Consider the following 72,089-nt stretch of genomic DNA (forward strand, 5'->3'; position numbering starts at 1 on the left):
AATCATATTCATGATGGGGATCGTGCAGCAGACTCCACTGACTTACAGTAATGATTCAAATTTTTTTTACACACAAAGCACTGTATAGAATCTAGTACAGGTTGAACCTCTCTAGTCCGGCATTCTGTGGTCCGGAACGATTTTAGCTTGTCCAATAGGTAGATAGGCAGCTTTTTTTTTTTTTTTACTTATCTGAATTATTATTATTATTACAGGAGTATTAAATTTTTGCCCCTCCGGCCCCAATGTGGGTCGGTGACCTATGCCCGGGTGGGCTAATCCCCGTAAAAAAAACAACAACAAAGCCGCGGGAAATTAAGGTTTGTTTACATCCTGCAGTTCGGCTGCTCTCTCTCTGCTTGTCTATACAGAGTACAACATTTAACCCTTCAATATATATGAGCAATAAATAAGTGTTGCTTTCATATTCTTATGTAGAGTAATGACGATATGTTTTCACGTGTGCGCACTTACATACGCAATCTCTTTTTTCTTTACCATTATCGTTAGCTACTTCTATTGTTCCATTTATTAACACTAAATTACTTAAAACAACCATATTAATTTTACTACAGCTACAACCAAGGTCTTATTTTCTTCAGTTTTATATGTAGAACCAGTCAGTCACTGGTTTTGTAATCAACGAAAACAATGCTGTGTCATTTCCTCGTGTGTTTTAATATTCTACGTATTATTAATGAATTGTATTGCTCATTTTGCACACATAAAACATTAATTCAATAAAAAAGACATTTAGTAATAAACAAAAATGAATCTTTTGTACATAAGAGATATGACGCTGTTTACACGATTATGCACGTCGTCTGCACATTGGCGGGCCGTTCAAACCCGTCGAAATTCAAGTTTCCGCCGTCAAAATTTATATATTTTTTTTGTGCGTGTGTGTTCCAATAAAATACGTTGAATTGAAAACTCGCGAATTTTGAGAAGCTACTATACGACATTTAACCCTTCAATATGTCTTCAAAGAGACCATGATGCAGAGAAAGTGGTGCTAGTGCTTCCAAGCATAAGCACAAGTCACTATCTATCCAGGAAAAGGGTGAATTTCCATGGTCAGGCACTGGTCAGGTCCCGAGGTTGCCAGACTAGAGAGGTACAACCTGTAATGCAGAGTTATTTTATAAAGATAAAATTTTCTGATAATTAATTTCAAGCCTCACACAAAATTTAAAAATCTAGTTAACATCTTTCATCAATGTTTTAAACAGGTGTACAGGAAGGTGGTTGCCCCTCAATAGAGTGGCAGTAAACTGAGACATAACTAGTAATTATGTCACTTTGTGTTAGGTCCTTCAGCTGCCTGCCCAAGATTATTGTGTATCCTTCACCAATCCTTTGTTTCTACATCAAAAACTAATGAAAATTTACAATTAGCTTTATAGACTTATTAAGTTGTCTTTTTCTTTCATCAACATTTCAAACCATCTCGCCTAACAAATAGGATTCGGGCTCATACCAGTTGGGCCCCAATCTTGAAGGTTAATCTGGGCCCGTCTACCAGTCATCTGGTGAAAAATAAATAAAAGGGTATCTGATTTACACAACTTTATTATAAAGAATATATTTTTTGTATGGTAGCTCGATCATTTCAAGAAGTATAAGAATGCAACCTAACTATGCCAAATTAGTGTATTAAACAGTACAATACTTACTATACAGTATTGTCTCACAGGGACTTGATTAAACAATACAAGTTTCTGACAATGTTAAGATGCCACTCACCATACAGTACACACTAAACCAGTGAAAATATAAACTTTTCATTCCCTGTGGTCTTAGTTACTTGCACTCCGGTGACTCGGTTAATAATTCTTCACCCCAAAAAAAAGAAGAAGAGTGTTTGTGACAGATATCATTACAGACTAAATTCTAACATTAAGTCCAGTTGTAAAATAAGCAAACACACGGAATCTTACACTTCAGCTACGTATTACATTAATTACATAAAGAGTAACATTGTCTTAACTGTCGGATGAAACCATAAGCATGTGACACCAATTATACACTAAAGTTATTAAATATGAAAAGAAAGCAAGGAATGAGAGAAGTAATTACAGTATATTGAGCCATAGTACAGTATGTGAGCATCCGTTTGCATTCATAATATTTTACTTAGCAAAGGTAAATAAATATATAAAAGAAATGTAAGGGTTCACACCTTTGGAATATTATCATTCACTCAACAAGCAACATCTAAACAAGAGTCAATAATCACCTAATCTCATCTGGATAAAAAGTTGGGTTACTCTCACAAAAAACATGGTTGTTGCTATTGATTATTTCAGACTAGTATTGTATATATTATCTCAGAATATGGTTATAAGAGCAAATACAGCATACAAAAGTGCACATGGATAGGCAACTAAAGGCTGCTGGTGGTCCATAGCCAAGCCTGTCACAAACAATTTAGATGCTGAGATGGAACACCAAAGAATAGCCATACCTGTGAGAATTATGCCAATAGGTCCTTGAAGTGACAACAAAACATTCACACCAGCTAGAGCCACCATGGGTAACAAACAATAGCCCAATATACTTACTACTACACCCAAGCTCACACCTGGCATGGACATCATGTTCAATAGTCCATACATAGAGGCACATCCTAACATGCCAATGCCATAGATGTACCCAAATTGGGCTTTACCCGAGAGCAAAAGAAAGCTGCCAAACGCTAGACAAAATGCCAAGGGTCCGGCCAAGTCTGTATCTTGCAGTATGGTGGGATCTGTTCGACGCATTGGGTTAAGAACTGTTAGAGTTTTCTGCACAATAGCATCAGGATTGATGCCTAGCTCCTCCAACAGTGGTGGTTCATCTTCTAGGGAATAATTATCTGGCACAGGGGACATAGGACTTATGCCTGGGGTCATGATGGAAGGTCCTGGTGTGAAAAATGCTGGTTGTTGACTCCCTTCACTGCTATATGATGTGGTAGGGGGAGGTCCTCCCTGACTTGATTGACTGTTATACTCAAAATTTTGAAACTGTTGCTCTTGTCCAAAATCTGAAGAGCCCATGTCATATGAATAGCTTCCTTGGTCTCCCCAACCATTTCCATGTGGCTGCTGCTGTTGATCCCAGCCATAAGACATCTGCAATCATTAAGTGCCTTCTTAAGGGAAATACTATACTACAATACAAGGAAAAAATTTGTCCTAAACACTGGAAAGGAAAATACTGAAATTCGTGTACAAGTCTCTAAATGCTCACCTCTTTACATAAATTTTTAACACTGGTAGTGAAGTGACAGTAATGGTGATTGACAAACATCTTTGAAACTCTGCTAAAAGAGGAAGTTGAGTAAGACCAGATAAGAGGAAGGATGAAACTGCTAAAAGAGGAAGATAAGTAAGACCAGTAAAGAGGAAGGAAGCATAAAAATTTAATACTTCATCTAAAAGGGCAAGAAATAATCACTAATTTGTACAGTATCTACACAAAAAACTGTGGACATGCAGCAAAGTAGGCCTCAACCTTTACCATGGCCACCAATGTGTTGCTTCATAATATTGGCTGTATAAATCCCTCAACAAAAACACCTGGACAAATGTGGCTTGCCTGACTACTACAGTATGTGTTGCAGACTTGGTAGAATGATTTAGTGGGCCACATTACTAAAATTCAAGGAAGAAAAGCTTTCACTAAGAAATAAAATGGGAAAGTTGAGAAATAATAAAATGCATGTTTATTAAGCTTGCTTCATATTTGTTAACTGTCTGATGGTGGCCTCAATATACACCTAGACCCCGACTTACGACTACGTGGACTTACGACCGTCGGGACTTACGACCGCCTCGGATATAGATATAAAAAAAAAAAAAAAAAAAAAAAATTTTTAAATAACACGCATTTTCTATACCGAAACGTTTCCAGTTAATGTAGTCTCCATGTATAATTAGAAAATTATGGGGGCCCCATGTGCATTCAGCTGACTACATTAAAGGTTAAGTGGTCAGTCACACTGTATCCATTCCTTATTATTTATTACTTTCACTGTACTGTATCCATTCATCATTATTCATTACTTTTACTGTACTGTATTTCATTGTAGATTTTTTATTAAAAGAAAATTTTTTTTTTTTATCTATGTCGGACTTACGACCATGTCGGACTTACGACCTGGATTTGGGTCCATAACCCCGTCGTAAGTCGGGGTCTAGGTGTATTGATAAATTGTCTGATATCAAGGTCAAAACCCAGCCCCTCTTGATTGGTTAGGCCAAGGCCTGGGATGGGTGCCAGACTAATGAGGGTTGGTGAGTAATGTGTAATGTAATAAAATGATGTTTGGAAAATGATGATTCCTGCACACTTACATATACAATATAAACATTTTATTTACAAATATTTGGGTTATTACAACTCCACAATTTTAGTGTCAGGTAACCCAGCACAACACAAAAATGAAATTTACAATATTAAACTCCCAAAACAATAACGGCTGAATAAGAATGGAACAAGAGATAACTCGATCCATGCCCAGTGATGATATTACAGCACTACTTGTACTATCATGCACAAAAGTCCCTTCAAGTAGCCAGCCACATTGAGTCTGAATCACCTGAGGTTGAATCAGTGAAGCAGCTGAAGTAAGTGCCTTGATGGCCCAACAGATGTCGCACCATTTAGTGTGTATGAGGGGTGGAGAGAGGAAGCATGAATCACGAAACCCCCACACTGTATACTGATAATGTTAGGAATGTGATGGACATGGTTCATATTATTATGGATATTGAGAGTTGCTTAACAATAATTGCCAATGCACGACAATAGGTACAACTACAGATGAGCCAGTGTGGTAGTTACTGAGAGTTTGATGACTTGTTACTAAGGTTGGCGTCACTGACAGCAGGGTCAAAAGGTGAAATGGGACACAGACATATGCCGGTGACTCATTCCTAACATCAACATGAGCAGGAGATTGGTGATATTCTTTCTAATCATTATTCACTGTTGTTTTAATTCTGATATACTCCTCGACTTACGACCACCCGAACATACGACCGCCACAGTCATATAAAATATTTTTCAAATTACATATTTTCGAGTCCCGACGTTAGTGATCGTGCTGCGTAGTGTACTGACAAAATTTTCATTTGTAATTCCCTTTAAAATGGCTGGCAAGCTTAAAAATGAGAGTTCTCGTGGTGCTGGGAAGAAAAAGAGACACCCATTTTAGATTTTCTAAGTAGTATTTTCACATTTTCGACTTACGACCAATTCGACTTACGACCTGGTTGTCGGTCCCTAACCCCGTCCTAAGTCGAGGACTGACTGTATAGTACAGTATTGGTGTGTGATATAGGTGCTGTACTGTATAAGGTTGACTTTTAGTGCATGATCATCCTGAGTATTTGTTAATAGAAGTAAACTACAGTCATCCCTTGGTTATCACACCTAATTGGGACCGAGCCGAGTGCGTGATACAAAAAACGCGATAACGAAAGTAAAGAACCTAAGGGATTTATTCTAATTAGTTCCAGGCACCCAAGACCCAACCCCAATTTTCCCATTTTTATGACCACTTAGACCCACTAAAGATATAGATAATGTTATGGTAAGTATCAGAAACACACACAGGCATGGATAGGTTTATTAAAAAGTGATGAAAAGGGTACGCTCAATACTGTAGTCCACAAAACATGAAGCTATGCTTTCTTTATTTGAGTCCCCCGTCTGAGGAGTCCGTTTTCTCATCACTTCAGGACGCCCGAGTCCTCCGTTTTCTCTCAACCTTAGAGTGCACCCGAGACTTCGTTATTCCTTAGTAATGACACAGAATTTGAAATGGCAACTGGGGTTGCAATTGTTGAGGCAACTTAGATATGTCTGATTACAGTTGGAACATTCAAGATTCATTGTGAGTGATGTTGAAAGCTTCAACTGTCTTTATGGTTGGTAAAACTTGTAAAGTAAGTGAGTGTCGAGTCTGTCAGTAAGAGTGGCACGTGTGAGTGCTTGTGTTTGTACAACCGCTTTCAAGTTTTGTTACCTCCATCCATTTTCATCCAGCAAATGTGTTATTGTCAATTTGTACGTGAAAGATTTTATCCTCAATAGATGTAGGTGAAGCAAGAGGGTAACAATACACCTGATACACACACACATATATACAATACAGGTAAAAGAAATAATTGTCCTAAGGGCAAACACATAAAGGGAATATACAAGGGTACAATTCTCATAAGTAAAAATGTAACCCCCCCCCCCCACACGTCAAAAAATGTTATTTGCGGATTTGGCAATTCACAGCCATTTTGAGAACCTAACCCCTGCGAATTTGTTTTTTTAGGAAGGCGGGGGCTGTATACACATATACAGTATAACATCAATATAACACGAGATACGTTTCAAGAGAGGTCGCTTTAAACAGAATTTGCACTAAATCTAAGTGGTTTGAATGGAATAAATTAGTTTGGTACTTTAGAGAAACACAAAATACTAAAAAGACTGAGAGTCTACTCAGATACACCTCAGCCCATCTCCTAGAATAAAACAAAACACTCATAAATCAACACAGCTAAAATTATGGGATGGGAAATGTTTTACAGTTGATGCCAAGGTCTATTGTTTTTTATTTATCTTTCCTTAAGAGTGACTAAGTTTTTCTCTTATAAAATGTCACTGAACTGGCATGATCTAATTAATTTTATTACAAAGGGCTAGAATTTTTATCTCGTGCAAAATATATGACATTTACCTGTATTTTCAAATTATATGTACAGTGGGGTATGCTATAACGAACGTAATTGGTTCCAGAACCTCGTTCGTTATAGCATTCGTTCGTTATAGGATTAATCCGTTCCAGGCCCCCAAATACAACCACTTAACACTGAAAAAATTCTGTGGAAAATGTAAAAAATACGGTACTTTATCTTACCTTAGTGTTATTCAGCATGCAGGTACCCCTAAACACTGGCACATCACTATCACTTCCACTGGGAGTCTTGGCTTTAAGGTCCTCAAACAATTGTTTAGCCTTCTCACAAATTATAGCTTCACTAATGTTACCACCTGCCATTTCTTTCTCCTTTATCCACACTAAGAGTAAATTTTCCATCTCTTCAATCACATTACACTTTGCTTTGCTAAGTCTAAAGATTCCCTTAGCCACTTGCACAGTTTTTAACTCCTCTTTATTCTTCAAAATCGTACATATAGTCGATTTAGCCATCCCATATTCATCACTAAGTTTCGCAATGCTTCTTCCATTCTCACGTTTCTTTACAATTTCTTTCTTAGTTTCAAGGGTTATTAGCTTTCTCACTCGCTTTGGATGACTCATTGTTACAATTGTATACTTGTATAACAAAATAGTTATACAAATAACGCGAATTTCCACATCAAAAGACGAAATTTCAACAATAACAGTGGTGCACTGGCTACACAATGAGACAAAGATGGCGCCTGACGCTCTTGTTGTGGGTCGCGGTACAACAATATTCATGCGCCAGGCGAAATAGTCCCGTATTCATCCGCGTTCGTTGTAGGAGTTGCGTTCGTTATAGCATTCTCAATTTTATAGGTAAAACCGTTCGTTATAGGAATATTCGTAGTAGGATCCGTTCGTTATAGCATACCCCACTGTAATTTGAATATAAACGTCATATAATTATTATTAATTATTCGCTGTCTTGCAAGGATTCTAGCAATGCAAATTATATTCTCCTAACTTTAGTCTGTGATATTATATAAGATAAAAACTGTAAGCCTACAACCACCAAACCCTTGCTGGTAAAGGGGGGGGGAGGATTTGAATGATTTTTTTTTACGGGGATTAGCCCACCTGGGCACAGGTCAATGACCCACATCAGGGCCTGGAGGAGAAAATGTAAGAATAATAACAATAATAATATTAATTAGTTAATAGTAAATAAAATTTATAAAATTTTAAAAATAAAAAATTAAATAATAACAACAACAACACTGATGATGATGATAATATAATAAAGGACCATAAAGAAATACAAAAATTTTAAAAAGATCAATAGTGAGAAATGATATACGTATGTATGTTGTGTTCTCAAAGTAAGAGAAACAATTGAAACCCTGCAATTGTGTGTAAATGTGGCAGAAAGTCAAATCAGCAACCTGGGACTTTTTCACAATTTTTGTGATGTCATATGGCAGTTACTTCATTTCTCAAGAGCAATGTCCTGTAATGATAAAGAAGTTTTTATAGGAACCATGTCAGGAATTGTATTTGTGGTTCATTCATGGCCAGCTTAGTTTGTTCAATAAGACTATTTGGAAGATAGAGAAAAACATCGGTGCAACAGAGGCAGCCAATGAACTAAAGGTTCTAAAGCTTAACTTGCAAGAGGAAAGATAACTGCAGTATTTCATTCCACAAGGAGTCAAGGTGTTGCTATGTAAGTCAGAAGAAAGTGGAGATGTCAGTGTTAAATCTTTCAAGGATGAAGTCACTGCTTTCTATGACAGATGTTTGTCATACATTTCACTCTGGGAAAGCAGGTTTGAAGATGTAGAATCTCACACCTGGGTTACTGGAGAAATAACCTGGCCAGAAATTGAGAACACAGCGACAGCATTAATAATAAATATGGAAAGACTATAAAAGACAATGACAGTCTTTTTGATAAAGTCATATTTGCAAAGAAGTTCCTAAATGACTGTGACAGGAAGAAAGAATAGGTAAATGCAGGGACTAACCATGAAGCACAATGGGTTCAGATGCTTTAACACTTCAGTGAAAAGAACATTTCTGTTCCCAAGCACAGATTATTACAGTAACGTATCTGTACTATAAATAAAAAAACATATGGACAATACTGTATCATGAAGAGTAATTACAGTAGACAAACAGTGAGACGACCCTTGTGGGAGGGGGATGCACGGTCACTTTTAACCCCCCCCCCCCCCGAGGATAGATTAACGCTTATAAAATCTCATGGACTTGACTTAAATGAATATATGTAACATGTATTGCTGGAATTCTTTTAAGATAGTGATTAATTTGACTATAAACATCACTTATTTTGCGCAAGCATGCATGCAAGCATACACACACACACACACACACCTGACCATATTAGGGTCAAGACCTATTCAGGCGCCGCTCCTGCTGAGTGGCGGCCCCCTTGGCCATGTCGGCCCATTCCTGAATTCCCTCTCCCCGACTTATCCTCACCCCCGGGATATCTACATAATCAAAAGTGACAATTTCGTTTCGGAAAGAAGTGGGATCAGTGTTGAACAGTGTTTAGGCCAGTGAACTCAGCACTAGACAGTACCAGTGAGAACCGTGATGCACCAGAGAGATAAGTACCCCTGGGAACTGACCACCATCTTCTGACAAGGAGGTGCTAATCCGTCCACCATGGGAACAACAGAAGGCCAGCTGGCTACGAGATTAGACATCACCACCGAGCAGAGCGAGGTACTGTGACACCACCCAACACCACAGAGTGTCCCCATGACCATGTGAGGTGCTTCATATCAACACCCGAGGACGAGTTACTGTACCACGTGAACACCACACCACCCGGTGTCTCTATGACCACGTGAAGTCCTTCATATCAACAGTAGGATGAGTTACTACACCACGTGAACACCACACCACCTGGTGTCTCCATGACCAGCCCAGGCCTGGGCCATCAACTGTAAACTATAATAATTTGTATGTTCAATCATTGTTCCTTCTTCTTTCAGCAATGAAAACTTTTGTTAAACGACCCACCCACCCCATGTCTTTGTATATAGTAAGTCATTTTTGTCCAATGTATATTTCAGCTTTCGGGCTGCCGAACTTTTTCAATAAACTGTTAATTATTATTATTTTTTTTCCCTCAGCCTTCATAGGGTAAGGTCATGTATAGTCAGCGCTGCCCGCTGACGTGGCCGTGGTCTCTTAACCACGGAGACAGCTGCCAGCCCAGTCTGTCGGGCTTTCCCATCCCCCATCTGGAATTATCAACATCCTCCCACCATCAGTACAGTGCAAAGACTGATGATAAACCCACAAGTGATAAACAAAGGTGGCAATTTCAACTCGAAAGAGAGAAACAACTGTTAGAGTGACAATCATGCTTGGTGGTCAATGTTGCCCTGACCCTTGACGTGACACATCCAGCCTGCGGTACACTCGCCACCACGAACACTGGATGAGAAGCCAAGAAACACTCCAGACTACATCAGGAGAGAAATGAGGACTCCCTACTCCACCCAGGTGAGGAACTATGAATTCCTAACTACATCATATGAGGAACAAGAACTATCTCCAACACCCTGTGTGAGCTGGACGACCTTCCCGGACCACGTGGTGCATCTGCAGCTGTAGTGAGGTAGCGGCTTAGCAGCCAGGTACAACGGCCATCAAGACAGTGGGAAGGACTTTGTTGGTGCCGACATCAGGTCACAAGAATGTCTACAGACCAGCTCCCACAGTACTAGATTTATAGTTAATCTATATGTTGACTATGTTTCTTATGTTTTGGTCAATCAAGTGACCCACTCCCTGATTTCACTATATGCAACTTATCATCTCTGTTGATTGTATATTTTCAGCCTTGGGGCTGCAATGTTATCTTAATAAACCGTTAATTATTATTGTTATTACACAGGAATTAGCCATTTGGGGGGGAGAGGGTGTCAAGGTCACTTTTACCCCAAATGGACCCTTCTCCCTCTGGCTGGGAGGAGGGAGGTGTGATGTTGACAGCCAGGCTAGCTAGGTAAAGCAGGACTTGCAACTTCACCTGTGACTAATGAATTATTGATAGGCTATTGAAGCAAGAGGCTTTGCTCTAAAAGGACCTAGTTCTTTAGGGAACAGGCTATATAGGCTACCTGCTAAAAAGACTGCCTGGAATAAAATGCTGTTCCAAAATAAACTGGAAATTATCATTGTAACTGCTCACTAAATTAAGACTGTGAATGGTTGTAACCATGAGATTCCCTCAGCTGAATACGATCATATGGTTTGCCAGATTTAAAAACAACATTGAGGGAGGTTTGACGGTATTAATGTTTTGTATTTTAATTTTACTTCCAGGCTGACTAAATCACAGCACCATGGATGGCGACAGAAGAGAAATTAAGCATCCTCGTAGCAGTAGTGTAATATGGGAATATTTTGAAAAAGTAGCCAATTCACCAGGCAAAGCAAAATGCCTAATTTGTGGTGCAGTATACCAACATTCTCAGAACACATCAAACCTGTTTTAAGCATTTGAGTACCAAACATGGTAGTACATATGAGAGCGCTAAGCAGCAAAAACTCTCACTGAAACCAACAGCATCAGACCAAACCGGACAGAGGCAATGTACCATTGATACTTTATTCCCCAAAAAAGGGAAATACCCTCCTGGGTCACAGAAGAGTAAGGAACTGGATAAGTTACTGCTGCAAATGATAACCACTGATTTACAGCCTGCTTCAGTAGTGGAGGACTCTGGGTTTCAAAAATTTGTGAATGGGCTCGACCCTAGATACGAACTGCCAAGCAGAAGAAAAATCATGAGAAATATGCTGCCTGATGCATACAATTCAGCAAAAGCAAGAGTGAAAACAATGTTAGAAGATACTGAAGATATTGCCCTAACTACAGATATATGGACATCCAGACAAACACAAGCATTTATGTGCATTACGGCACATTTCATTACCTCTGACTGGATACTGAAATCACTTGTGTTGTAGACAGTTCAACTAAAGACAGCCCACACTGCAGAAAATATTGCTTCCAAGTTGACGCGTGTTGCTGAGGAGTGGTCAGTTGGAAATAAGATAAGGATGCTTGTCACTGACAATGCTTCCAACATGACTCGTGCTGCTAGTCTTGTGGGATGGCGCAACATACCGTGTTTTGCTCACACATTAAATCTTGTTGTTACAAATAGCATTAGTGCAAATGATGGTTTGACTAAGTTGATAGTGAAAAATATTGTAACTTTTTTTCCATTCTTCTGTCAAAGCTTCAGATAAATTAGCAGAAATCCAGATTCAGAACCAAATTCCTGAGCACAAACTCATGCAAGACACCAAAACTCGGTGGAATTCCTCGTTTTACATGCTTGCACGCATGATCGAGCAACATGATGCTGTTACGACAGTTTTGTGCCTACTTGTCCGAAATGAACTTTGTCTGTCTGCTGGTGAAGTTATGAAATGCGAGAAGCTGTGAATACTCTCAGACCATTTGAGCTGGCCACCAGAGAAATTAGTGCTGATCTTCATTTATCAGTGACGAAGATTATTCCAATTTCACGAATGTTGATGGAAGTCACAGCACCTGAGTCAAGGCCTAGCACAAGCACAACAGTAAATGAAGACTGGCTCTCTCAATGATGAGCTGCAGCTACAAGTAAGGAAGAGATTCAGCAATGTTGAGACAAACTTTTGGCTTGCTGCTGCAACTTTTTTAGACCCCAGGTTAAAGAAAGTGCCATTTTCTAACAAAACAATGGTTGACCAAGCACAAAAGAGATTAGAAACTGAGATGTGTTCAGTCTCAGTAGGAAATCTTGCACAGTCTGAGGAGCCTGATGAGCCAACAAGCATACAGCTACCATCACCGAATGTGGAACCTACTGAAGAGGTTGGCCTCTGGAGCTGGTTTGGGAAGAAGGCAACTGAACAACAAAGACACAGGACAGCAGTAGTTGATGCAGCTCTGGATATGCGACATTATACTGAAGGAAAGCTAATGACTAGGACTGACGATCCTCTCGAGTTTTGGAAAAAACATTCATTGGAGTATCCTCGATTATCTGTAATAGGGAAGAAGTTTTTATCTGTACCTGCGACGTCAGTGCCTTCTGAAAGATTGTTTTCGAAAGCAGGGGAACTTGTGGCAGCTAAAAGGAACAGGCTCAAGGCCCAAAACATAGACATGATCCTATTTCCCAACAAAAATGCATAAGAGCTGAGTAGGTTATTATGGTCAGTTTCTCTTTGTTTCATTCTCTTCTATAATTGAAGTATTTGATTGCTTGAGTGTATTTTTAAGGGGTTGAGGAATTGTATCTTATCTGATATTCTGATTAGTTCTTCATATAAATACTGTAGCCTTTAATTCATAACTTTATCTTTAGTACACGCACGATTCAACTGTGATATGTCCCTTCATGTATACTCAGAAGGATGTTTGTTTCTTTCACATTTTACTATCTACAAAGATGAAGGTTTTATTTATTTTTATAAATACATAAATACTGTATTTGTGTTCTAATACTCAATGAAAAGTAGCTTGCATAATGTGGTGTTTCCATCATATGTACAGTCAACCCTCGCTTTACGCGGTCCCACATTCCGCGTTTCCACGGTACCCTGCCGAAACCGGAATGCTCACATTCTGCAGTGCGTGTACCCCTGTATGCGGAGAGCGGCGCGAGCAGGGTGCGCACAAGGTCGCCCAGTCATCAAAACATTACCGAGTTCTTCACCCGCCACCCACCACACCGGCCCAAGTCAGTGATAGTGATAATTATAGTGAGGATATGGACTTATATGGACTTTGAGGGGTTTGACAAAGAGGCCCTGCAAGCCTCTGTGGTGGATAGTGATACAATTGATACCAGTGATACAGGCGAGGGCCAATAATCTGCCCTCTGCCTCGGAACCAACCCCCCATCCCCGTGTGCCCAGCCATCTTTTCTACTAATGTAAGTGTTAAAAAACCTAATATTATTGATATTTCTCTTAATTATTAATTGTGTGCATACCATCATAAAATAAAAAAGTTATTTTTACTACAACGTAGGTATTGTGTCTGAAAAAGTGGAGTTAGGGGGTCGGCCCGGTCTCTATTTCAATTAATCCTGTATGTTATGTTGTTCACTTTACGCTTTTCTCACTTTCCACGGGCCGCCGTGGGTTGAATTAACCGCGTAAAGTGAGGGTTCACTGTATATTCATATAAGGAAGCTTTTGAACAATGAACAGGTTTCTTAATTAGAATTCTAAATCAAAGAAAGTAGTAGCTAATGAAAAAAAAAAAGAACGTGACTTGGAAAATTGAGAAGCAGAAACACCAAGGGGGCACCCGGGGCTTGTACAGGCACTGCAGTAATGGTAGTGGGTTGGTACAGTAAGGAGGGGCATTGAAAAACAAACCCATAATCTCAGAATCCAGTAATCGTAAAGGTAATCGATTACTTTCACCAAAGTAATCAGTAATCGCGATTACAAAAAACTGGTGGTATCGCCCACCACAACATGGCACCCCCTTCTGGGTGGGACCGCCCCACCCCCCTTTTGTACGCCACTGGATATATATATATATATATATATATATATATATATATATATATATATATATATATATATATATATATATATATATATATATATATATATATATATATACACATATATATGGGTAGGAACTGTCTCGTAAATTGGATACGAGGTATCTGGTATTAGGTACGAGTTGACATGTTCAGATGGGTACGAGTTGTCCAGCACCCGCTGACGGTAATGAAATGATTCACACTAAAAACCTAAGAAAAAAATTATCTTCAAGGAAAGTTAGGTGTTAATCAGGAAATTTGCCGTTATTTATCTCAATAAGGTACAAAGGACGTTTGTGAAGGAAAAGGATTTACCTTAGAACAAAGTGACATTATATGTATATTAGAATGTTTTGTCTCCTACACAGCAAACCCTCCACCTGTTGATACTATCTCCCTCTCCTCCTATAGTAGGAACCACTAAATATGGGACATTAAAGGTTATTAGTGAGGCTCACCGTGTAGGTCGCCTCAGCTGTTGTGACTGCCAAGTTGTCTCTTCCGCGGGTCATACACCTTCTTCATTTATTCTTTCTATTTTTTGTTCATGATATTTTTGTGTGACTTCCCTTTATTTATCTGTAATTAAGGATATTTGTTAATCATTATATTTCTTATTTATTCTTCATAATGTAATTAATAGAAACATATATTGCTTTATTTTGGCCATTATGAAGAAAAATAGTTTATACTTAAAATATAATAGTGTTTTTATTTCACGATCTTGCAATATATTATTTATAATACGCACTAAATTACGTTAATGACATGGTCTCTTTGTATTTCGATAAGTTTCAATATTTAAAGTTTTATAAAGATATTACAAAGATGTGTTCTTTGTCGGGCCTACAAATGTTACTCAACCATACGTATACACCCATTTTATTTTCAGCAACTTTTAACAGTATAAACGTAATATAACTAGAATTACCATGAAATTAATAGTTTAACTTAATTTTAGTTCATAACCAAATGGTAACACACTCAGTTGAAGACACTATTACTGGTACTGGTACAACACTAACCTTGCCTTTACTTTATATTACCGCCACTGATCGACCTGTTATTGAGATAAGGTAAAGTACTATATCTCCATAAACGTTTAAATAAAAGTAAACCAAACAAAGCATTTGATGAATTGTGATAATAAGTTCGGCATTTTCCCCAATAACTTTAGGTTAGCATATTCGCTTCGTATGGACAATATAAATTACTAAGGAATTATTTATTGACCTTATTTGGAACATGAAATGGTTTTTTATTAATATATAACTATGAATATTTTCTTGTATGACAATTGAATCGTTTTACAGTTACTGGGACTTGACTTGTTCACATACACTAAACTTCCATTAGTCTCCTGACAACATATAAAACACCCATACCCAACTAACCTATTGTATATATATGTCGGACTATTAATATGTTTAATATTTTAAAATTAAGTTACATCCGTAGGAATAGTTGATTTGTGACTAAGATTAAAATTTTAAGTGAAGGACGCCAAAACATTATTCAATTAATGTTTAATAAATACTACGAACGAGTATGGTTTCGGGGTCTTCTATATACAGGCGGTAATAAATAATATAAATTTGATGAAAATTAACAAAATGTATCTATAAGTATTATGGTAACTTATTTATAGGCTTAAATAGTATAAGTCACAATTTAAAAATTCATTTGGCAGCTTTGTGATAAAAATGTTACACAACTTGTATTTCGGAAAAGGCCCTTCAGTTAAATATGCTTACTATTTACCATTATTTATATAACTATACTGGTTATACATATGCTGAATTAATATGAACTTATATGAAAGTTTAGAGAAGAAAATACCAAAATAATGTTGGGTAGTGTGTTTCAACATGGGCCAGGTGGTGGAGGATGGGAAGCAGCGTCGTGATGGTGGTGTTGTCTTGACGCACCAGACCAGTCGTTCCTACCACACATTTTTTGGCCTTCTTTGCCTTTACTTGACATCACTCGTAATTCCAAAATGAGTGAGACAAGTGCAGTTGTCGAGAAATCTCTTCGTTCAGTCTTCGGTTGGTCTTGGTATATTTTTATCAGTTAATAATGACTAAGTAGAAGGGGGGAGCGTGACGAAGCCGCGACCTGTGTCCTTAACTGTTAAGCCTTCTTAAACCTGGTGTGGCTCTTGGTGATTGGTTCTGGACAGATTGTTTCTTGGTTTTGGCTGTTAAACTGTTCCGTGCAGGGAACGATTCCTTTCGTGTAATAAACTTGGGTTGTAGAGAGGGCAGGAAGGTGCTGGGGTCTGCCCGCTACATGCAGTACTTTGATGTTTATTATGTCAATTCACAATACAAGTTTAAAACATACATGGCGCACGTTTACAGACATAATACTCACTGCAGGTATACAAACTGTACAGTGTACATAGTACAGGTGTGAAATGTAAACTAAAAGTACAGTGTATGCACACCAGGGAAGCGATGTACACTAGGTATGCTATTTACACACTGGCCATACAATGTACACAGTCCAGGTATACAATACTGTATACACAGTCCAGGTATACAATATACACAGTCCAGGTATACAATATACACAGTCCAGGTATACAATATACACAGTCCAGGTATACAATGTACACAGTACAGGTGTACAGTGTACACAAGCGTGTAAACAATATACAGATAAGGTATACTATGTGCACATACTACATGTATACAATATAGACACTAACTGCAATATACAGACACTAGCTATACAATGTCCAGTAGCTAAAACAACAATCTGTGCAGGTGGGGGTCGATATGCTCCGAAATTTTACGTGTGACTAGTGACAGCCCTCGTATACCACAATTTATCGTCCATGGTCTCATATTGTTTCCCACAAAGTATGCACAGATAATTGTTTTAGCTACTGTACATACACAGTACAGGTATACAATATACAGATACAAAGTATACAATGCACATGGACAGTACAGGTATACAATATACAGATACAAAGTATACAATGCACATGGACAGTACAGGTATACAATATGCAGACATAAGGTATACAGTGTACACACTACAGGTGTGCAAGTATAATCTACACAGACAGTATGGTATGGGTATACAATGTACACTGCAAATACCAGTAGGTTATGTACACAGTTGTCAGATATACAATGTACACTGCAGGTACTAGTAACAAAGGTGGCAGGTAACAACCATAATATATGCAGGCTATCTCTAAAGACCTCATTTGTCCCTGAACTATCAACCTTAGGACATTTCTTAACTCCTGAAAATGCCCAAAAGTGCATAAGGAAAATGCTTCTCGGGTAATTATGGATTTAACCGGCGTAAATACACGAGACACCTTTGTTTACAATGGGCAAGCCTGGGATCTTCTCAAAGTACTGCATCATTCATAAAGTGAACCAACTAACCAAAGATCCTAAAGTTATTCATATAGTTTGTAAAGGAAGACAAGGTGAGTGTTATATTACCTCACTGTTTGTGCTGTTGGTAGAGTGTTTTGGTTGGATCACCTCAGACCAGTAACTACTACATGTAATCATTGAAAGCTGGGAGGAAGACAATGTAAGTGATGCTTGATGAGAATGGTCTGGTCTCAGCACCAACTTGGGGAAGTTTTTTCAGTGGAAGATAAAAGCTTCCTTACCTTGAGGGAAATTACAAAATGTGTATGAGGAATACGATCTGTGTAATATCAGGAAATTAATTTTATTTCAGAGGAATAAAATAGAATATAATTTAGTAATTTAGGTTAGGTTTAGTAGGTTGGTTTTCTTCATTTTATAGATGATAAATTATAGAATGTATCCCTGAAAATTTTTTTTTCAACAAACAAACCTCATCAATCTCAGACAGAAGAGTTACAAATTGTACAGTGGAGTTTTGATAATTCGCAAAATACATATTCATGTTCTTAAATTCGTGGGCACCTCTATTACTAATACTTCTTTTTAAATTTTGTGGTCAAATATTCATAAATTGGGTCCATGTGGTTGCTACTGCAGTGTTTATCTACATAAGAAACCATAATAGTTGTAGAAATATTGTTTTAATGCTGTAATGTAAATGATAAATAAAGAGAATATATAAAACTATTCATTAAGAAAAATGAAGAGTGGGAATTGTATTCTCTGTGGAAGGTAGGAAGTCATGAGGGTGGGTAGCTAGACTGCAGAAAATTCTCTCCTTCTGCTGTTGGAGAGCTACATTATCCTGCGACCCCTATGATGTACAGTATGCAATTTCACTATAATTCCCATATTATTTAGTTTCATTAGGTGTTGGGATAATAAAACATTATTGTAAAAGAAACCCACACTCAACCCCAGATGAGATATTGTCATATTAAATTCCCAGTTCATTGTTTACTTTGACATACAGCTGACCAGCCAGCCAGCTTGTGCCCATGTCTGTTTCCATGCTGGTGAATTGGTGTCACCCAGAGGATGATTTTGAGAATGAAAAGAGCTGTTTATATATATTTTTTTATGTATTATGTACGATATTTAGTGTTTATTAAAGCAGTTTTGGAACAGTTTATGCGTATTTTTTGGCCTCTGGAATCAACCTAATTATATCCATTTAAATCAGTTAAACTATACAGTAATTCGTGATGTCTTTTTGTAGCTACTTAACCTGCGAATTATCATGTCTCTACTGTACTGTACAGTGAAATTACACAAAATGTATTTCTCCTGCATTTTTTGTTACTTAAGGTAAGAAAACTTTTATCTTTGGAAAATTCTTAGAAGATTATCCTGGAGACTGTATTATTTTCAACAGGTTCTTCACAACTATGGTTGGTAATGCAATGTAGTACAGTATGTTAGGAGTGTTTATGTATAGGATTTACTGTATATCCATGACACTTTTAACAAGTCTTTTTACTGGACTGTACATGGTTACAAGAGAAGAGAAGGGAAAGAAAACTATATTGTACATAGCTATTTTGAGAAAGATTTGGAAAGAAGTGTATCAAAGATGAAGATGGGTGTGCAGTACAGTGTTGTTGATATTTGGATGTGAAGCTGGTCTCTGGACACAAGTAAAACAAGCAACAGGAATGACGTGTTTGAGGACATTATTTGGGTGAATATCATGCAGGCAATAGGAGATGGCTGAGACTAATTGCACAGAAAAATTGCAACACAATTTCTTTTGCAGTAATAAATAATTTAATGAATCTCCAGAAACCTAACCTGACCTCAAGCGAGAGACAATGTGACTAGATTTTTCCATTCAATAAGCCACGGTGAAAAGACCATCTTGACATTTGCATAAACATATTACAGCTCAGAGGTGAGAGAGATAAGAGGAAGAGAACAAGTCCAAGAAGAACATGGAATGATTTTGGGGAGAAGGATGGATGCCCAGGATGAATGTGAATTATAGGAGAGCCTGACAACAAGTGGTTCATGGGGCTGTTGACTCATTAAGAGGAAGTGGATGACGGTAAACGTATAGAGAGTTAGTGTTTACTTTTGGTTGTGGCCGTGATGCAAGGTAGTGAGAGGGCCAGCAACACTAACATAAGAACATCAGAATGGAGGAAACTGCTGTGGGCATATTGGGCAGTCCCGTTTACACCCAACCCCTATTGCTCATATAAGCATCCAACCTATGTTTGAAGCTATCCAGCGTATTCCACTCGTCCACTACTCTGATTCCAAACTAATGTTTACCTATTTCGCGTCTAAATCTAAATTTGTCTAATTTAAAACCATTGTTGCGAGTTCGCTCCTGGTTGGATACCCAGTAGTTTGAGTACCTTTGTAATGTCCCCTCTTTTTAGCCCTAACTTCTATTTATACACCTCTATCATATCGCCCCTCACTCTACGTCTCTTGAGGGAGTGCAAATTAAAATGCTTTAACCTGTCTCTGTACTCAAGGTCCCTAATGCCCAGGATTAGTCTTGTCATTCTCCTCTGAATTCTTTCCAAAGATTCTATATCCATTCTGTAATACGGTGACCAGAATTGAACTGCGTCATCCAAGTGAGGTCACAAGCGCAAGATATAGTTTAGGATGACCTCGCTAGTCTTGTAACTAACACTCCTTTGTATGAACCCAAGTACTTTATTAGCCTTGTTTCAAGCAAATACACATTGTTTACTTGGCTTAAGATTCTTACTTATCATTACTCCTAAATCTTTCTCATTCGGATTTCTCAATAACATCGTTGTTCATCTGGTATCTGGTTTCCCTGTTTACATCTCCAATACTGAGTACTTTACATTTGTCCACATTGAATTTCATCTGCCATTTTTCAGACCATTCGAAAAATTCTTTTAGATCTTCCTGTAGTTTGCGGAATCCTCGTCAGATTTAATTTCATGCCCTATTTTAGTGTCGTCAGCAAATTTACTTATGTTGCTGTCTACTCCGATATCTATGTCGTTTATGTATATAATAAATAATAATGGTCCAAGTACTGAGCCTTGGGGAACTCCACTCGTGACGTTGCTCCAATGGGATTTAGTGCCGTTAATGCTCACTCGCTGTTTCCTGTCCTGTAACCACGCCCTTATCCATTTTAGAATGTCTTCTTCAATGCCATGAGCCTCCACTTTTCTTATTAGTCTTTCGTGGGGGACTCTGTCAAAGGCTTTGCTAAAGTCGAGATATACCACATCATAATTGTGTCCCTCGTCCACTGATTTGAAAACAGATGAAAAGAATGTTAATAGATTAGTTAGACATGAATGCCTGCTTGTGAAGCCATGTTGGGATCAACTTGTGCTTCTCCAGGTGATTTCGAATAGAGTTTGAAATGATTGCTTCCAGTAATTTGTCTACAATTGATGTTAGACTGATTGGACGGTAGTTAGAGGATAGTGATCAATCTCCCTTCTTGAAAATCGGTATTACATTCGCTATCCTCCAGGATTCTGGTACTACACCCGTTTTTAAGGACATGTTAAACAACTTTTCTAAGGGCATACTAAGCTCTTCCTTACATTCCTTTAATACTCTGGCAAATATCTCATCGGGACCTGGTGACTTATTAGGCTTTTGTTTGTCTATTTGCTTACTAACATCGTTACTAGTCACTACTATCTCGCTTAATTTATTTTCTTCACTATCTCTGTATAGAGTCTGTGCCTCGGGTATCATGTTTAAATTTTCGGTGGTGAAAACTGTTCAAAAATATTTATTCAGATTATCGCTCATTTCTCCGTCGTTATCAGCTAGCTCACCTGTATCTGACTGTATTGGTCCAATCTTTTCTCGTGTTTTAGTTTGATACATTTGATAGAATCCCTTGGGGTTTGACTTCGCCTCCCTTGCTAGCTTCAGTTAATTATTCCCCTTTGCTTTTCTTATCTCGGTCTTATCCCTACCTGCCAATACCTTATAATAATCTCGGAGGTAAACTTCACCACAATTTATTTTCCTACCTATAGCCTTCCTTTGTCCAATAATATTCTTTAAATAATTAATTATCCATTTAGGATCATTGTTGTTTGATCTGAGTTTTCTGTATGGTATGTTCTGCCTTTGTGCATGAAGTGGAACTCGTCAACCTCAGATCTCGTGATCATATCATCCTCAACCGTCAGGTCTCCAGGTATGGTGAGGTTGCCTTCAGTGGGTACATGACCTCATGTGAGGTCGTGTAATTCACCCCCAAGTGTGATACCCCTTCTCTCAGCTGCCTCTTCAAACTATCAAAGTTTGCCCTTCTGAAATCTGGGACTTAAGTGGAATTTTTCTTGCGGCTGCCCTGAAATTCTAAATGGAATTAATTTCTTTGTGATAGCTGTTAGCAAGTTCGTTCCCTACCTCGACATTACTAATGAGATTTTCTCTGTTTGACAGAACTAAATCGAGTATATTATTACCCCGGGTGGGTTCGGTTATATGTTGGCTTCGGAAACAGTCCTGGATTGTTTCAAGAAAATCCTCTGATTCTGAGTTACCCGTAAGGTCAATCTAATCTATTTGGTTAAAGTTAAAGTCGCCTACTATACAGACTTTGCTATGTATGGAAGCCCTGCGCATTTCATCCCAAATAAGTCGCTCATTATCTCTTATCAAGATTAGGAGGTCTATATATTACTCTTGTGATTAATTTTTCCCTACCATCGATTAATTCTATCCAAATTGTTTCTGTATTCCGCTTGGTTTTTATTTCCTTATTTATTTCACACTTCAGATTATCCCTTACATAGATTGCTACTCCGCCTCCTTTCCTAATCTACCTTTTGATATGGAATAATTTGTAATCTGCAATTTGGTATTCGACAGGTAACTCACGTGAGTCTAGGTTTATCCATGTTTCGGTGAGTGCTATTATATAGATTTTTTCGGTACATACCAAAGCCCTGATTTCATCCATTTTGTTTCTCATACTTCTACAGATGAGAGGGCCTTCAACACTAACATACAGATGAGAGGGCCAGCAACACTTAACATACAGATGAGAGGGCCAGCAACACTTAACATACAGATGAGAGGGCCAGCAACACTAACATACAGATGAGAGGGCCAACAACACTAATATACAGATGAGAGGGCCAGCAACACTAACATACAGATGAGAGGGCCAGCAACACTTAACATACAGATGAGAGGGCCAGCAACACTAACATACAGATGAGAGGGCCAACAACACTAATATACAGATGAGAGGGCCAGCAACACTAACATACAGATGAGAGGGAGGGAGAGGGCCAGCAACACTAACATACAGATGAGAGGGCCAGCAACACTTAACATACAGATGAGAGGGCCAGCAACACTTAACATACAGATGAGAGGGCCAGCAACACTAACATACAGATGAGAGGGCCAGCAACACTTAACATGCAGATGAGAGGGCCAGCAACACTAACATACAGATGAGAGGGCCAGCAACACTAACATACAGATGAGAGGGCCAGCAACACTAACATACAGATGAGAGGGCCAGCAACACTAATATGGAGAACTGGTTGATAGAATACTGTGTAGTGTAGCTATAATTGAAAGTGTTTTGGATATTTATAAGTATATACAGTATGTTCATGTTTAATAATCATTTTATTCTCCCAACAGTTGGCAACATTCCCTATGAAGCAACAGAAGAGAAGCTTCGGGACATATTCAGCCAGGCTGGTCCTGTGTTGTCCTTCAAGTAAGTGATTCTGTCTTGTGAAACTTGTACTCTACTGTACTTGTGTCTCAAAAATTATTGTACAAAACAGGTTGAAAATTTAGCAGGTCCAAATTTTTTACATAGTACTGTAGTACTAAATATTTTGATGATCTTTTTTGAAAATAATTTAAGTTCTGTACAATATAAACAAGCTGTTAATTATAGACCGGTATTGTACTGGTTTCATAAAGTGTTCTAGAAAAATGAGATAATGGTGTTGAAATTAATGTTTATTCTGTGCTGTACGCAACACGACGTCACTGTTTAAGGTTTTTGGTGCAAGCTAAATAATATAGTAATTTCTCCAAGTAAGGGTAGTGAGTTTATTGAGTTTACTGTACAGACAAAGGTAGATAAGTAAGTGATTCTGTCTTGTGAAACTTGTACTCTACTGTACTTGTGTCTCAAAAATTATTGTACAAAACAGGTTGAAAATTTAGCAGGTCCAAATTTTTTACATAGTACTGTAGTACTAAATATTTTGATGATCTTTTTTGAAAATAATTTAAGTTCTGTACAATATAAACAAGCTGTTAATTATAGACCGGTATTGTACTGGTTTCATAAAGTGTTCTAGAAAAATGAGATAATGGTGTTGAAATTAATGTTTATTCTGTGCTGTACGCAACACGACGTCACTGTTTAAGGTTTTTGGTGCAAGCTAAATAATATAGTAATTTCTCCAAGTAAGGGTAGTGAGTTTATTGAGTTTACTGTACAGACAAAGGTAGATAATAATTAACTAAACATTACATCAGTATTTCTCAAAATGTTTCAGACTTATGTATGACCGTGAGTCTGGCAAACCAAAAGGCTATGGCTTCTGTGAATATAAGGACCAAGAAACAGCTCTATCTGCTATGCGCAATCTCAACGGATATGAAATTGGTGGACGACCTTTACGTGTTGACAATGCCTGCACTGAGAAGTCTAGAATGGAGATGCAAAGTGAGTTGTTTATTATTATTATGTTATTATTTTTTGTTATTACTGTTATTGTTGTTGGTGTTATTATTATTACTAATGCTACTGTATTATTATTAAAATAATTATTGTTACTATTTTTATTGTTAGTATAGTGTCACTTAAATCATGAATTCAATATTAGGAAATATGTGTGAGATGATTCTACTTGTTGTTTCAGCCATTTTGTGCCATTTTTATTCACCTCTGCATTTTCCTCCAATTTTTCAGGCTTTTTTTTTCACATGATCCAGCCACATAAACAGTGAGAGAAAGAGATGAGAGATATACCAACTGTAAATTAATGTTTGGTTATGTTCAGGTTTAATGATGGGTCCTGTGGTTGAATCTCCCTATGGCCCTGACGTTGAGCCAAACAAAGCCCCAGAAGCCATCAGTAACGCAGTGGCCTCTCTCCCCCCGGAACAAATGTACGAGCTGATGCGACAGATGAAGCTGTGTGTCCGTAACAACCCCAGTGAGGCTCGCACCATGCTCATGAACAACCCTCAGCTGGCCTATGCTTTACTCCAAGCTCAGGTAATATATAAGTTCTTTGTGCACAATAAGGAGCAGGTCAGAGTAAACCATCTGTGTTAAAATATCAGCATAGAACAAATGTAGTGATAAATCATATCTTAACTAATGTAGACAAAGAAAATATTATTATTTTTTTTTATTACTTGGACCCAAGTTATCAAAATCAGAATTTCTCACACACTGGTCATCTCTCTGGTACTGTAATGTGGCTCATATAAAATACAGCTGAAATTCCATTACCTGTATTTTACATAAATGATTGGGATATATGCAACCATACAAACTGTAGTTCATGACTTATTGTGCTATATGTTTGGTATCATTTGTTTCTGTTTCGTACAAAACAAAGTAATAATGAAGACTTCATTCAAAAGCTGATTTTATCTTTGACTTCAACCTTTTATGATAAATATTTAAAAAAAATCTAACATCGTCTCTGAAGTGCTAATGCCTTGAAATCGTTTACATTTTGATAGTAGTACAGATATTTAACATTATTTTAGAAAATAACAGATCTGTTTACCTATTGTGTACATATTTAGTTGGAATAACTGGACAGCTACGTGAGCATTTTCTTTGAACCAATCAGCTATTTTTATAGAGGAGGGGCGTGGCTTATGGACCAGGTTAGCATGGAAATACTATAGTAATGCTGAGTGAGTGGTGCTGCCACATTGGCAGGTTCATTGCTAGTATTTTCCATTTCATTATTAATCCAGTACAATAGATTTTTTTCAGAGGAAAACATTATTTATTGACATAAGACTTATTTCTAAAATATAAAAAAAAGCAACCAAGAATTGGTCACTGTCTGTGTCAATATGTTCTTCAAGAAGATGGGTTACCTTCACCCTGTCTACTGCCACCCTCACTTCACTTTACCCACTGTCACCCACTCACCCTTAACCTCATCCTATATTGCCCACACCTGCCTCATCCCACCCATTCCCTGCTATTCGCGCCCACTTACGCCCTCAGGATTAAATCATAGGACATGTTGGGGTATTATTGGTACTATTTTTAATATTTAAGTTCTCTGTGTTATTGAAGTTCTTGATTAACTCTTCCAGGTAGTTATGAGGATTATCGACCCCAAAACAGCCGTTCAGATACTCCATGGAGGGCGAGAGGCGGTTGAACCGTTAATGCCTACGGGAACAGTACCTCCACCAACCTCAATTCCTCCACCAACCTCCGCTCCACCAACCCTCAATGGTGGACTCCCCGTCCCCACCAGTGGACCTCCACCACCCTCCAACTTACCCACTCGTTATCCTCCACCAATGACAGGTGGGCCTGGTAACTTTCAGGGTCCACCCCCTGGACCACCACCAACACGAGGACCTCCTTTCCCAGGTAGATACTGTACACAGTAACTGAGAATTTTTTTCCTTTACCCTGCTAGCTCAACATTCTCACATACCACAGTGATCATTGTAGCACTGTTTTCCCAGGTAAGGAATGTACACCCAATCCAAATAATGTTTTACACTACTTATGGTGAAGACAATTGTTGTGCTTGAATATGTACATGGGAAGATTAGAGTACTGTAGCTATAAATGAGGCTTTACAGTATTTGGTTTATAAGTACAGGGTGTTCCTGACTTACGAACACCCGGCGATACAAATGAGGTTCTATATGGTCAATTGTTTTAAGAATCCATCATAGGTACAACTGGTTTGTAGTACAGCATGCCCTTAAAATTCATGGGGGTTTTGGTCTCAAAATGGCCACGAATTGCCAAATTGGCGAATATCATTTGCTGGCTGGGGGTGGGGGGTAAATTTTTACTCGTATGCAAGGAAATGTTTAATCCCTTTATGTGTTTGCCCTTAGTTGCCCTTAGTTGTTGAGAGAGCAGAGTAGCACAGACGCGAGACAGACAAGTGTTTATCCCGGACTGAGGCGGAGTGAGCGCACATGGCCCAGCCACCTGGGACAAGAGAGACACCTTGCGGGATGCCATAAAACTCGTGGTCTCAGCTGCGAAAATGTTGCCAACTTTAAAACTGTTGTTTTTTACTTATAAACTATTTTTCTGCCCTCATCATGGCTCCCAAATGCAAGTCTGATGCAAGTGATAGTAGTGCATCCAAGAAAAGGAAAACACTTACAATGGAAGTGAAAGTTGATGTAATTAAAAGTTCTGAAAAAAAGCAAAACACCCTCAGTCATTGATAAAGTGTTGGGCTTCAGTCTTTCATTGATCGGAACAATTTTGAACAACAAATATAAACTTTTTGAACTTGTAATAGGATCTAGACCAATACACTCAACTGTGATCACAAAACAAAGATTGTTAGTGATCTGGGTGGAAGATCAAAATTAATGGCATTTGCTTATAAGTCTAGCCTTGATTCAGTTTCATCCTAATAAAGCCTCTGTCTCTACATGCCAGCCATCCCCAGGTTTCAATGTATGTGTTTTGTCATTAAATTTTTTATTTTCTCTTATATTAAGTGATTCTAGTTGTATAAAAGGACTCAGGCTATGATATAGTACACATAGGGTATGAGTTCCGCCTTTTGTACATTTCCGACTTAAGAACGTTCTCAGGAATGGAACTCGTTCGTAACCCGAGGACCCCCTGTATGTAGATACAAAGTGAATTAGGTATGGATATTGTGTACTTCCTGGCTGTGGTCCTATGTGTTGCCACACCCATGTATAAATACAAGGATTATTCCAATCCTTTATAAATGGGCGAGTAAACATTTTTTTACAGTGAATGATGTTTATTATGTCGTGGGTGGTGACTTTACTAAGTCTACTGTGTCATGGACAAAGTTAATAATAGACTAGAAGATACAGAGGAGTTAAATTGAGTAAGGGTTTACAATGTACAGTAGTGCAATATTGTAATGTACAAAATGTCTTTACCTACAGTAAGTGGTGACTTTGACATGCGGCAGCTGGGAGGGGCACCGAGGGGACCACCACCTCAAGGTAACGACCAAGACATGCGACTACCTCCGCCTGGCATGACGGGTCCCCCTCCACCCCACGATAACTATGGCGGGCAACACCATGACTTTGACAGCAGGTAAAGAGAGGCAGCTGTCCTGTAATACTTGGTTAATATGCTTCTCTTGCCAGCTGTAATTATTGTACTCTTGGAGCATTTTCATTTATTTTAAATCTAATGAATTATTAAACATTGAGTTTGTTAATGACATGTTAAAACAAAGTTGATGTTAACAACTCACTCAGATGTAGAAGCTATTGTAGAATGACACATAATCTATTGTCATAAAAATATCATGGAGCAGCACTTTGTAGCTTCGTTAGGCATATTTGGCTGGACATTTTTATAGTAACCTCACGCTTTTTTTCATGTTCAAGCCGACAATCAAAGGAATCAGAAGGCAACGATAGGTATGACAGATTAACCGCATATATTTTTGTCTGTTTTATTTGTCAACATTTTTATTTCTTTCAACCCTACTTATGCTTTAGAGAATTATGGCTTGTTAACTTCTCAGATTATTAACAGTTTAGAGTTGACTGTGACTAACATTACTTTAGTGTGATAGTTTAGAAGGGTTGTGTAGACTTGTATTATCTTATACTTTTATGGGATAATATGTATTATACAGCACTAGTTTTTAAGGCTTAGTTTACATATACTGCACAGTATTTTACTGTCCAACCTTCTTGTTTGCAACAGCTTTGAATAGGAATTATTTTTATTGGCCGCTACAGTACCAAGTTTTAGCCAGTTATTTTTAGTTTAAACTTGTGGAATGTTAACAGAGAATATTAACAAGAGTGAGCATGCACGTCCCTCAGTTCCCTTCTTCCTCTTACTAAACAATCTTGAGGAACCTCAATCTTATCTCTGTCAACAAGCTGTCAGGTTATAGCTTGTAGACCTGTTCTTGTATTCATGTGAAGGTAAATTTATTTTAGGTCATACTTGAATAAACTTGGTGTACAGTTGCCTGCACTTATACCTGGTACAGTAGCTGGTGTGTTTTGTGAGATGTGGCAACTCTGTGTTTGTTTACATCATATTAAAACTCCTGGAATGGCCTTAAAGAACCTCGCAATAGTAGCCAGACTAAGGATGCTAGATAAACTTTCCTTAGTTTCCTCATATCACAAAATCCTCCAGCCACTGTACCAGGTATAAGTGTAGGCAGCTGTACATTCGTTCTTGCTCTGTGGGTCAGATATTGAAAGGTTACATGGATGGTCTCTCTCTCTTACCTGTTATCTTTCTCCTTTCCCACATTTGCATGGGGTGACTCAAAGAAAACAGAAACATCTTCAAAGGGAGAAAAGCTAGTGGAATAGTTTAGAAAGGACTGACAGGAAGGGTGTAAAAAAGTCAGTATATGACAAGAGTTTTTCTCTGTAAAATAACTGATGGTATGGGACCAAGTGCTCCATTAATGGTAATTTATAACATCGCTTGAACTAGCCCGGTGGTGCTCTGGATGTGGTCTTACTCCATTTCACCCATCATTGTTAAGTCTTCTTGCACCTAACTTTGTCTGACATTATTTTACCTTACCTTACCTAACCTTACTTCACCTATCTTTGTTAAGTCTACTGACACCTTTTCATCACACTGGCCCCATGAGCCAACACACACACACACACACACTCACTATAGTGCATTTTTTCTCACCTGAGAAAAGATGCCCCGTGCCTTCCCCAAGAGTTACAGCTGATTGGCTGTTGCAAACCTGTTCAGTTTTGTCCTGAAGTAATGATGTATTTCTAAATGAGTTTATTCATAATCGTTGGGATGACCGTTTCTGACGAGAAAGATATTTAGCTAAATTATATAAAGATAAATACATTCATTATTTCAAACATAAGCACATAGGAAGTTTATCAGAAGTACTATACATGAAATAACTGTTAAACTCTGGTAGCAAATTCACGCTTTCAGAGGACGCATTTAATATATACTTATTTTTACCCACAATAAGGCATACTAAGACAAATTACGTATCAGTTATACTACATTATGCAAAAACAAATTTTTTAAAGATCAGAATCACATTGAAATATTACACAATCGTTAGCAGAGGCGGGAAAAATATGAAGTTGTTCGCATTCATATTTCCCGCCTACGTGCTTATGTTTGAAATAATGTCTGAGTGTTGGTAGAGTGTGAGGCTTATGTCTGAGTGTTGGTAGAGTGTGAGGCTTATGTCTGAGTGTTGGTAGAGAGAGTGGAGCTTATGTCTGAGTGTTGGTAGAGAGAGTGGAGCTTATGTCTGAGTGTTGGTAGAGTGTGAGGCTTATGTCTGAGTGTTGGTAGAGAGAGTGGAGCTTATGTCTGAGTGTTGGTAGAGTGTGAGGCTTATGTCTGAGTGTTGGTAGAGAGAGTGGAGCTTATGTCTGAGTGCTGGTAAAGAGAGTGGAGCTTATGTCTGAGTGTTGGTAGAGAGAGTGGAGCTTATGTCTGAGTGTTGGTAGTGTGAGGCTTATGAGTGTTGGTTGTGCTTATGTCTGAGTGTTGGTAGTGTGAGGCTTATGTCTGAGTGTTGTAGTGTGAGGGCTTATATCTGAGTGTTGGTAGAGTGGGGCTTATATCTGAGTGTTGGTAGAGAGTGGGGCTTATGTCTGTTGGTAGAGAGTGGGCTTATGTCTGAGTGTTGGTAGAGTGGGGCTTATGTCTGAGTGTTGGTAGAGTGAGGCTTGTCTGAGTGTTGGTAGAGAGTGGGGCTTATATCTGAGTGTTGGTAGAGTGGGGCTTATGTCTTATGTCTGAGTGTTGGTAGAGAGTGGAGCTTATGTCTGAGTGTTGGTAGCTTATGTCTGTGTTGCTTATGTCTGAGTGTTGGTAGAGTGGAGCTTATGTCTTGTTGGTAGAGAGTGGGGCTTATGTCTGGTGTTGGTAGAGTGTGAGGCTTATGTCTGAGTGTTGGTTGAGTGTAAGGCTTATGTCTGAGTGTTGGTGGAGTGTGAGGCTTATGTCTGAGTGTTGGTAGAGAGTGGGGCTTATGTCTGAGTGTTGGTAGAGAGTGGGGCTTATATCTGAGTGTTGGTAGAGAGGGGCTTATATCTGAGTCTTATGTCTGAGTGTTGGTAGAGTGTGAGGCTTATGTGAGTCTGAGTGTTGGTAGAGAGTGGGGCTTATGTCTGAGTGTTGGTAGAGAGTGGGGCTTATATCTGTGTTGCTTAGCTTATGTCTGAGTGTTGGTAGAGAGTGGGGCTTATGTCTGAGTGTTGGTAGAGAGTGGGGCTTATGTCTTGAGTGTTGGTAGAGTGTGAGGCTTATTTCTGAGTCTGAGTGTTGGTAGAGAGAGTGGAGCTTATGTCTGAGTGTTGGTAGAGAGTGGGGCTTATGTCTGAGTGTTGGTAGAGAGTGGGGCTTATGTCTTGAGTGTTGGTAGAGTGTGAGGCTTATGTCTGAGTGTATTGTGAAGGGAGAGACTTGTTCCCTGTGAAAATATGGCCATATCAATGATGGTTGTGGTTGTTAAAACACCTCTCATTCTGGGGATATTAATTTTGTGTGTGTGTGCACAGGGTGGTGTAATGCACCTTTTTATAGCAGCATTATTTCCGTGTTAAGGTGCAGGCATTGCTTGCTCCCTCTCGCTTTCAGCTACTGCCACAGGCTAGCCCTTGTGGCGACCAGGGAAGCAACTTGCATAAGTCTTCCCCTGCCAGTACACAGTCTCTTCACCATCAAGACTCCTGCTGTGCTTCCTCGCAGCAACACACTGTAACTGGGTGCCTCGTGGGCCCAGGCTAGACCAGCAGGGGATCTCGGAACAGCAGTGGGCTCCAGAGGGACGGCGCATAGGCCAACTGGCATGTGAACACGTTCTGGAGCCTACCAACCATTGACCCGCTGCCTTGCGGATTAACATTGGTAGGTATAAGGCTACGGGAGTAAACACCGAACGAAAAATTTGCGGTGGAGACCCGCATCAGGCAGACATGCTTACAGAGCTCCAACAAAACCCCAACTGGTGTATAGGCAGAAGAGGTGACCACCATGGGTGCCCAACGACTACACCGGTGAATGAAGGCAATGCACGATGGACAGACTACTAAGGCGAAACCCAACAAACTGGGCTATCGGCAGTCCATTGCACCTCTCCCTCTTCCCAGTCGTTGCAACACTTACACCACTGGATCAGGAAAAGGGAGAGCCAAGATGTGTGGTTGCAGCCTGCGCTTCTGCCTCACCACATAAATCAACTCATGCACAGCCATCACCCAGCTCATCATACCTCTCTTCATCATCAAAGCCCCTATACCCCCAAAAGTCCTATGGCGTTGGGGACAGGCAGAGACGACTGCCAGGAGTCTCTAATTACAACTCTGCACATGGGCGGCACAGATAAGATGGTCATTTATGCACTGGGATCTAGGCAGCAGTGCAATCCAGTCCTGTCTATGCGACCAAGCAGGTTTTCCGAGGAGACACTCTGCACGCCCCACATGGGGAGGGGGTTGAAAAGGTGCCCTAAACATAGCCTGACTAAAAAACCAACCTGACTGGTCAACCGCACCCAATAAGGTCATCCTTATGCGGTCGAAAACACAATTAAAATCACAGATCCAAACAAAAACAAACTATACAACCTCTTATGGTCACTGCATGTAATGTCAGAACCCTTCCGGATACTGGCCCAAATAAGCGTCCTGAAAGAAGAACTGCTCTTTTGGCAAAAGAGCTGGCTCGGTATAACATCGACATAGCAGCCATTAGTGAGTCCCAGCTCCCAGACGAGGGTTGACTCACAGAACGGGGGTCTGGCTATATCTTCTTCTGGAAGGGTAAGCTTGCTGCGGAGAGAAACTGCATTTATGAAGTTGGCTTTGACATCTGCCAATGAATCCTACACAGGCTAACTGAAATGCCTCTTGGGATCAACAAGCGCCTCATGACGCTCCAAGTCCCACTGAATCACTCATGTCATGCCTCAGGGCATGATGGAATTCCATCCGAGGTGTATAAAGCAGGGGGACCTCTGCTTACCAGCCGTCTCCACACTCTCCTGGAGAATATATGGGAAAGGGAGGAATTCCTCCAAGCTCTTAAAGATGCTTCCATCTTCAATGTTTATAAGAACAAGGGAGTCCCATCAGACTCTGACAACTGCCGTGGATCTCGCTGCTGTCCGTAGCTGGCAAGATTATCGCCCGAGTCCTCCTAAACTGACTTCTTCCTGAGGCGGAAAACTTCCTCCCAGAATTTCAATGTGGCTTTAGACCATCACATGGCACCACTGACATGATCTTTGCTGCTCGCCAAATACAGGAAAAGTGCAGAGAACAACGTCGCGACCTGTACATGGCTTTCATCGACCTAACCAAGACCTTCGACTCGGTCAACAAGAAAGCCCTCTGGTGGACCCTCAGCCATTTTGGCTGCCCCCAAAATTCATGAATGGGAGTGTCCTGCACAATGGCACCCAGTCAGAGTTCTTCCCCATCCAAACAGGGGTTAAACAAGGATGTGTACTGGCACCAACTCTCTTTTCCATTTTCTTCGCTGCCTTCATTACATCGAGTACCGGATGAAGGGCCTTTTCAACAGAAGATGATTCCAGGCAATAACAAAGGTGTCAGCGGCTTCCATTACTGAACTTCAGTATTCAGACAACCTTACTCTTCTTGCTCACACTGAATGCGACCCACAGGAGATCCTGAATACCTACACAGATGCATATGCACACTTTGGCCTTGAGGTGAATGTTCATAAGACTCAGATTCTCTTTGAACTTGCCCCTGGTTCAGACACCCCTCCACCATCCATCCAACTTAACGGTACTACCCTTTCAAATGTTACCCACTTTCGCTATCTCCGCTCCCACCTGTATACCATCGCGGACATCGATGAAGAGATCCAACATCAGATCAGATGTGCATCTCAAGCCTTTGGAAGACTTTGAAACCGTGTCTTCAGCTGTAGGGAGCTGAAATTATCTACAAAATTATACGTATTACGAGCAGTGGTTCTCGCCACCCTGCCTATATGGCAGCGAGACCTGGGTTACATACAGGAGGCACCTCAAAGCACTTGAAAACTTTCACCAACGTAGTCTACTTTCCATTTTCGGAGTTCGCTGGGAAGACAAGAGAACAAATGCCAACATCCTCACTGACACCAATTGTAGGAGCATCGTGGCTACCATTATCCATGAACAACTACGCTGGACTGGCCATGTTACCCGCTTGGACGACAGTAGACTGCCAAAGCAGCTGCTTTACAGTCACCTAGCGAATAGTAAACATAGCGCTGGCGGGCAACTGAAAAGGTATAAGGATAGTCTTAAGACAAATCTGAAAAAGTGCCAAATGAGGAGTCGATTACTACTCATCGTAACGCTTGGAGGAGCACCACACGAAAGGGTGTCAATACTTTCGAATTAACCCTCCTGCAAACCGAGGCAGACATGCACCAACGCCGGAAAGACATTGCCACCGCCCCTCCTGCACTCGATGTAGCCCTCCACATGGGCAACATCTGTGAACAACTCTGCCGGTCCCGTATCGGCCTCTTTGGTCACCTCAAAACTCACCAATGAAGGCGACATCCCGAATAACTCATATCATTGTATCATAGCTGGATGATCATCATACTTGAATCCGAGTGACAGCAAAGTACTAGTAGTAGTAGTAGTGTGTGTGTGTGTGCGTGTGTGCGTGCGTGCGTGCGTGCGTGCGTGCGTGCAGTACCTCAGAGATGTTAGGTTTGACTCCTGACCCATTCACCTCATGTTCCAGACACAGCATCAGTGCCCCCAACTATGCTATAGTGCATTGGTTTATGTTTATTGGTACAGAGGTAACACGTGTGTGTGTCTCACCAATGTGTCAAGGGTTCGAGCCTCGGCCCGGACATACGTGAGAAGGGTGTTATCCAGTGTGACCCTCACTACTAAGCACCACAGGTTTCTCGGTTTCCCGTTTCCTGCAGTACTGACACTGGATAGACCAACTGCCAGACTGGCAAGTAAGCTGACACGTGGTGAAAATTATAAGAAAAAAGTACTCTAGTTCATGTGCTCTGATCCATTTTAAACAGATTTTTTTTAATGAAATTATAAATAATAATTAGGTGGCTATATTTCTCTTAATGGACATCTTTTGTTTGACTTAACCTTTGAAGACTTTGCCATTTTTAAGGGTATTTTTATTTCTATAGTGCAAGTATATAAGGCAAATGCTTCACTGTTGTGTAAATCAAACCAAGATGGACAATTGTTGAGCTGTTGTGAAGATGGGTGTTTGTTGTGGATCACCAGCATGTGTAGTGGAGCATGGCTGATAGTGGTGGGTCACATGAGTACAGGAGGTGGCTTGTGCAATGTGGGACTGCTGACTCAACCTTTTTTTGTATATTATCTTTATTATTGGACCAAACAACAGTCTCCTCATGTTTATCTTGAATGCATCATCTAGGAAGTAATGAATGATAATTTGTTAACCTTCTGAAAGTGTTGAAATTACTTTGGTAATTGTAAAACTAATCCAGTCTGAATTTCATTAAAAAAAATTTTTATACAGTACATTATAAACTTAGATTTTTAAAAAAATGGCTTAAATACGTTTGATTAATATATCAGTGTTTCCTGTTACTTGTTGTTAAAGCTACACATTATTGTTTGGTCCCATGACATTGTCATAGTTATCATTGTGATGTATGGACATAATTATGGTATAAATGATATTCTCTGTACAGTGTTACCATCATATGCTATAGTATGCTTAATTACCCTCATTTGGCCAGATGTACTGTATGGTAATGTTAAACAGTGTGTATCTGTTGTTTTGAACTGATGGACTAAACTGTTATGCATACATCTGCCGTTGCAGGTATCCCCGTGATCCTCGCTCTGACTTTGACCAGCGAGACCAGAGGACAGAACAGCGGGATCAGCGTTTCCGAGAACCCCCGCCGAGCCGTGAACCTCGAGAAAACTTTAACCGCAGTGACCCGAGAGATACCAGGTACACTTGGTGGTTAATCTGTTGAGGTGTTTGATCACACTAGATACATTGAATCATTCCATGGGGCCAAGAACAGTGCTATGCAGCTCCTACTCCTCCTACCCATGCATATTTTTTATTCTCTTTTCCACCTTCCTTTTCATAGTTCATCATTATTGTTTTTCTGTCTACTGTGATATAATTTAACCCCCAGGTTTGCCAGTCAGCCAAAACTGCTCTTGTTATTTTAATATACCCGGTATGCATTACTGACCACCTCCGAACACAAGGACAGCTAAAAATAGCCACAGGCGGTCACAGTCAAGGTCACTTTCCCTTTCTTGTCACTGGCAAATGGGGGGTGATGATAGCAGCTGTGTTTATTACTGGGGTATATTGTTCTTTTACGGTATGTTAGACTGGTTTATAATACATTTTTATTATTTTAATATACCGGTAATCTTCATTTTAATCCAGCTTCCCAAACGTAAGTTTCAGTATAAAATAATTCGTGGTAGGACCTTGTGAGTGGTTTACCATGTTTCCATCACCACTCTTGACACGCTAAACCGCAATATTTAAGAGGTAAGAATTTTATCTCTGGTGCTTAAGACGACCCCCTAACTTTGGGCTGATTTTTTTTTTGGTTCAAATTCCGTCTTGTAGGCCGAGATATACGGTATATACAGTGGTCCCTCGGTTAACGAACGGTTTGATTAACGAAATTTTGGTTAACGAATTATCTCCCATAAGGATCTTCAATTCGGTTAACGAACAAAACTTCGATTAACGAAATCCTTACGACAAACACGTTTTGTTGTGAGCATCAGCTGATCAGCTAGTCCGCCAATACAGTAATCGCTTCTAGGCTTACATTCGTTTCCAGTGGAGTAAATATCAATAAAGTTGTGCTCTTTAATATTTTTTGCATTTTTTATATTAAAATTATTAGTCATTTTAAAATTTAGTTAACATATTGATAATACAGTGACCCCTCCGTTAACGAACTCAATCCGTTCCAGAAGGTCGTTCGTTAACCGAAAAGTTCGTTAACCGAAACCATTGTTTTAATGGGTTTTTGGGTAATTGGTTCCAGCTCACCGAAAATTTCCTAAATTCAACAAAAATGGTAGAAAAGTTCACTTACTTTGAGGTGTGTATGTAGAAGGCTCCTGGACGATGATGATGATGATGGGATTTAGAATGGGGGTGGAGGAGAAGGAAAAAGAGAAGGCATTGGGGTGGAAGAGAAGTCACCCCATGGCGCCATTTCACCCATAAAATTTTAGCTCTCTTGGTGTAATTCAAGATTATTTTCTTTAAATAAACACTGCACTGCATTATATATTGTCAATATGTAAAATATATTTCAAAATGACCAATAATTTGCTTGGAAACACAGAAAAAAAGCGTTTAGTTGAAGAGAGTCTCAAGCAAGATGTTACCTCCAGTGAAAACAGAGAGAGGCTAACTCCTGTTTGCTGTGTTAAGAGGCTGGATGCCGCCCATTAAACTAGTCACTTTACCTTCAATTATGTTCAATAATTGTTAAAATTACAAAAAAAATTGAATATTAAACTTTTAAAATTATTGAATAGTATAAACTTCTTGATATTTACTAAAATAGTAAGGAATTTAAGCCCTAGAACCGATTAATGTATTGGCGGACTGATACTAAAGCTGGTTGCCCGGTCAGTGCAAGCAAAAACATGTTGAGGTCGGTTCGTAAGAACTTCGTTAACCGAATTTTTTTTCGTTAACCGAATTGAAGATCCTTATGGAAGGCAGTTCGTCAATCGAAATTACATTAACCGAGGTGTTCGTTAAACGAGGGGTCACTGTATATGCAGTACAGGGAACTAGTTTTTTGTGCACCCATCAGGAGCTTGACTTACCCGCCAAAGCGTCAGTTTAACTTTTTTTTGCAGTGGAGGAAACATCGTTTTTGCTGCTCTCTTGAATACAGAATATTTTTACATTTTTACATTAATATTTTTGGTCATTCTGAAATTTAGTAAACATATTGACAATATATAGCGCAGTGCCGTGTTGATTTAAATAAAATAATATTTAATTACAGCTAGTGAACTTAAAATTTTATTGGTGAAATTACTGCATCAAGCATGGGTCCAAAGAAAGGCGATTTCTCCTCCATTCCAACCGGGTTGGAGGAGAAGGGAAAAGAGAAGGAAGTGGGGATGGAGGAGAAATCGCCTTTCTTTGGACCCATGCTTGATGCATTAATTTCACCAATAAAATTTTAAGTTCACTAGGTGTAATTCAAGATTAATTTCTTTAAATCAACACAGCACTGCGCTTTACTGTATATTATCAATATGTTAACTGAAGTTCAGAATTACCAATAATTTCAATGAAAAATGCACAAAGATTCAAAACACCAGCAAAATAGATGCTCTCCACTGTTTTCAAAGCCCAACTGACGCCTTGTGACCGACTCACGCATCTGATGGGTGCACAACAAACTAGTTCCCTGTACTGCATATATTATCAATATGTTAACTAAATTTTAAAATGTCTAATAATTGTAATATAAAACAGGTCACTGACCCACATCGGGGCCTGGGGGGCGAAAATGTAAAAATAATAATAATAATAATAATAATAATAATAATAATAACAATAATAATAACATTAATAATAACAATAATAAAAAAGAACCACAAAGAAATACAAAATGAAAAAAAAAATCAAAAGTGGGGAACAATATATGTATGTTGTGTTGTCAATAGTAAGAGAAACAATTGAGACCCTGCAATTGTTTGTAAATGAGGCAGAAAGTCAGATCAGCAACCTGGGACTTGGTCACAATTTTTGTGATACCATGTGGCAGCAGGATCTACCATAGACAACACATTATGCTTCCAATATCTTCCCAGGCGGTAGTACCCCCCTGTTTGGTAGCTGCCTAATACCTTTTGTTGTGAGCTGATGCTCACAACAAAACATGATTTTCGTAAGGATTTCGTTAATCAAATTTTTTTTCGTTAACAGAATTGAAGAATCTTATGGAAGATAATTCGTTAACCGAGATTTCGTTAACTGAACCGTTCGTTAACCGCAGATGTATATATATATCTAAAAGTTTGGTGAAATAAATATATTTATAAAAAAACAAATGATCTATTGATATAAGTGTGAATTGAGCTTTGTGTTACAGCAAAGACAGTGTGGTATTTTCCACGATTCAAAACGACACATCTCACAGGCGCTGTATTTATATACACAAACACCACTGTGCATGTACAATATTGTTCATACTGTAAACAAAATAATGTATACTACTGTACTGTACTGTATGTACTGTACTCAATAGCAGACACTGTTCATTCAGCTGACTGTAATCACGTCTTAATATTTGCGATGGAGGTTAGGTGGCAGATTAGTGGGTCATGTTACTGACCTGATCTGATGCAATATCACATCACCCATTGTAGGGGTGGGGGATTAGTGGGTCTCATGACCTGAAGAGGTCTTGAATAAAGACAAAGGGTAAGGTGCTCCAGTGTTTCCCACCTACTAAATGTATAGAATATGTAGTAGTAATCATTTTTTACATTCTTAATACTGCTTTAACACTATTTTTGGCTGATTTTGTTCTGGTACAGTAATGTACAGCACTGCACAACACAAATTGTACACAAAAACAGCAGCTAGCGAGGGACTAACCTACAATGGCAGCAGAATATGAACTAAGCAATCCAAACAGCTTGGCCACCTACCCACGTGCCAGGTTGGAGGGTGATGCAATCCTTCGGAATGCCCTGAAATTTTATTCCCGGCTCCAGAAATGAATTTTTTTTAGATTTTCCATAATTCTTCTTGGAATTTTCAGAAAATGCACCTGATTTTCAACATCAGATTTTGTTCCCAAAACCGGAATTGAGAATTTTTCCCGAAAAATTTCGAGCAAATTCAATTCCAGCTATTGGAGAGTTCCGGTTATTAAGGAATTCTAGCTAATGGAGATTAAAACCATAATATTTTATTTTGCTTTCTGCTTTTGGATATTATACATACAAATTTAATACAGTTTATAGATTCATTATGAATGAAGTTTAATTGTACTGGAAAGTTATTTTTATGTCACCAATGAGATGATGAAGAAATGATAAATATAATGACATTTTTCACTCAGAAATCCCACTTATTATACTGTACAGGAGTGTTTGGGATTACTGTATAAAAGACTAGTGCTAAAGGTAGAAGTAAACAAATTTTGTTTCATTGTGAATTTTTTCATCTCAGGGAGCGAGACCGTGAGTCCCGAAGCTACCGTGACACTCGGGACAACAGGGACCAAAGAAGCAGCGAAACGCGTGAACAGCGCGACAATAGAGACCCCAGAGCTGGAGACAGAGACTACCGCAACAATCCTCCCAGCGATGCCCGGGACCCACGAGGGGCGCGCCCAACCTTCCCTCAGGATAAGGACTTCAGAAGCAGTGAGTCGTTAGGGTTGTCATATTGAAGCAAATTACTTGATTGTTAACAAAATATTGAAGTTGATAAGAAAGGATATAACGTGATATAAAGGAAAGCTGCAGTATTATTAATTTTTTAGGTTGAGAAATATACAGAATATTTTAAGGGAAATATTGAGAATGATAGATGAAGAGTGAGGGAGCATGAAGATGTGGAGTACATAATGTTCAGGCTTTAATGTGTGATTTGGATGGCACAGTATTTACTCCTTCACTACAGGGATGCCACTTTTCATATTTATTTAGGTAATGCTAGATAATTTTATTCATGCACAAGGGTTTCATGGGTTTAATGAAACAACATGTTGAATATGGACAACTTACACACTTAGGGATGATAAGAGTAAGGTGCGGGGGGACGATATTAGGACTATGGATTGATGTGCTGTGTAGTTTATTACCTGAAAAGGGTGATGAAACTACTGATTTATTTTAATGCTTAATCCTGTTTTCATTTGTCAGCCAAAATCGTCAATAAGCTTTGGGTTGGCTGCTCATCTGTAAAGTACACAGTCTCATGTCACTGTACAGTACAGTACTCACTTTGTGTGGGGAAGACTCCTGATGTTAGTTTTTTTTGTTTTTGTACTTATAAGCAAAGGGAATATTATCTGCCACACATTGAAATACACAAGTAACACATAACTTGAGAGGAAACATTTTTTAGCAGGTCATATAACTCAGATAAGAAACAGTTAATTATAAAAGAAAGTCTTGTGGTCAAGAGACGTTGTTGCTGTAGCATATCAGTGCTTCTCTGTATATTACTGTACTGTACAGGTGCACAACTTGAGCACCGAAAGAGCTGCAGTATTCACATTTGGTTTCTGAATTTAACATGATGCTTCATAAAGCCTCCACATTTTTAGGGTCAAAAGGTCATTGGTTAAGGTCACAGTTGTGAAAGTTTTATCCCTAGAGGGTAAAAAAAATTTAACTTCCAACGTGTATATAAAGTATATTACCACTTTATTGAAACAAATTGTCCTAAGTGTAATTATAATTTTTATCAGGGTAATTTTGCTGTTGATGCCACTGCATGTATCAGGGTGCTCCCATAATATGACATATGTTGTAATCCACTGACAATAGTTAAAATACATATTATCTTCACGAACAGGTGGAAACCCACCTCCTCCTCCCATTGGTGGACCCTCACAACCTCCTCCTCGAGGTGTTCCCCCACCTGCAACTGCTCCTGCTGCCCTTCCTGCCAGCCTAGCAGGACAAGATCAAGAGAAGGTTAGTAAAGTAGTGTCTTTATTCAGGTATTTTATTTTGTTATTATTTTGACAAAAATTAAGATGGTTGTATATATAAGAGGAGGGATGGTCTCTTTCATGCCATTCTCTCACTACACAATTTGTGACACTTCTCTATTCCTTCTGCAGCTATTAGCACTTCATTGTTAGTCTTGCTCTTCTTCCACTTATTACACCTTCACATTTAACACAACCCAGACAAAGTCACATCACCTCACATTACATTGTTTCAGGCAACTCAGAGAAGCAGGATAAAAATATTTTCAGTTAATTTTGTAAGTAAAAACTTATTCCCACATATGTTGACTGGGGTTATTTTAGATGTAATTTTCAGTATATAGAGAAAATAAAAATACATATTGAATGGCCATTGTTTCTTTACCTTATGTAACTGTTATCTTAAATGTAGTGGGATATCATATTTAAGTCTACTTGTCCCCTTATTAACTATAGATGTACTGTGTCCATAAAGTTGTCATTCAACGACTGGGTGATATAGACATAGATGTCAGCAGTGTGTTTTGCTCACCTCTATCCTTCTGAGTTTGTTTCTTGAACCATTTCCAATAGTTTATGTACTGTACAGATTATGTTTATAAAAGATGCTCTTAATGTCTAATGTTCCTTTTATTTAAAAATAACAATAAGTAACACTAACCTCCTTCCTCTGTTGTTCCAGGCCAGTTTGATCATGCAGGTGTTGCAGCTCTCTGATGAACAGATAAAGATGCTTCCACCAGAGCAGCGAGCCTCCATCCTGCAGCTGAAGGAGCAGATTCAGCGTTCTCAACATTAGATTTTAGAATAAGTTCTTATTATTTTAGTATTAAGAGATGGATCACAGCAAACTGCAATATCAGTTTATTTAAACTGGTATTATATCAGCCATTATTTGTACTGTATATTACTTTAACCATAAAATATTTCACAAATTCTAACTGTGATTTATGGTGCCAATATATTTTATTTTTAGGGGGGAGGGCCTGGTATGTTTTATTATTAGGGCATGGTATGGTTTTTCTTTTTTTGGGGGGGGGGTAAGCTCTTACAGGAAAATTGAATCATATTTTTTGTTTTGTTTTTGTCAGTTACAGACACTGGCGATGAACGTGTTCATCTGGGAGGGCTAAAGACATTATATGACAGCTTATTTTATTATATTAAGGAGACAGGAGAACTATTTGTAAACATTTGGAATTAAATACATCTACCGATTTGAATATTTCTCCATAGCTTTAATGTCCCCTGTTAAAGACGATTTTTTATTTGTTTATTTTATTTTATTTTTATTTATTTATAATATTTTTTTAATACTTAATTTGGTCATTACAGGTACAGTATAGTACAGGTATACCTTATTACCCCTTTGGGGATGATCGTACTCAAGAAGTTGACATTGTACTCAAGGGGTTAAGATATCATACTCAAGGGGTTAAGATATCATACTCAAGGGGTTAAGATATCATACTCAAGGGGTTAAGATATCATACTCAAGGGGTTAAGATATCATACTCAAGAGGTTAAGATATCATACTCAAGGGTTAAGGAGGTTAAGATATCATACTCAAGGGGTTAAGATATCATACTCAAGAGGTTAAGATATCATACTCAAGAGGTTAAGATATCATACTCAAGGGGTTAAGATATCATACTCAAGGGGTTAAGATATCATACATACTCAAGGGGTTAAGATATCATACTCAAGAGGTTAAGATATCATACTCAAGAGGTTAAGATATCATACTCAAGGGGTTAAGATATCATACTCAAGAGGTTAAGATATCATACTCAAGGGGTTAAGATATCATACTCAAGGGGTTAAGATATCATACTCAAGGGCTAAGATATCATACTCAAGGGGTTAAGATATCATACTCAAGAGGTTAAGATATCATACTCAAGGGTTAAGATATCATACTCAAGGGGTTAAGATATCATACTCAAGGGGTTAAGATATCATACTCAAGAGGTTAAGATATCATACTCAAGGGGTTAAGATATCATACTCAAGGGTTAAGATATCATACTCAAGGGGTTAAGATATCATACTCAAGAGGTTAAGATATCATACTCAAGGGGTTAAGATATCATACTCAAGGGGTTAAGATATCATACTCAAGAGGTTAAGATATCATACTCAAGGGGTTAAGATATCATACTCAAGAGGTTAAGATATCATACTCAAGAGGTTAAGATATCATACTCATAGGGTTAAGATATCATACTCAAGGGGTTAAGATATCTATGGTCATTAAGATACATACTCAAGAGGTTAAGATATCATACTCATAGGGTTAAGATATCATACTCAAGAGGTTAAGATATCATACTCATAGGGTTAAGATATCATACTCAAGGGGTTAAGATATCATACTCATAGGGTTAAGATATCATACTCAAGAGGTTAAGATATCATACTCAAGAGGTTAAGATATCATACTCATAGGGTTAAGATATCATACTCAAGGGGTTAAGATATCATACTCAAGAGGTTAAGATATCATACTCATAGGGTTAAGATATCATACTCAAGGGGTTAAGATATCATACTCATAGGGTTAAGATATCATACTCAAGAGGTTAAGATATCATACTCAAGGGGTTAAGATATCATACTCAAGAGGTTAAGATATCATACTCAAGGGGTTAAGATATCATACTCAAGGGGTTAAGATATCATACTCAAGGGGTTAAGATATCATACTCAAGGGGTTAAGATATCATACTCAAGGGGTTAAGATATCATACTCAAGGGGTTAAGATATCATACTCAAGAGGTTAAGATATCATACTCAAGAGGTTAAGATATCATACTCAAGGGGTTAAGATATCATACTCAAGGGGTTAAGATATCATACTCAAGGGGTTAAGATATCATACTCAAGGGGTTAAGATATCATACTCAAGGTGTTAAGATATCATACTCAAGGGGTTAAGATATCATACTTAAGGGGTTAAGATATCATACTCAAGGGGTTAAGATATCATACTCAAGGGGTTAAGATATCATACTCAAGAGGTTAAGATATCATACTCAAGGGGTTAAGATATCATACTCAAGAGGTTAAGATATCATACTCAAGAGGTTAAGATATCATACTCATAGGGTTAAGATATCATACTCAAGGGGTTAAGATATCATACTCAAGAGGTTAAGATATCATACTCATAGGGTTAAGATATCAAGAGATATCATACATACTCAAGGGGTTAAGATATCATACTCAAGAGGTTAAGATATCATACTCAAGGGGTTAAGATATCATACTCAAGAGGTTAAGATATCATACTCAAGGGGTTAAGATATCATACTCAAGAGGTTAAGATATCATACTCAAGAGGTTAAGATATCATACTCAAGGGGTTAAGATATCATACTCAAGGGGTTAAGATATCATACTCAAGGGGTTAAGATATCATACTCAAGGGGTTAAGATATCATACTCAAGGGGTTAAGATATCATACTCAAGGGGTTAAGATATCATACTCAAGAGGTTAAGATATCATACTCAAGAGGTTAAGATATCATACTCAAGAGGTTAAGATATCATACTCAAGGGGTTAAGATATCATACTCAAGGGGTTAAGATATCATACTCAAGGGGTTAAGATATCATACTCAAGAGGTTAAGATATCATACTCAAGAGGTTAAGATATCATACTCAAGGGGTTAAGATATCATACTCAAGGGGTTAAGATATCATACTCAAGAGGTTAAGATATCATACTCAAGGGGTTAAGATATCTTACTCAAGAGGTTAAGATATCATACTCATAGGGTTAAGATATCATACTCATAGGGTTAAGATATCATACTCAAGGGGTTAAGATATCATACTCAAGGGGTTAAGATATCATACTCAAGGGGTTAAGATATCATACTCAAGAGGTTAAGATATCATACTCAAGGGGTTAAGATATCATACTCAAGGGGTTAAGATATCATACTCAAGGGGTTAAGATATCATACTCATAGGGTTAAGATATCATACTCAAGAGGTTAAGATATCATACTCAAGAGGTTAAGATATCATACTCAAGGGGTTAAGATATCATACTCAAGAGGTTAAGATATCATACTCAAGGGGTTAAGATATCATACTCAAGAGGTTAAGATATCATACTTAAGAGGTTAAGATATCATACTCAAGGGGTTAAGATATCATACTCATAGGGTTAAGATATCATACTCAAGGGGTTAAGGTATCATACTTAAGAGGTTAAGATATCATACTCAAGGGGTTAAGATATCATACTCAAGAGGTTAAGATATCATACTCAAGGGGTTAAGATGTCATACTCTAAGGGCTAAGATATCATACTCAAGGGGTTAAAGAGATCTCTCATGTCTTCCTGCAAGTGGAGTGAGACCTATTGACTTGCACCAGTTCAGGGCCACACTTCATGTTTTTTGAGTCACTTCGTTATCTGGCCAGAACAATGTTTTACTCACCAGTCTTCACCTTTATGTTGCATGACAGTGTTCCGATTATTGAGATAATTGTTCTATTCTGTATGTCAGTGTGATAGTGATTCATTATTGTATTATTTCACATTCATCTGCCTTCACTTCCTAGTTTGTTCATGTATTTGAGTGGCATAATACAGTGTTTAATATTCCCAATTACATCATAGTGAGGTAACAAACTACAGTTATGTTATTGTAAAGCTGCACTTGATAAACATGTGTTACCCTGTACTGTAAGTGAGGTTTACATGTACTGTACAGGTAAACAGAATTGATCTTTTAAGATATTTTTGCACTTGTTCAGTCTTGTTTGACTTATACAAGAGCTGTAGTCTAGTGGTAGTTCAGTAATTAAAATAATCACAAACACTCATAAGAAAACCTACATTATATCGTAGTATGTTAGCTCGTGAATCATTACATGTTTGCAAGTTCACTGCATCAAAGTTAATGCACTTTTAATTTATTCAAACAAGGAAAGGAATAAAACATTTTTTTTATGACCTTTAAAGCTTTTATTTTACTTATTTGCACACAACTTTTCCTTTGTAAAATTATAGCTACACAATAGTGACAGATGTGCTACCAACACCTGTGGAGTTGAGTGATAAACTCCAACTGACAAAGGAAAAAAATAACTCCTGTCTTTACAGAACAGCTACATTAACTGCCTCAAGTGCCATCATTATTTTTAAAAAGAAAGTCTAACCTGTCTTTATATTTATTTATATAATAAGAACTTAATTTGGTAAAATCTCATTTGCAGTGTTAGTATATTACATGAGATATACCCAGAAGGTAAATCATAAATTAGTATTTATATGACTATTAAACAATTATTTGTAGCTTGATCACATCAACGATATAGCAGGTGATATTCTTAAAACCCAACAAACTAAAAATCTTCAACAGTTGTATATAAGCCTGATGGCAATGGTTGACACAAGGCACTTATTATGTAATTATTTATATAAGGAATGCTTAGTATGATTAAAATAAGTAATACAGTTATTTTGCTTTAGCAAAAGACCTTGAGTTGCACTGTACCTGTTATAAGGTTATGAACAAACTAAGGAGTTCCTCAGGCAGTCGCACTTCATGTAAAAGTATGCACGGCTCACCTGCCTGAGATGGATGGTGTAGTACAGCCTGGGGTGTTATTAGTATTGGTCACCATCATCTCATTACATTCACTCTGGCAAGTGTGAGTGTACTCATAACTGTGTTTGTAAGTAATGTGTAATTTGCTCATGTAATTATTTCTCTTAGTTTTTTCTTCTATATGTTCTTTACTGATGACACAATTCTTTCAATGTACAGTATAGTATATTTATGTTTTTTACCATAGAAACATTACAAGCTACTGTACCTCAATAATACCATTATAGTACAGTCAAAGAAAAAATCATGTTACACCCCTTAGTGTTATGTTCCGAAACCCATGGCGAAGAATTTGGGTAAAGTGTTAGAGAAGCATCGAGGTTCAAATCTGAACGGGGAACTTTACCAAACTTCTTCGTCAAGAGTTTTAAAAACATATGTCAGATATTTGAGATCTTCAGTGTAGAAGTATATGAGGGTCTGTGTATATAAACCCTCTTGTCTTAAATATACTGTATGGAGAGACTCTCATTCATCATCATCACCTTTACTATTTTACGGTCATTTTACGCTTCCATCTCGCCTCATTTTAGCTCACTCAAGCCTGTATATGTCATCCTCTTTAACCGTCCATGCTTCACTGCCACACAACATCACACTTCTCATAACAGTTGCATACATCTTTCCCAGGGGTCGGCAACCCCCTAGAGTTGGCACACAAGTGATTTAAAAATTATATTACCAAATAGAAAAAATTACAATGTCCCAGATTTATTTCACAATCAGAACTGAAAAACATACATAAACGTGCCATTTTTAATGGACAAAATGTGATACGTGATGTAGATATACTGTAGTTGAACTAAAACTGGCGCATACATTACCAGTGCTTTCGAGATAGATGTAGTGTAACTACAGAATACCTGTCCACCGTCCAGCCAACTGCAGCTGCTGACACGCCAGGCCCAGTGTTGCCATTTTAGCATCACCCTGGATACGTATAAGCTTGTCTGTTCTCTCTCTTGGATATTTTCTTTTAGAAATTAGAGTATATATATGATAATTATATATGTTTATATTGAAAGCGCAATTCATCTTTTTACTAACATTCAATCTAGTGGGTTTTTTAAGCAAATCTGGTGTAAGTTTATATTTCTAGTTGACAACAATAGTTATTTACATCATCAACTCCGTCAGTGTACTTTTAACTGTGGTGACCAGAGTTGTGCCTAATTAAGAGTCCACAGTGGCAGCTCCCAAGAAAGTCAAATTTGATGTCCGGTCCTTTCAACAATCTTGGACGATGGATTTATTCTTCAGAAAGATCGAGCTGTGTGTGCACTTTGTTGCGAGAATGTTGTTTGTCAGACATTGAGTGTAAAGCGATATTTTGAAACAAAGCATGAGAAGACATTTAAGGACAATGTGGACAAATCTGAAGCAATTCAGAGAGCAGAATCCCGCTATGAAAAACAAAGCAGCGTTATGAAGAATCTGAGTGCTAGCATAAATCATGAAACCGAGGACAACTACAAAGTTTCACTTTGTATTACTAAATATGGAAAGCCATTTACTGATGGGGATTAAATAAAGGAGACTCCTCAACAGCTCTGAAGTTTTATTTAGTGATTTATCAAACTAACACAATAATCTCGAGGATAAAAAGACATGCCTGTTTCTGCTAGGAGTGTAGATAGGTGCATGTTGAACATGGCTTCAAATATAAGTGAACAGCAAACTGTTGCATTAATAAATGCAACTGTGTTCAGTGTGGCTATTGATGAGTGTGTTGATATTAATGACATTCTGTATTTAGGTAATGTATTGTTGCCAGGTACAGTGACACGTAAGTATACGAGGTGCTGTGCTGCTTAAAACCTATGCTTGGCACTACCCAGGGGAATGACCTTGTTAAATTGTTCTCTGATCATTTTGAGGAGAGAGAAGTTAACTTTAAGAAAATATATGCAGTTACAACAGATAGCACTCCTGCAATGGTAGGAAAAAACAAAGGATTTGTCAAGCTAATTGAGGATGAAGTTGCATTGCATTATTCAACAAGATAATCTTTGTGCCACTGTGACAACAATTTTGAATTTTGTTGTTGCAATATCTGCTCTTACACAGACAATTTCGGTCTTTTCTTGATGAGATAGATAGTGCATATTGAGACGTACCCCTTCACTCCAGTGATAGGTGGATAAGTTGTGTGAAGGTTTTAGAACAGTTTGTGGAATGGCTTTGACAAAATTAGGACTTTTGACAGAAAAGGGTAAAAAATATATTGATCTGGAAGGTGACAAGTGGGTAGTGAAACTAATATTTCTATCACACCACCAAACACCTCAATGATTTCAGCCTTCACCTGCAGGGTGCAGGACAGACAGCAATGGATGTGTATGACACATGTAAGGGTTTTGTTGCAAAGCTAGCAGTTTACTTGGTGGATAACTGCAACTTTCTGCTACTTCAAGCACCTGAAGTTGTGGTCTGTTAGTGTTACAGAGATTGCAGTGTACATGCAAGACCTGAAAGCAGAGTTCACTGCTTAATTTCAAAACTTCCAGCACATTGGCCCAATGTTTTCTTTTTTAATCAAACCAGAAAACTTTGAGGAGAGTGACTTGGAATTGCCTGTCTTTGAAACGATGGAAATAGGGGACTTGGAGATGTTATTGATCGATTATAAGTTATCTCCATTATGGACAGCAAAGTTTGTGGAACTATGGAAATTACTTGAAAGGACTGAGAGTGGCCATGAGGCTTCCATCCTAAGTTGCTGGGCATCCCCTACCAGAGAAATATGCTTGTAAGAAAAAGGTTGCATTCACACTGCTTTCAGACCTTTGGGTCTACGTATATATGTGAGCAGATATTCTTGCAAATGAAGTAATGTATATCCTTAGCCCCCATAGCAACCGACTCACAACAGATCACTCCAGGGAGTGTGTGCAACTCAATGGTGTCCAGATGTACTCGCGATAGCAACGCTGAGCAAGAGGAAGCAGGGGGAGGAGTCACTAAATCAGTGAGAGCATCTGATATTTATAACATTTAATATTACATTTATATCTTCCTGTACTTATGTAATTGTATTCTGAATTATTATAAAGGTATTTTTATCAATATACATTTGGACAATAATTTGCGTATTGAAAGTTATGGTTGGCACGTAGGACAGTAAAAATTTTGGAATTAATTGTAAACTGGCACAGTGTGTTCAAAAGGTTACTGACTCCTGATTTTTCCTTTCACATAAACTATAGATCCTCTTGCTGTCAATAAAGGCAGCATCTCCTTAAATTTCCTCCAGCCACTTCTGATTCTTACAACTGAGCTGGCTTCAATATCCCATTCAGCACTGGTTACATCACCCAGGTAGCAGAACTCATTAACATGTCTATTCCTCCTTTTTTTTTCTCTCTACATTATTATTTGCTATCTGTGCTAAGTCAGCCTACAACAACTGGCAGGGAGGACCAGTCCTGAAATTCCATGTTAGTGCCTCCAGCACCATGACTTGGAATAATGTTTTTTGGCAATTTTTCTCTTATTTTGAATGTACTAAATTAGTTAAACATATTAAAATTCATTTCCCATGGAAAAGGTGTTTTTGGTTATAATATAAAAAACATCACCAAAGGTCCTTGCAGTTCCAGCTTCAATTTTCAAAGGATATACTTTGTTCCAAACTTTACTGTAGGTCCTCAATACACTTGTTAACCCTTACGCCTCGGGCTAGGGTGCCGCCCGCCATTTCCCCAACGCGTGGTAAAACGAGAAAAATAATTTTTTCCTAAAATAATTTTTAACCTTTATAAATGATAAAACAATAGAAAAGATGCAAGAAAAAACTATACATTGTCCCTTTATATTCTTCCGTGGCGCCTCAATGAAGAGACAAATAAGGGGAAAGTTTCTTTTTACATCGAGCGCTCGCTGTCACTACGCACTTTGGGGTCATTTTCCAGCTTGCCTTTGTGTCCGAGTTGGCCAATAATGCATTTATTTACTGATCATAATACAGGTTGTACCTCTCTAGTCCGGCATTCTGTGGTCCGGAACGATTTTAGTTTGCGCATGGAGAAAATTAATTTCAGTCTGGTACTTTCGATGTTTGGCTAAATTTTGCCTTATTTACCCTACTTTTTTGGCGAATTACCACCTCTAGTAAAGCAACATCCTAATAAACCAACGAAAATAACACAGATAAAGTTAAATAAAAACTAAAAACAACAGAAAAAGTGTTTATGTTCTACAGCTTCAACTAGAGTTGAACCTGATGACTTGGCAACTTCGTCTTCCGAGTAAAAACACACACATCAACATTGGCTGTCCTTATGTTTTCAACTTTACCACCACTGGTGGGTAGAATTTTTGTTTTAAATTCAGAAACATTAATTAAAATATATATATGAACAGTAAATAAGTGTTGCTTTCATATTCTTATGTAGAGTAATGACGATATGTTTTCACGTGTGCGCACTTACATATGCGAACTCACTTTTTTTCTTTACCATTAATGGTTAGCTACTTATATTGTTCCATTCATTAACAATAAATAACATAACTTAAAACAGCCATAGTAATTTTTTTACATTAATTTTACTACAGCTACAACCAGGGTCTTATTTTCTTCAGTTTTATATGTAAAACCAATCAGTTACTGGGTTTTGTAAATATAAACGAAAACAATGCCGTCTCGTCTCCTTGTGTGTTTTAATATTCTAAGTATTATTAATGAATTGTATTGTTTATTTTACACATATAAACATTAATTCAATCAGTAATAAACAATTATGAGTCTTTTGTACATAAGAGAAATGACGCTGTTTACACGATTATGCACATCTGAACGTTGGCGGGCCGCTCAAACCCGTCAAAATTCGAGTTTCCGCCGTCGAACTTTTAAGTTGTTTATGTTTTTTTTTTTTTTTTTTCAAAATAAAAAAACGTCGAATTAAAAACTCGCGAAATTTGAGAACCTACTGTAGAACATTTAACCCTTCAATATGTTTTCAAAGAGACCACGAAGCAGTGAAAGTGGTGCTAGTGCTTCCAAGCGTAAGCACAAGTCACTATCTATCCAGGAAAAGGGTGAATTTCCATGGTCCGGCACCGGTCAGGTCCCAAGGTTGCTGGACTAGAGAGGTACAACCTGTACTTATCTCCTATAAATAATTCATATTGACTTTATTTTATTTGCCTTACTCTTAAGAAGTTCTCAGCGACACACACACACAGTCTGTCGTCAGGCTTTATGTTTGGGAGACCACGTAGGTCATACAAATAATTATCGGAATAATATTTCCACAAATAAATTCATTTATAACATAATCATACCATTAGCATCTAGTAAAATAAAGCCACACAACTTTTAGTAATATTACTTTAATACAACATGATAAAATATACCAGAAAATAAACAAACAAGAGAAGTTATTTACCAAGAAGCTTCCCTGTGACCAGCGTAAGAGGGTGGGAGATAAGAGGGTTATTTTAAGCCTGTCTTTGTGTCCGAAGTGGCCAATAATGCATATATTTACTGATCATAATACTTCTCCTATAAAGAATTCATTTAGAATATTTTTTTTCATTATTTTTCATAAAAAGTGCTTGGCGACACACCAGTCTGTCACCAGCTCCCTGGCTGTCTTTGTGTTTGGTATAGCAAGTAATACATAAAATAATAATAATTCCACAAATAAATACATTTATAACATAATCATAGCATTGTTTTACAGTAATACTACACTACAATACAACTACACTACCTTTAGCAATATTACTTTGATACATGATAAAATAGACAAACAATGAAATTATAAAAATTTTAGTTAAAAAATTTAAAGTCAAAGCTCATAAATCCAAACACCTTGGGACCAAACAATGCACGGAATTTAAAATTACAAAGTTTTGAGCAGCATGGCACCCAGAGTACATTTTTGCATAATTTTTTTTAAATGATACGTATTTGTAGTGTGTTTACTGTAACTATAAAGATATACAGATAACTGCAAGGATACAAAAATAAAACAAAAAAATTAGAGCAGAGATTTATTGAAGTATGGCATTATAGGTGTGAGTGTCACCACATCATCATCAGTTTGCATTGATGCGTTACATATTTTCAAATTCTGGTGAAACTGGCTTCTTCACACAAAAGGGCTAGAAGTAGTCAACCCTTCACTTCTCTGTAACCTAAACCTATAAAACTATAAAACTATGCTGACCTTCCATCAAGGAGTGACTTATGTTTGGCCATATCCTTGTTTGTTCCACCGTCACCACAGAGTAATATACTGTGCTCCTCTTTCCACCATTACAAGCATTATCATCTCTTAGGATTTTCTTGGAAGACATTGTTAGGGTGGAAATTCCAACTTACTATTAAAAAAAAATCTGTCACAGTCATGATGAACAGTACAACAGGCTGTGAGACAGTGAGTGTGTAAGTGGTGCACTTTTGAAGTTTGGGTGAATGGTATACATGTTATATCAATTCAATTTCAATTGTTTATGTTTTATCTTCAATTTTTTCCATGAAATTTCATTTACCATACATAAAGAAAACAGCAAAACTTATTCATTTTATAAATCTCTAACATTGAAAAATTCATGTAGTGAGGTAGCTACAGTACAATGCTCCTGACCTGATTATATATATATATATATATATATATATATATATATATATATATATATATATATATATATATATATATATATATATATATATATATATATGAAAGGTATTTGGAAGAATATATGCATAACGTTTCCTTTTTCTGTTGCATTTGTACATTAAAAACATTCATACCAGTCCTTTTATGCTTTAGGTAAAATAAATTTTTTAACCACACGTTTCTATTTTTTCATGTCTTATGCAAAACATATTGGTTACTTTTCACATTTTTCCATTTCTCAAGTCATGTTACTGTTTCACTAATTTCTACTCATCCTTCACTGTATCTAAGGGGGATACAATTTATTTACCCAACATGAATCGTGAGAAGTGATACAATACAGTATTTTCTTGATTTAACGAACAAATTTGAGCAACCTCTTTCCATTAAATCAAAATTTTCACTAAATCAAATTTCCGTTATTTTCTCTCGATTTAGCGAGCTAGTTTGCTAAATCGAGCACGATTCCGTTAAATTCAACGCCAAATGCACCGCTTGGCACATGGGGCTTGTTTACATCAGCTCAGTCTGTGTTCTATCGCCACTGCATGTGTTGTTCACCGCTACCTCTCAGTCGACTAGCTACTGTGATTTGACATCATGCCAAAAGTCTCTCAGAAGTTTCAGAAAGGAAGTGGTGTGGGGGAGAAAGTCAAAAGAGTGCAGGTATCAATTGGAAAAAGTTTGAAAATTATAGAAAAAAATACTACAAACACTGAACCCTCTAGTTTAAGGTAAGCCATGAATAATGTTTCTATGTACGTAATTAATCTTAATTTAGCAAACTAGTTCATTAAATCAAGTGAAAAATAATGGAAAAAATTCCTTACGCTAAATCGAGAGTTCAATACATCGGATTCCGTTAAATCAAGAGTATATTGTACTGTATATTCAGTGAGGTGCTCCTGTATGTCTCCCCCAACTTGACGAGTAGGGGATATAACCATCATACTATGCGAGTCTGTGGACAGTTTTTGTGTACATTTTCAAGTCCTTCCTAGCCAAAACTCTTACATGAAACACAATTTGCATTCAGTAAATTTGTTAGTCACAAGGTATATGTCTACAGTATAAGTAAAATTTGATAACTGCCCACTGTTCAGTTCACAAATCCAAACTGGGCAGACAATAACAGCTTACCAAGGCTAAATTATTGAACGAAACAATAGAGTTCCTGATATTGTACTGTACAAATAAGACGTGTTCTAACTCGTCTTTGCAAGCCAATATAACAAGTCTCCCTCTAGTCCTAGACACAATTTCATCATTTACTGAACAACTCTCATCCATCTGGCAGTGCATAACATGAGCAGATGAACACATACATGAACACATGGAAGTCAAGGCAATGGCTAAAGACAAGACTGCTTCTCTAGCACAATAAATAGTCTGATTGTGTGTTACATTAATAGTAACAACTCATAAAAACTCTAATATCAAGTTAATCTACAATGTGGACGACACACATGTGATGAACTCTTGGATCCCCATTGGTAAATTTCCTTGTTGCCTCTTGAAATATGTGAATGTTGTGTTGTACATTTATTACAGTATAATAGTCAACTTTATTCAAACTACTGTATATAAATAAGAAATATTGTTTTTAAACAGCAAATGTTCATAAGCAAAATATAATAATTAATTCTGAGATTATTAAATATATTCTTATTAGTTATTTTAAAAAATTCTAAAAACTAATATTTTCAGCAACTAAAATGTACCAATTACTATTTTCATCGCATCTGAGAGTTGTACTCCTGCCAGTACTCCTGGGTCATCATCTGTGTGAGGCGGGATACGGTGCGGTCAAAAGCAAACATTTCCTCTTCTCCGGTAAAGATGTTTATGGCCTTTGTACTTTGGTTTTTCTCCTTTAATCCTAAATCATCCATTAACATAAGACTTTCCTTGTCTACAAATTCTGAGTGACCTTCATCTCCCTTGAAGATCTGAGTGTGAGGAACATCACTGGTGCACACAATCCGCACCTGATGACAGTTTGGTGTTATTAGGTAGGAACAGTACAGTACCTATAAAAAGTAACTATTTTCAGTATTGAGAGGTGAGCAACCAAAGAAAAGCTAATGACACAGAATGAGGGAGTGCATACCATATTTTACTGTATATAAGACGCACTTTTTTGTCTGAAAATGGTTAAAAAAATCAGCCTGCGTCCTATAAGTGAAGTTGCGGTCTCCCGTAGGTTAATGAATCCCCTAGTTGTTGTCTCCAGTAGGCTAAATTCTACCTCACCCAACTCCAGAATTAAAAATATGTTATATTATTTTTAATTAACTAAAAAAATAATTAATGTAAATATAAAAGCAGGATTTATAACTACAGTAAACCTAGTTAAGGCGGATATTGCTTAAGCCAGACAATATTATTTGCAAAAAAAAAAAAAAAAAAAAGGGTAGGATAAAATTTCAAGGGACCAAGGCATTAGCACACGGGACGCAAGTGCCCGAGAGTTATCAATTGTTGTTTTGGGGAATATTATTTCATTCACTCAAGTAATGATACAATGTTTCGTATTATGTTAACACAGGTAAATGTATGGTTTATATAATTTGTTGTCACTGTGCCTGTTACCATTTTCAAATTAGACTACAAGATATGTATTTCTCCCAAACGTACTGTACAATAATATTTCCATTAGCCGGAATCCCTCAAACTCGGAACTCTCCGATAGCTGGAATTGAAATTTTCTTGGAAAATTGTTCCCAAAGTCGTAATTTTCAGGAAATTTATGACATTGGGGGGTGATTTTCCAAGGGGCAAATTTTCTAGAAAATTCCGAGAAAATTTTCACGACACCCGGAAAAATCCAGGGATGGGGGTGCTTTTTTCCGGGTTTGAGAGATGAAAATCAGGCGCATTTTCCAAAAATTCCAAGAAATTTTTTATAGTACCTGGAAAATTCCAGGGATGGGTGATATTTTTCCGGTTTCGAGAGATGATGTAATGCGCAATTTGTTGAACTTCTTGGAACATTTTTTTTGTTACCCTGAAATTTCCTGGGATGAGGGATTTTTCCGGCTTTGAGAGTCGTCTCATTACCTGGAAATCTCTCATTCCTGGAAGTGCTCTGCACCAATTGTTCTGGCTAACAGAGATATCACTGTATTAAAATACTGTATCAATAAAATACTTAAGATAGTAAAGTGTGGCCAAATTACCTTGTTGTCATATAAAGTTTCAATAAAAAACTTAATGTGTAGGGTGTCTGTAAAGTCGTGGTGCAGTTTAAAGTATTAATAACTTAGGTTCTATAGGAGATAAAAACAATCTGTAAAATGCATTGGAGAAATAATTTATTCAAGTTTTCTTTATGACCAAAGAATTTTAATTATTCTATTTTGTTCTTTCTGTTTTTTTCCAGATAATCTGCCCCAACACTATATTGAATGGCTTCAATAGAAGAGAAGGTGAATTATATCCTCTGGTTAGCTGAGTTAAAGTCTTCCAGTTTGTTAATAACAACATTAACAGAATCAGTCTCTTTAAACTTCTTCATCCATCTTGTAATTAATTTCTGTGCGGTGTTTCCTTCTTGTAACGAGTTGTAAATTTTCTTCTAACCGCTGTTACAGACTTTAACTCAGCTAACCAGAGGACATAATTCACCTTCTCTTCTATTGAAGTCATTCAATATAGTGTTGGAGCAGATTATCTGGAAAAACAGAAAGAAAAAATAGAATAATTAAAATTCTTTGGTCATAAAGATAACTTGAATAAATTATCTCTCCAATGCATTTTACAGATTGTTTTTATTTCCTATAGAACCTAAGTTACAGTATTAAAATTTTAAACTGCACCAAGATTTTATGGAGACCCTAGTAAAGTGTCGGTAGCCATCTTACCTTGTTGTCATAAAAAGTATCAATAAGAGTAATGAAGCGTCTGGCCTGGCCCTTGGACCTCTGGTTGAGGATGGGGATGTCCTTGATGAAGATGGTATGGAACACATGACACAACTGCAGGTAGTCTGATGCACCAAGAGCCTATAACAAACACGATATACAGTATACAGTATTATGTGTTATTCTCAAAGTAGACCTGACTTGACCAAATGGGCAGAGACATAAGTGTAGTAGTAATCCCTTGTCCAAAGCGGGGGTTAGGTTCCTCGAAAAATGTGTTGGGCAAACTTAGCTTCTTATGTGAAAAATGGGGTGGCAGGATGGTGACCTCAAATGGACTCACTTATCATGTGAAATACATACCTTTTAAACATTAACATAATGCACAAATATGATAAAAGTAACATACTATAAACAATTAAAAATATTAATGATAAGCATTATATAATCATATTACTGTACTCACTGGTCCATGGTTAAGTTATTGTAGCGTAACTGATGACGACGATATGGTAGATGTTGTGAAGCCTTCTGATGACAGTGATTGATGAAGAAGACTTCAATAATGATGAAACCGGAATGATTTTTATTTCTTAAGCCGATGGATCATCGGCTTCAGGCTGCAGATCAGCAGATGATATTGATGATTGGGGTGACCGCAGCCTCGAGTAGAAGTCTGTTATTTTCTATGTAAATCTTTAAAAATTTCTCTGTATGCCACAAAAAGATCATCAAGGCCCCTTTTGAACTTTAAACTTCTCTCCATTATTGGATCTATGTAGAAACACATCTAACAGAGTTCATTTGCTTGCAGGAGGAATTCAGAGGTCACCTTAATTGTTAATTTAGGTTTTATGGGTTCCACTTCAGCATCATCATCATCATTTATACTGTCATCTGCTATTAGTTCTTCAAACTCCTCATTTTTTGGTTTTTGAAAATGTGAGTCCAACAGTTCATTCACCTCCTCTTTCTACGTGTCATCAAAACTGTCACCTCCAATTTCCTTTGCTAGTTTCACTATTTCTGCAATTTCCTTGTCAACTGTCGGAAATCCTGAACAATTTCAGGCCAAAGTTGCTGCCAGCAAGCTTTCATGGTGGAAGGCTTAACTTCATTCCAAGACATTTTTATATTGTCTTTGATGTTAAATGCCTTCCAGAATTCCATCAGTGTTTCATAAGCACCAGCATCCACTGCTTCAGTTACATTCCTCGTATAATATAACTTAAATGTCTTAACTCCTTGATCCATAGGTTGCAGAATGGAAGTGGTATTGGAGGGCAAGAGCATAACTTCCACATTGTGATGTGAGAATTGAAGCATTTCTGCATCATGACCAAGGGCATTGTCCAACAACAGCTACACCTTTAAGTAAAAATTCTTCTTCTTGAGATATTCCTTGACCTCATGTGCAAACAATCACTAAATATCACCTTAGTCACCCAGGCCTTTTTATTGGACTTCCAAACAACAGGCAAATGAAGCTTACGTATTTTTACCGTTTAACGCACGGGGACTTTCCAAATGGTAAACAAGCATGGGTTTGCAATTAAAATCACCAGCTGCATTAAACCCTGCAGCATCTTTTTGGGTCTTTGTAGTGTAGGTTCGGTTACCCATACATTTATAAAGGAGGCCAGTCTCATCAGCATCAAACACTTGATCCGGGGCATATCCTTTGTCCTTGATCAATTCAAGCAGCACTGACTTGATGTGCTCTGGATGATATTTCACTGCCCGTCTCGAAAGACGACTTCATCGAACTCATCAAACTATGTATTAAGGATTGCAAATTCGAATTCAATGGAGAATATTATGCTCAAAAATTTGGTATGGCAAATGGGTAATCCACTCTCACCTGTATTAAGCAACCTATATATGGAATTCTTTGAAAAGAAACTATTAAGTAATATTTTACCACCCTCAGCAGTCTGGTTTAGATATGTTGATGAAGTATTATGTCTCTGGCCATGTAATGAGGACCTAAAAGCTTCCCTGCCACAACTTAACAACTTAGCCCCCTCGATCAAATTCACTGTGGAATTAGAGCAAGACTGTAAATTGCCATTCCTAGACTGTCTGATACACAGAATAGGTAACACTTTTAAGTTCAGTATTTATAGAAAACCTACTAATGTGTGTTCATACATTCATTATTATTCTGCCCACCATAATAGAGTCAAACAGTCAGTATTTTCAACAATGTTTTTACGTGCCTTGAGAATTTGCAGTCCGGAATTCATCGATGAGGAATACAAATACACCTAGACCCCGACTTACGACTACGTGGACCGTCGGGACTTACGACCGCCGCAGATTTTTTATTAAAAAAAAAAATAATAATTTTTTTTTCAAATGACACACGCATTTTCTATACCGAAACGTTTCCAGTTAATGTAGTCTTCATGTATAATTAGAAAATTATGGGGGCCCCATGTGCATTCAGCTGACTACATTAAAGGTAAGTGCTGTCACACTGTAACCATTCCTTATTATTTATTACTTTCACTGTACTGTATCCATTCATCATTATTCATTACTTTTACTGTACTGTATTTCATTGTAGATTTTTTATTAATTATTATTTATTTATTTATTTTTTTTTTTTTTATCTATGTCGGACTTACGACCATGTCGGACTTACGACCTGGATTTGGGTCCCTAACCCCGTCGTAAGTCGGGGTCTAGGTGTATATATATAATATTGGCTCAAACCTTAAATACCCTAGATCTTTCATAGACAAATGCCTAAACATTACAGTGAGTTCTGCTATAACGCGTGTTTTGATAACGCGAATTTGCTCTAACGCGATTTATGAATTCGGAACAATATTTGTATAACGCGATCGCTTGTTTGCTATAACGCGATTTTTGCTTACTATTTCTCCAATTTTGTGGTATTAACTGTGAATATGGTAAAGAAGAATATCTTCAAGAAGCGTTCTGATGATAGAATTCCCGGTGATTATCGTAAAAGAAAGGATATAACACTTGAAGAGAAGCTCGATGTTATCAACCTCAAAATCACCCTTCTCCCCCATCAAGTTACATTCATATTTTTTCAAGGTAAAGTGTTAAATTTACTGTATGATTTCATTATTAGATATGAATGTAACATTTATTTAGACTGTGCTATCCTTTGTGTTAGGCTAACTACTAAATTTTTTCGATTTCGAGTAATCTGCACCTAACCCTATTTTCTCCATAAGCCCTGTTATTTCTATTACGCGATTTTCTATAACACGATATTTTACAAGAACACAATTATCGCGTTATAGCAGAACTACCTGTACTAAGAAAACTTTTTATAGAACTGATCCCAAGCCCACCCATGACCATAAGAATATCTTAATATTACCATTTCACAAAAATTTCTCACACATTCCTTCACAACTAAAAATCTGGAACGTCAATGTGGCATTTAAAAACTCATGCACTGTTAAACAAATGTTAATCAAGAACTCCCCCAACAACACAATTGGTTGCATTTATAAAGTTCCTTGCAAGGAATGTAATATGTTTTACTTAGGCCAGACAGGTAAAGATCTTGCAACTAGAATTAAACAACACAAATACAATGTTAGGACAGGCCAGGAATCCAATGCTCTGTTTGTTCATTTGAGGGATAACAAGCATTGCATTGACTGGGATAATGCCTCCTCAATATTACCATGTAATTCAATTGATAGTAGGAACATCATAGAATCTAGTCTTATTAAACATACCGAAGCATTCAACATGAATTTGAGTAACGGCATGTACAAGCTGGACAATTTTGTAATTAAGAAGATGTGACCAGGTGAGAAGGCCGGGTCACCTGACCATCTGACCTGACCACCAACCGTTGTGTGCTATTTAAAGATTAGTAGGGTCATTACCTAATACCTGACCATTGTGGACCTGGTCTCACCCTTCTCTGTATATATACACCTTGATTTGTATTTCTCTCTCTAGTCTGTACTCACCCCTGAAGATGTGAATTACACGAAAGCGCTTGGGAACTTCGTGTTTTCTTCTTTCCTTGTGGTTATCAGCATATACCTAGATCACGCGCACCTACAGTGATTTACTTGCATATATATATATATATATATATATATATATATATATATATATATATATATATATATATATATATATATATATATATATATATATATATATATATATATATATATATATATATATATATACACAGTCAACCCTCACTTTACGCGGTCCCACATTCCGCGTTTCCACGTTAACGCGGTGCCTTGCCAGAACCTAACGTGCTCACATTACGCGGTGCGTGAACCCCATTACGCGGAGAGTGTCCGGCGCGACGCTATTTTTAGATTCGCCCCACCCGCCTGCCTGCCTGCGCTCCTCGCCTCTCCCTCCTCCTCCCTCCGCTTGGGCAAGCCGCGCGGTAAGGTTGCGCAGTGTGTGTCTTTGTTGCGTTATCACTGACGTCATATGACGTATCGGACTGTGATTGGCCATGCATCCCTACCCCCCTCTGCTGCTAGCTGTAATTGGCTTAAAGTATTATGACGTGTCCACCCGGGGGAGGGAGGGAGGGAGGAAAGATGATCCTTGACCTAGCCGCGCCAGTTTCATCCCTCCACGCCAGACCGTGTAAACGTGCATCCATTGTTCTCTAAAATGGCTTCCGCCGGACCACCACCCCCAGAGAGAAACCTTTCCTTACCTGGACCCAGCGGCACTAAGCCAAAGAAGACACGACGTTCCTTAAGCTACGAGGTGAAGTATACCATCATCCAAGAGTTGGAGAAAGGAACAAGGCAGGTTGGTTTGGCGCGCCAGCATGGTGTGAATGAATCTACAATTCGAACAATAAAGAAGGATGCAGCCAAGATAAAGGAGCACATGAAGATCACAAAATCTACAGGTGCTTCTATGAACAAGTATTTTCACAACCAGGTGCTTCTCAAGACAGAAAAATTACTTGTGAGGTACTTGGTGCGTCAGGTGCGACGGAACATGGCGGTCGACACGCGCTCTGTTAAGGACTACGCACGTGAACTGTACATTGCAGTGGCACGAAAGATGGGAACTACAGAGCCCAAACCCTTTAATGCTTCCTCTGGGTGGTTACAGAGGTTTAATATCCGGAACAAGATCACCAATATAAACATTGGTGGTGAAGAAGTGAGTGCTGACCGTGCTGCGGCTAGGGAATTTCCTCCGTTTTTACGTGAGATTATGGAGGAAGGACAGTACACCGACGACCAGGTGTTTAACATGGACGAATCTGGTCTTTTCTGGAAAAAGCTACCTTCCAAGTCCTTCGTTGTAAAGAATGCCAGCAGGATTCGGGGCCGGAAGATGCAGAAGGAACGCATCACCGTCCTGTTTACCACCAATGCCTCCGGTACCAGTAAGCTCAAGTTATCGGTGATCCACACAGCACGCAAGCCGCACGCCTACAAAACCATGGACATGACCAAGCTAAATGTTCACTGGCTGACCGCACGTAAGGCGTGGATGTTCTCTACACTGTCCCTCTCCTGGTTTGATGACTGTTTTGTTCCCGATGTAAAGAAATTCTGTGAGCAACAGAATGTGCCATTCAAGATTTTGTTGCTGCTGGACAACGCACCAGGACACTCGCCCCTACTGTTAGATCGTCACCCCAACGTAAAAGTGGTCTTCCTTCCTCCCAACACTACGTCTATATTACAGCCCATGGACCAAGAGTTAATCTGTAATGTAAAAGCTGCATTCTCTACGAAAAAATTCAAACTCCTGAACGACTACACCAACACCAGGGAAGAGTTGCGCAACCTGAGTGACACCACCACCGATAGCAAGAGCGAAGAAGATGAGGATCAACAGTTGGCACAGCAAAAAATACTGTTCAAACAATTCTGGAGAGTATTTAACATCAAGAAAGCTGTGGACTTCTTGGTGGAGTCATGGGATCAGCTGTCTATTGCTACAATTCGTCACGCATGGAGACATGTGTTGCATGGAATACCAGGTGAGAGGAGGAGTCAATCTGTGACTGGCGAGGTTCAGACTGTTGCAGTAGCAGTGGACCTTGCCAGAGAAGCTGCGCAGACTGTTACAGTTCCAGGCTTTTCCGAGACCACCAACGACGACATCCTGGAGGTGATACTGGAACCTGATGTGACTACCGAGGAGATGGTAGATGATGATGATGACGACGTCAGTGAAGAGGCAGGTGGTGCGTCATCCCAAGAAGAATAACACTTATCCCATAGTAATGTTAGGGGTGCCATCGAGTGTATCGAGAAAGCCAAGCTCCTCCTTTCCGACGACCCTGACGCAAACAGGTATAAAATCTTCACTACCCAGCTGTTGCAGACTATGGAGCCCTACATCAAGGTGTATCACGACAACATCAACACCAGCCGTCAGCAAAGCATAACAGATTTCTTCGCCCGCAACCCACCACAGCCAGCCCAAGCCAGTGATAGTGACAGTGAAGATGACTTTGAGGGATTTGTCAGGGAAGCCCTGACAACTGTAAGTGACAGTGATGGTGATTCACCTAGTAATGGTGATTCACCTGAGGGCCAGTAATCTGCCCTCTGCCTCGGAACCAGCCTCCATCCTCGTATGCCGACCCATCTCTTCTGCTAACGTAAGTGTTCCACATAACTTTTAGTTTTCCTAACCTAACCTTTATTTTTCCTATGTTAACCTTTATTTTTCCTAACCTAACCTCTTCTATATTACTTGTTTTTTCATACCATCATAAAGTTAAGATAAAATTTTTACTACAACATAGTTGTGTGTCGTCAAAAAGTGGAGTTTGGGGGTCGGCCCGGACTCTATTTCAATTAATCCCATATGTTATGTTATTCACTTTACGCGTTCCTCACTTTCCGCGGGACCCTGCGGGTTACATTAACCGCGTAAAGTGAGGGTTGACTGTATTATTTTTTGCATTTTCGACTTATGACCAATTCGACATACGACCTGAACTTGGGTCCCTAATCCCGTTGTAAGTCGTGGACTGCTTGTACATATAAAATCACTTAATTTAAAAGAACACAAGAAATCGAATGACAAAATACAGTAAATGAAAGTAAAAAAATACGTCATCAAGTAAATACTGTAAGTCGGAGAACCCCTGTATACCTGTATACAAGTGTCTCTGGTAATTTAACTTACAGCTGTAGTAACCAACTAAAACACCCATGGTCTTGATACTGAATGTTTCACAGGGAGAGGCTTCTACTTTACAACAAACTCTAGGAAGTTCTTCATTCTACTTACTCTGTTACACAGTTCCTCAAATGTACTGTCCAATACACCACCGCAGGTCTTTTGAAACGTCACATTTCTACCATGATACGTGAGGGTGCGAGGGCGAACAACATCTGTTTCTTCTGCACTGAAGATCTGTAGAAATGATAAATAGTAAAATTTAGTATCCCTGAGCAGTTTACAACCCAGTACTGTAGTATTAGTAATGCATATCTAAGTCCACCTAACAAAAAATAATAATACAAATTAAAATGTACTATAGGAGTCTTCATTATCCGAGTATTCATTGTTCGTGGATCCGTTGTTACGAGCCCAAATTACAGCATTGTAGAACTACGTATACATAAAAATTCCTCGAACTTATGAGGATTCCACGGATGAAATAGGCGTTTGAAATTTCTACCTGCCTCCCATTCTCTCAAAGCTCATCCTTCTCACCTGCATCTCTAAGCCTTGTTTTGAAAGTATTTTTTTTTTTACTTTGTTGTGCATTTGGTGAGAGTGGTGGGATTTTTTTAGCCATGAGTTCTAAACCGAAGCAAAGTGGTGTACAGGTATCCCTGCATGTGTGAGAAGTGAACGTATGTACTGAGGAAGTGAGCTGTCTATCCCCCTATGTGAAGTCACGACATCTCTTTAGTCAGCTTAGTGACTGCTTGGATGAAATGTGTCGCATGTACAGTACAGTTCCTCCCCGACTTACGACCTACTCGACTTACGACCACCCGCACTTACGACCTGCCTCAGTTGTACCAAAATTTTTTCAAATTACGTATTTTCGAGTCCCAACGTCAGTGATTGCGCTGTGTACTGATAAAATTTTCATTTGTAATCCACTTTGACATGGCTGGCAAGCATAAAAGTGAGAGTTTTGTGGTGCTGAGAAAAAAAAAGAGACACCCATTTTAGATTTTCTATGTATTATTTAAGCATTTTTTACTTACGACCTGGATTTGGGTCCCTAACCCCGTCGTAAGTCGGGGAGGAGCTGTATACTGTACCAGTTAATGTGAGGACTAAATAAAATTATAATAATTGAAATAAAAGAAAAAATACTGCGTTGCCATTTGGCAATCATTTCACGAGACAGAGAACAACTGAGAGATCCTCCTAGCCGCTCCCCCTCCCCCGCTCTGTTAGCTAACTGCAGACCACTTAAGAAATGTTTATTACCTTTATGTTTTTGACCTTATGATATTAATTTTGTTTATTTTGCTTACACATTCTGTATGAACGATTGTGTGTGCTTATAACACAGTAAAAGAATATTACACATATCTCCCCAAAATTACAAGTTGAACAATAACATAGCCTACAGTTTAGCCTCCCCCACTTTGAGTGTTACTGCGTGGTGAGTGGCGACTCAGTTACACAATTACTGCACATACATGTTATCTCCATAGTACTATTCCTTGTTATTTATTTGTATTTCTTATTTTTATATTTATTGTTATTTTAGTAACGTCTCAATGAATTACTTTCACTGAAATGAGTGTGCGAGTTTGTGTGCACAGTTGGCCAACCGCGTGGTTAGGTAGCCTGCGTCGTGTCAACACACAGACTCCAAATGACTTTAAGTATCTTAAATAAGTTATAGTTAAATAATTTCATAAAATAATGTGTAAACAAATATTTAACATTTCTTATGTAAATAAATCTTAAAACATATCAAATAAAACTTTTTGAGAGTAATTAACAATGTGATGGACCTGATTAGATACTATTCCAATTAATTCTTATGGGAATTAATTCCCCTTTATCCGTGGAATCATTATCCCAGTCTTTTCTGGTCCCTATTAAGATCAGATGATGAAGACCCCCTGTGCAATAATGTCTTAAATGTATCTACAGTGATCCCTCGGTTAACAAAATTTCGGTTAACGAATTACCTTCCATAAGAATCTTCAATTCGGTTAACGTACTGTACAAAAATTCGGTTAACGAAAATTTTACGAAATCATGTCAACATGTTTTCGCTTGCTCACCAGCTAGAATATTAGTTCCCATTTGAGTAAATATCTAGAAGGTTGTACTTTTCAATAATTTTCCAAGTTTTATATTAAAATTTTTAGTAATTTTAACACTTATTTAACATAAATGCAGTACAAGAAACTAGTTTTTGGTGCGCCAATCAGCCACTTGACTCACCCAGCAAGGCGTCAGTTTGTATCTCTGGTCAGTGGAGGTAACATCTTGCTTGTGGCTCTCTTGAACATAAACTATTTTTACGTTTTTACAGTACTGTACAATTATTGGCCATTCTGAAATTTATTTTACATATTGACAATATATAGTGCAGTGCAGTGTTGATTTAAAGAAAATAATCTTGAATTACACCCAGTGAACTTAAAATTTTATGGGTGAGATGACGGCATGAAGCATGGGGTGATTTCTCTTCCATCCCCATTTCCTTCTCTTCTCCCTTCTCCTCCTCCACCCCCACTTCTAATTCCCATCATCATCATCAACCAGGAGCCTTCTACATACACACCTCAAAGTAAGTGTACTTTACTGCATTTATTTTTACTTTGTATGTAATTTACGGTGAGCTGGAACCAATTACCCAAAATCCCATTGAAACAATGGTTTCGGTTAACAAAATTTTCGGTTAACGAACGATCTTCTGGAACGAATTGTGTTCGTTAACCAAGGGACCACTGTATATATGTACAAGAGTAAAACATTATCATTTATGCTTTTGAAACTCTCTTTCATAGTTAAAAGAGGGATGCTGTGTATCTTCTTTGTACCCGGGGAGTCTACTGTTGCAAAATATGATGTGATACCAAGGTAGATCAATATTAAAATCATCACACAAGTTTACATTGAATCAGCATGTACAGTATACTGTACCTGTATAAACCATGCTGGTAAACAATTCAGCATGACAATATATCACCTCCTGGAGAGAATGTAAGGTGTAGAAAATGATATCTTGAAGATTGGGTTATGGAGCAGCAAGATAGAGAGAGGCCTTAAGAAGGTGTTATGAAGATGTTACAAATTGGTGAGGCATAAAGGCAGCTGTGGTTAAGATAGCAGTGAGTTGGTCTGGGCATGTGGAGCAGCAAATTTAAGAAGGAAAAATGAAGATGTTTGCGAGGTGAAAACAAGAAAGAAAAAAGAACAAGATCATTAATTAAGATGAAAAAGAATATGACAGAGAAGGTAGCAAGGGGGAAGAGTGGCATCACAAGATAGCGTGGATGAAATACATACCTTAAATAAAGCCTTAACTTCAGCCTCTGCATCACATTCTGACTTAACAAAGAAAGCTTTCTGTGACCCTGAGAGCTGCTGCATCCTATAGTCTATACCTGAGTCTAAGTTGATCACCTGAAATAATACTCTTGTTTAATATTCACAATTCATCCATGTCTCTACAGAATATTACAAGAGCTGCTTCCTCTACTCAGAGAAGGGCAACTCATAAAACACAGTGATGACTACAGTATCTCAATGTGGCTGTGCACCTTTACAGTAATACATAAAAATTAACAATTGCCTGTTCAATTACCTCTTGCCAAGCTGAAGCAAAAAAACTGTAACTTACAGTATATGATAACACAAAGTACCCATGAATGAGGTGGGAAAATCAAGACATAAAATAGTATGAAACTGAAAAGCATAAGGACAAAAACTTATGAGAAAACTTGAGATTATAAAAATTATTTGTGTTGATTTTGAGAATTTTGAACACAAGTTTTCTCTTGAACAAAATCAATACTAGTATTTTATGAAAAACTAGCAACAAATATATATTACCAAGAACATTAACTTACCAGAAGGGGGGGGGGGGTAACAATACTTGAATGTTTTTCTTTCAGTTTAATCCATCTTACCTATAAGTAAATACTATTTTCACGTTCCCTTTATTTCTGTATACACAGTACTTGCTGAACTAACCCTTTCCCTTTAAACAATCTTATTTGTGTAAACAAGTTGGATCAACTCCACACATCTTGTATCCAAACACGCCTCAACATAGTGTTTGATACTACAGTACATCACACACATGGCAGCTCACTCAACACTAACATGTTTAATTTTTCACATATTTTTAAGTTCAGCCTCAAAGATGACATGTACAGCACTGTACCTTGTCTTATTATCAGTCATGATGGTACACCAACTTACAGTCTTCTGAGTTTGTTTCCTGAACTTGGGTCGTACAGTAGTTAATGTACAGTCTACGGTCACTGTCCACATGCATTATCTTTCAGCTAAAACCAAGAGGTCTAAATAAAATTTTAAATTTCTGAAATTTAGTTTGAACTACAGTAACTTGATGTAATAAGGTATCATATATTCCATCCCCAAAGATGACCTTCAGAACCAGTCAACAATGAAACACGACACAGAACTATACATTAAGTACAGATACACTGGCACAGGTACTGATACATTCGGGAGCCAGTGCATGCCCAGTACTTGCCAAAAGTGGGTAAGAGAGACGTGACCAACCGCCCAAGCAGCTAATGAGCCGATCATTGGCGAAGAGGAAAAAAGTAAAAGAATAAGTAGATTTTGATAAAAAATAAAAATAATGAAGACAGCAACATGGAATTACTTACAATGTTCACTCTGGATGTCTTAACTTCCTGTAAGTGCATCATATTGTACAAATTCACCTAGAGTATACAAAATGTAACAGTCTTACCTCACAGTGAGACTTAAGTATAGGAATGAATGGTGAAAAGTTTGATCTCTGGAGACCATTTTTATACAAGTCATCTGGGTGTCGATTACTTGTTGCTATAACAACAATGCCGTTATTAAATAATTCTGTGAACAACCGTTTCAGTATCATAGCATCACCAATGTCTGTCACCTGTTGAAAGAATATACGATAAAGTTTAACCTGCAAGTAAGTAATATGAATAACAAATGTGAATTTAGTTATCATTTTGTTTTTTTCTATAATCAACCCAAAGGGTCATCATAAGATCAGGTACAGCTTTACTCTCCTCTAGGAGTCTCAGGATATATCTTACACATTCTATTGTATGATTGGTCACTTATTGAAGGCAAATGTGACATGTTTGTTAATATTTATGTCGAGATTAAAGTTGGACTTAAATGAAAGTATGCCAGGAGTATATTAAGGTTGGATGTTATATTTTGTTAAATTATGAAAGGCATTTAACCCCTTCACTATGGGGATACCACTTTTAATATTTTACTGCAATTGGCTTACACCAGACGATTTTATTCAGCACAGAGGGATCCCGTACACAAGTGGCTAAATAACCAAGGCCATATACTTGCCTTACTCAGCATGGCAGCTTTGTAACTTAGTTATAAAATACTGGTAGTACCCGGTAATTGATAAATTCCTCATCAGTACTGGTGAATGGTAATATTAAACAACAAAATTACAATGTCTGACATAATGTGTCTCACCTGGAATTCATCAAAACATATGAGCCAAGATTCATCAGCAATGGATCTAGCTACAGGTGGGATGGGGTCGTATGGTCTCAGATTAATGGTGTACGTTCCATCCGGCTCAAAGTACCGTGCCTGGTCTGGGGAGTGAATCTTCTTGATGTTCTTCTTCTCAGCGTGTATCCTCTTGTGAACATCTAACATGAATGAGTTGAAGTGCACCTGTTAAGAGAAGTGCTGTTATGAGTGTTATCAGAGAGAGAGAGAGAGAACATGGATGACTGAGCTGTATGAACATAAACAAATATACAGTAAATTCAGTAATAGATAATAAAAAAAGATGAAGTTAGCATTAATGAAATGAAGTTAGATGTCCTGGTTTTGAAATTAACATAGATGGAGGGTAAAGGAGGAGTCTGCTCAGGAAAAGTGAGATGTGTCAGGGCAACATTTCTGAAGGCAATAATTACTCAGGAATAAACTTAAAAGCTTTGGTTGAATGACATAACAGATAAATTTGAAGTATATCTTGGGATCCTTATATGGAAGAGGAACACTGACAGAACACATTTGTTACAGCAGTTAGAAAAACTCAAAATAACAACACAAGAGTGAGTGTTGGTGATGACAGCCTACACCAGCCCCAACACACTACAGTACAGTATACTATGCAGGTAGAGGCTCCTAGGGCCATGTGTTGAGAAACAAAGTAACATCTCAATGAAAATAAATCATGCCATAGAGCATTACATACCCTTCTTTTTCTGTTGAAGGGGGCACAGTCAAAAAAGAGATCCATCAGCCTGGTCTTGCCGGTACCAACAGTTCCCCATATATAAACACCACTGGGGGGAGTCACCACCTTCTGCCAGCCCAGAAACTTCTGCAACATGCTTGGTGGAGCTGGAGGTGTGTATGTTAACACCTACAGCAAACAACAATTAACACTAAGAATATAAATGTTACAAACAAGCACATCCAACACAGAAATTTATACAATAAGTTTTATAAAATTAAAATATTACTTGTTTAGTAAATCAGTCAGCATTTTTTCTTATGTAAATTGCATTTACATATAAACATCAACATCCAGCCCTGCTGACACCACAGAAACATTGTGTTAACCCTTTAAGGAGTACTGTAGTGTTGACCTTACATTAGACGAATATATTCACCTGAGGGAAACCCCTGCCACTCAATGGGTTAACAAGACAGAAATAAAGAATCACAGGAAGTATATACAGTACTTGTCATGAGGGCAAATATGTAATAATAAAAATATTATTACTGTACTGTATTGTATGTGATCTTGATCACAGATGCTGGGATACAATTATTGCAGTCAACACAATGTACAAAGAAGATACAGTACACAATTGATATAGTTTGGTTATAATAATCTTGAACAGACCAGAAGTTATAGAAAGGATATGAAGAGTTACCTGATGACCAGATGGCTGTCTCTAAATAATACAGTGTGTCAAGACAAACATTGAACACATCATCTCTGGAGTGAAGATAAAGGTCACCTCTAATCTACTACACATTACTGTACGTACTACAATGAACTGGGTAAGAAACAACTGAAATATATCCGTACTGTCCAGGGCTCCATAAATCATTTGACCTATTTTAAAAATTAATACAGTAGCTTCAAAAATATTATAACTACTGTAAATAAAACACACTGGTTTCTTATTCTATATGACAAAAAACATGTAATTTTTTTGAGAGCTGCTTT

General features: G+C 37.9%; 3 protein-coding genes across 7 annotated transcripts in view; 1 reads left to right on the top strand and 2 right to left on the bottom strand.

Annotated features, from left to right (window-relative positions):
* Window positions 1-1,556: 1,556 nt before the first annotated feature.
* On the bottom strand, window positions 1,557-14,840 carry LOC121857116 (protein YIPF5-like). Its single transcript, XM_042353000.1, has 2 exons — window positions 14,739-14,840; window positions 1,557-3,119 (listed from the first exon to the last, which is right to left on the bottom strand). Exons 1-2 carry the CDS (start codon window positions 14,790-14,792, stop codon window positions 2,331-2,333), a joined length of 843 nt encoding a protein of 280 aa, XP_042208934.1. The 5' UTR covers window positions 14,793-14,840; the 3' UTR covers window positions 1,557-2,330.
* Window positions 14,841-16,159: 1,319 nt separating this feature from the next.
* LOC121857129 (cleavage stimulation factor subunit 2 tau variant-like) lies at window positions 16,160-42,823 on the top strand. 2 transcript variants are annotated; one of them, XM_042353016.1, is made up of 11 exons: window positions 16,160-16,328; window positions 23,319-23,397; window positions 24,197-24,366; window positions 24,704-24,921; window positions 25,992-26,277; window positions 27,810-27,966; window positions 28,266-28,298; window positions 35,721-35,855; window positions 40,101-40,297; window positions 41,457-41,578; window positions 42,278-42,823. In XM_042353016.1, exons 1-11 carry the CDS (start codon window positions 16,280-16,282, stop codon window positions 42,392-42,394), a joined length of 1,563 nt encoding a protein of 520 aa, XP_042208950.1. In that variant the 5' UTR covers window positions 16,160-16,279; the 3' UTR covers window positions 42,395-42,823. The 2 variants fall into 2 exon arrangements, with proteins under 2 accessions (XP_042208950.1, XP_042208951.1); XM_042353017.1 differs by lacking the exon at window positions 28,266-28,298.
* Window positions 42,824-53,213: 10,390 nt separating this feature from the next.
* LOC121857090 (putative ATPase N2B) overlaps window positions 53,214-72,089 on the bottom strand; it is a 21,217-nt gene continuing 2,341 nt past the window's right edge. For 2 of the 4 annotated variants that reach the window (XM_042352948.1, XM_042352947.1), the window contains 7 exons: window positions 71,103-71,273; window positions 70,364-70,570; window positions 69,621-69,791; window positions 68,180-68,296; window positions 64,970-65,095; window positions 57,719-57,859; window positions 53,214-55,843 (listed from right to left, as the gene is read on the bottom strand). In XM_042352948.1, coding sequence (XP_042208882.1) covers window positions 55,589-55,843; window positions 57,719-57,859; window positions 64,970-65,095; window positions 68,180-68,296; window positions 69,621-69,791; window positions 70,364-70,570; window positions 71,103-71,273 — 1,188 coding nt within the window. In that variant the 3' untranslated portion in view covers window positions 53,214-55,588. The remainder of the gene's footprint in view (window positions 55,844-57,718; window positions 57,860-64,969; window positions 65,096-68,179; window positions 68,297-69,620; window positions 69,792-70,363; window positions 70,571-71,102; window positions 71,274-72,089) is intronic. The other 2 variants (XM_042352951.1, XM_042352950.1) reach the window with 2 other exon arrangements.

The sequence above is a fragment of the Homarus americanus genome, unplaced genomic scaffold, assembly GCF_018991925.1.
Source record: "Homarus americanus isolate GMGI-L3 unplaced genomic scaffold, GMGI_Hamer_2.0 scaffold20465, whole genome shotgun sequence".
NCBI classification, from domain to species: Eukaryota; Metazoa; Arthropoda; class Malacostraca; order Decapoda; family Nephropidae; genus Homarus; species Homarus americanus.

What these genes read in the sequence shown, in the direction of transcription:
- LOC121857116 (XM_042353000.1), bottom strand. Translation starts at nt 14,792, where the DNA reads ATGACCCGCGGAAGAGACAACTTGGCAGTCACAACAGCTGAGGCGACC. An exon ending in CAGCTGAGGCGACCTACACG is followed by an intron (nt 3,120 to 14,738) that starts GTGAGCCTCACT and finishes TAATGATTGCAG; the next exon opens with ATGTCTTATGGCTGGGATCA.
- LOC121857129 (XM_042353016.1), top strand. Translation starts at nt 16,280, where the DNA reads ATGAGTGAGACAAGTGCAGTTGTCGAGAAATCTCTTCGTTCAGTCTTC. An exon ending in ACGAGGACCTCCTTTCCCAG is followed by an intron (nt 26,278 to 27,809) that starts GTAGATACTGTA and finishes CTTTACCTACAG; the next exon opens with TAAGTGGTGACTTTGACATG. An exon ending in GAATCAGAAGGCAACGATAG is followed by an intron (nt 28,299 to 35,720) that starts GTATGACAGATT and finishes CTGCCGTTGCAG; the next exon opens with GTATCCCCGTGATCCTCGCT.